General features: G+C 39.6%; 5 protein-coding genes across 8 annotated transcripts in view; 4 read left to right on the plus strand and 1 right to left on the minus strand.

Moving 5' to 3' along the window:
- Positions 1 to 6,839, plus strand: part of LOC140338454 (microtubule-associated protein 1 light chain 3 gamma-like) — a 12,253-nt gene extending 5,414 nt beyond the window's left edge. Inside the window, exon 4 of the mRNA XM_072422690.1 lies at positions 5,916 to 6,839. Within this exon, the coding sequence (XP_072278791.1) occupies positions 5,916 to 6,075 (160 nt within the window). The 3' untranslated portion in view covers positions 6,076 to 6,839. The remainder of the gene's footprint in view (positions 1 to 5,915) is intronic.
- A 9,865-nt stretch (positions 6,840 to 16,704) lies between these two features.
- ZBTB3 (zinc finger and BTB domain containing 3) lies at positions 16,705 to 33,063 on the minus strand. Of its 4 annotated transcripts, XM_072421598.1 has the most exons (4): positions 32,791 to 32,830; positions 32,615 to 32,707; positions 32,268 to 32,397; positions 16,705 to 21,962 (listed from the first exon to the last, which is right to left on the minus strand). In XM_072421598.1, the coding sequence occupies exon 4, from the start codon at positions 21,958 to 21,960 to the stop codon at positions 19,858 to 19,860; it is 2,103 nt and encodes a 700-aa protein (XP_072277699.1). In that variant the 5' UTR covers positions 21,961 to 21,962; positions 32,268 to 32,397; positions 32,615 to 32,707; positions 32,791 to 32,830; the 3' UTR covers positions 16,705 to 19,857. The 4 variants fall into 4 exon arrangements, with proteins under 4 accessions (XP_072277699.1, XP_072277700.1, XP_072277701.1 ...); XM_072421599.1 differs by lacking the exons at positions 32,615 to 32,707; positions 32,791 to 32,830 and adding an exon at positions 32,932 to 33,063; XM_072421600.1 differs by lacking the exon at positions 32,615 to 32,707 and having other exon boundaries at positions 32,791 to 32,915.
- POLR2G (RNA polymerase II subunit G) lies at positions 33,035 to 41,262 on the plus strand. The gene is made up of 8 exons (XM_072421601.1): positions 33,035 to 33,202; positions 34,389 to 34,498; positions 35,478 to 35,637; positions 37,377 to 37,427; positions 38,003 to 38,068; positions 38,742 to 38,813; positions 40,586 to 40,619; positions 40,972 to 41,262. Exons 1-8 carry the CDS (start codon positions 33,191 to 33,193, stop codon positions 40,983 to 40,985), a joined length of 519 nt encoding a protein of 172 aa, XP_072277702.1. The 5' UTR covers positions 33,035 to 33,190; the 3' UTR covers positions 40,986 to 41,262.
- A 4,111-nt stretch (positions 41,263 to 45,373) lies between these two features.
- Positions 45,374 to 48,293, plus strand: LOC140338455 (uncharacterized). The gene is made up of 2 exons (XM_072422691.1): positions 45,374 to 45,491; positions 47,296 to 48,293. Exons 1-2 carry the CDS (start codon positions 45,420 to 45,422, stop codon positions 48,055 to 48,057), a joined length of 834 nt encoding a protein of 277 aa, XP_072278792.1. The 5' UTR covers positions 45,374 to 45,419; the 3' UTR covers positions 48,058 to 48,293.
- A 16,986-nt stretch (positions 48,294 to 65,279) lies between these two features.
- TAF6L (TATA-box binding protein associated factor 6 like) overlaps positions 65,280 to 72,089 on the plus strand; it is a 7,972-nt gene continuing 1,162 nt past the window's right edge. Inside the window, exons 1-10 of the mRNA XM_072421602.1 lie at positions 65,280 to 65,374; positions 66,341 to 66,494; positions 66,799 to 66,885; positions 67,729 to 67,879; positions 67,960 to 68,010; positions 68,099 to 68,193; positions 68,783 to 68,857; positions 70,003 to 70,220; positions 71,688 to 71,820; positions 71,955 to 72,083. Of these exons, the coding sequence (XP_072277703.1) occupies positions 66,348 to 66,494; positions 66,799 to 66,885; positions 67,729 to 67,879; positions 67,960 to 68,010; positions 68,099 to 68,193; positions 68,783 to 68,857; positions 70,003 to 70,220; positions 71,688 to 71,820; positions 71,955 to 72,083 (1,086 nt within the window). The 5' untranslated portion in view covers positions 65,280 to 65,374; positions 66,341 to 66,347. The remainder of the gene's footprint in view (positions 65,375 to 66,340; positions 66,495 to 66,798; positions 66,886 to 67,728; positions 67,880 to 67,959; positions 68,011 to 68,098; positions 68,194 to 68,782; positions 68,858 to 70,002; positions 70,221 to 71,687; positions 71,821 to 71,954; positions 72,084 to 72,089) is intronic.

Genomic DNA, 72,089 nt, shown 5'->3' on the forward strand with positions numbered 1-72,089 from the left:
CCCACCCCAATGATTCTTGCTATGTAAGTGGCCCCAGGGGACGCAAAGAGTGTCCTCCTGTTCTCTGCACTCTCTCCAATTCCACAATGTCCTTTTTGTGAATTAGTGCTCATAACTAGACTGCATATTCCAGATGTGGTCTGACCAATGCTTTGTACAAGGGCAGGATTATGTCTCCATCTCTGCAGTCTATTCCTCTTTTAATACAAGAAAGTACTTTACCAGCTTTTGATATTGCAGCTTTGAATTGCATGCTGGTATTAAGTCTGTGATCTACCAGAAACCCCAGATCCTTTTCCATTTCAGACCTCCTCCAAATGTATTCCCCCTAGACAGTATGAAGCATGCATGTTGTTAGCCTCCAAGTGCATAATTTTACAATTATCTATATTAAATGTCATTTGCCACTTGGCTGCCCAATCAAACGGTACATCCTGGTCTGCTTGTAGATTATAGACATCCTGTATGGACTTAATTCCATTACATAGTTTGGTGTCATCTGCAAACACAGAAATGATACTTTTAATCCCAAACTCTATATCATTTATAAAGATGTAAAACAGTATAGGTCCCAACACTGAACCCAGGGATACATCATTAATAACCTTAGACTTTTCAGAGTATGAATCATTAATCACTACTCTCTGGATGCGGTCTTTAGGCCAGTTCTCTATCCATTTACAGACTTACTTTTCTGAACCTATGGACCCTAAATTGCATTTTAACCATCTGTGGGGTACATTGTCAAATGCTTTAGCAAAGTCCAAGTACACTATATCAAAAATTGCTCTCTTAAAATAAATGTTTTTATCTTTCCTTTGGCTTTTCTAACATCAGCTGTGAGCCACATAAATTATAATTTTAGCCTCCTAAATGTATTACCATTTGGAATATATTTTTAGTGTGCTTTTGTAGAACAGACTTGAAACAATCCCATTTGTGTTCTGTGTTCTTTGAGGACAATATTGTCTCCCAGTCCAAGTCACAGGAGCCGTCCTTAATAATGGAAAATTTGCTCTCCTAAAATTAAATGTTTTTATCTTTCCTGTTTTTGCTTCCTGTTTACAACTTACATTAAATGAAATCATATTATGGTCACTGCTACACAGATTCTCTTTAATATGCACATTTGTTATAAGCTCTGCATTGTTAGAAAGAACTAGGTCCAGCAGAGTATCATTTTTAGTTTGGACCATTAGGTTATCCTGTAATAAATTCATAATTTTCCTCCCTTTTGCTGTTCCAGTAGTGCCATTACTCCAGTCAATGTCACAGTAGGTAAAATCTCCCATGATTAAAACATTTCCAGATTTTGCAGCTTTTTCTATTTGTGCTAGTAGTTGATTCTCTATTTCTTCCCTAGCAATGCGGGGCCTATATACATCCTCACATTGAACTCCACCCATAATGTCCCAACCTCATCACATGCTCCATCAACAATTTCTTCTTTCACATTCACTTTCAGATCACTTCTCACATACAGTCAAACACTACCACTTTTCGTTTGACTATGTCTTTACGAAAGAGAGAATAACCAGGACTATTGACAGCCCAGTCATGTGAAGAACAAAGCCTAGATTCAGCAACACCAACTAAGTCGTAATGCTCTTCACTCATTAAGGCTTCCAACTCCCCTATTTTGTTTGCTAGACTTCCAGAATTGGTGAACAGGCTCTTTAAACCATTGCTGCATTTACCAGCACTGTTTGCCAAATCCTTTTGTTTATCAGTACAAACAGTACTGTGCAATCCAATGTTTGTGTGTAACATGGGAAACTCCTTATATTTATCCATAACCCTCTCCCAACTATCCCCAATCCACCCTCCACTAGTGACTGACCCATCTTACCTTTCTGCGGCCCTATTTAATTGTCCCACCCCCTCTCTCCTAGTTTAAATATCCCTCCACAATTCCCCTAATCTTTCCCCTAGCACAGGGGTCTGCAACCTGCGGCTCCGGAGCCGCATGCGGCTCTTCAGCCTCCTTGTTGTGGCTCCCTTCGGCTGCCGCGGGGAGATCACTGATGGGGGATCCCCTTCCTCCCAAGACACTGCGGAGGAGGGGGATTCCCTATCCGGTGTTCTAATGAAAAAAATCTACCAGTGAAATAAATCTACCACGGGGCGTGTACAAATGGGTGTGTACAATGACATCCCCCTCCTTTGAACCCCAATTCCTCTTGAATGGGGAGATGTACAAAACCAAAAATGTAGGTGCAAGTGGGGGACACCTGTGACTAACACCCCCTAAAATTTAATTGTTAGGCTATCATCAGAACATAAAGAACTCTGCCCATCAAAAAAATCTACCGTTACACATTGCTGGAGGCACCTGAACCCCAATTTCTCTGGAACAGGAAGGGGGTACAGGTGAACAAAATTAGAGGTGCAAGTGGGGGACACCTGTGGCTAACACCTCCTAAAAACTCCACCCATCAAAAAACCCCTACCCTGTTACACATTGTTGGAGGCTTCTAGCACCTAAACCCCAATTTATCTGGAAACGGGGGTACAGGTGAAAAAAATTTGAGGTGCAAGTACGGGACACCTGTGGCTAACACCTCCTAAAAATTCATAAAAACTCTGCCTATCAAAAAAATCTACCCTGTTACACATTGCTGGAAGCATCTAGCATCTGAACCCCAATTTCTCTGGAACAGGGGGGAGGCGGTACAGGTGACCAAAATAGAGGTGCAAGTGGGGGACACTTATGGCTAACACCACCTACAATTGAATCGCTAAGGCATCGTCAGAAAATAAAGAACTCTGCCCATTAAAATAATCTACCCTGTTACACATTGCTGGAGGCTTCTAGCACCTGAACCCCAATTACTCAAGAGGGGGGGGGTACAGGTGAACAAAATTAAAGCTGCAAATGAGGGACACCTGTGGCTAACACCCCTTAAAATTTCATCGCTAAGGCATCGTCAGAACATAAAGAACTCTGCCCATCAAAAAAATCTACCCTGTTACGTTAGAAGCCTCCAGCTTCTAATGTAACAGGATAATACGTTAGAAGCTGGAGGCTTCTAGGGGCATAGTTCAGTGTTTAATTTATTTCAAAGTAGGCCTACACATGCACACTTGTTGTAACAGGTAAAATTAAAAAAATATTAAAACTTTTAAAAGTTTATAAACTGTGTTATGTTTTGCGGCTCCAGACTATTTTTCTTTAGTGGAAGAGGAGGCAAATGGCTCTTTTGATAGTAAAGGTTGCTGACCCCTGCCCTAGCACATAGTTGTATTGAATTGGGCAAAGCTTTTCAAACCATCCTATTTTGCTAGTATTAAAGAAAGAGACATAATCCAGTATTAACTGCATGGCACCATGGAAATACATGAGGTATACCTAGATCTGCCATTAGGGGGTGACAAGGGGAATTTCTGTACTGGGCCCCCATCAAAAGAACTTTATTTTTTAATTTGTCAAGCATTTACAAAGATAACAGTAAACTACATGTAACAGATAGACTGTTTCCATCTAGACAAATAAAACTACTATAAACATAAGTAGCAGTAGAACATTTCACATATACAGTTGTGAATAACAGGTTACCGAGAAACATTTTTCAGTACTGATAAGTGACAGTGAGAAAAGGGGAAGGGGGGGGGGGGGTAGGAGAGAGAAAAAGGGAAGCAGGGAATAAAAGGTGGCATGTATCAAGTAAGAATTTGCAAGGGCTAGAGAACTATATCAAATGTGTTGAGAGATAGATAAAAAGGAATATACATATTTGTCCTGAACTGCTCACATCATTAATAAATATTCTGTAGATGTGGTATATTGGATCCAGGTATTTCTAAATTTTTCTGCTCTCCCATCTCCCAAAATCACATCTTTCATTGGCATAATGTCAGTTATTCTTCTAAATCATTGCTGTATCGTTAACGTATTAGAAAGTTACAGTATCTTTTCCAAAAGATAGTGGAGATGTGTAGCAAGGCCAACTCAGGTTTATAGTGTGGAAGTATGGAAGTAAGTGTTCAGATTGCAGATTTGCAGTTGTAATCCATTCTGAGACACAGATGAATAGGTTAACTCCGAACATTCCTTTTTGCTTCCAAATATGGGTCATGGTATCTGAGATGCCAGGGTGAAGATGGGGGTGACATTATAAAAAATATTGGTGATAGGTATGTAGTTATTCCAAAATCTTTAAAATATTTTTTAGCTATTTGTTTAGTTGGGCCAATCAATGGATGTTCAAATATAGCTGAGAGGATATTAGAAGAGGACCATACTGCTCTGGTATGTGGTATGGGAGATAAAACATCTTCGAGAGCTACCCAGTGCTTCAGGTTCCCATGTCAGCACCAATCTAACAGTCTTGCTAAATGTGAGGCTTCATGGTATAAAATAGGATCGGGGAAGGCTATTGCCCCTTATGCTTTGGGAAGTCTAATAACTCCATCAAAAGAACTTGACTTTTGCACTGCTGAAACTTTTAAACATGAGAAAGGGGGCCCAGGAAGTTTGCCTTAGAAATTTCTGATGACGGCCCCTGGGGTGTATGTGGGATACTGGATGGTGGCCCCCTATGGTGTATGTGAGATATTTGTTGGTACCTTAAAGACAAAATCACAGTTTGGTAACATAGTGTGGTGACTCCTGGTAGTATGTTGCTGTGTATTGCATTTAAAGGGTCAAGTCTGATTTTGGCCATGCTAAGGTACACAGGCATTCTGATGAAACATAATTGGCAATACACATATGTAAATCTGTATCTAAAGCTCAAACTTTTGTTTTGTATAGAATAGTGAGGAATTAGTGGATTGCGTTAGTGGCTTCTGTAAATCTCCTCAATAGGAGGTAAAAAAATCTCTTACGTTTTACCTATCCCTACTCTAAACAAAGTATTTATTACATTACTTTAATCCTACTGTAAGTCTGCCAGACAGGGTCTGTCTGAATGCAAAGAATAAACTTTCCAGATATTGTAATGACAGAAACCACTGACTAAGCTTCTTGTAGTCAAAGGCTATATGCATTTTGTCTAGTCTTTAAGTCACGCAATGGGGCTTAATGGGGTAAATCACAAATGTTCCATCAAATGTATTTATTTGTTTGATTTAGACTCTGCAAAAATTATCATCTAATGTTGATAGCTTTTGAATGATTGAATACATATAGTTGTGTGTCAAAGAACTGTTAACTAAAAGTCAAAACAAATAAATCACAGATCAATGAGATTACTGCAATAAACTAACCAACAACATGAGGGTTGGATTTTTAAAAATGATGAAAGATTGCTGTTTCCTGATCCTTGGTATCTAAACTGTTCACAAATATGTTAGGCCACCTTTAGCCAAGATCAATATGACAGGTCTGCAGCCCAGACCTTTAAAACCAAGACAGTAATGTCAGCTCCTTTATTTCTAACTTTGCAATGGTTCCATCTGACAAAGGTCAGATGCCTGTAGTCTTTTCTTTAGCTGAAATAAGGACATTATTGGGCTATGGGAGCACATAGACATGAATGTACATATAATATAATTGTACATATCTATGGAGCCCATTTATTCTAACCAGGACAAGAACAAAAATAGAGTTTCCCATAGTAACCAATGTGAATTCTTGTGTCATTTTAAATGAAGTAAAAGGTGCTGCCACCAATAACATTACTTTTGCTCTTAATGGTGTTATCTATGCAATCCTTGTTGTGTGTAATAGGTATATAGCACTGGGTTATCTTTGCCAACAAAGGATAAGTTTGAAGAATAGATAAATGATTTGCAACAAATTTCATTACCTTTTTTTCCCAACTTTGGCCTCCTGAAGCTAGGTTTTGTTATCATTTGCAGCACATAAACTAAAAATATACATTAAAAATTAATTGTTGGGCATTGCTTTTTTTTAGAGTTTTATGCACTAAAATTAAAAAAAACATTAAATTAAACAATTTCTTTCTTTACAGGAGCAGACTCTCCCTGCTTCCCTCTCACTCTCTTTGTGTAATGGTTGATGAGCGTCAATTAGCCAGTTTATCAATGACAATGCTGGAAGTATATACTGCACACCGGGACCAAGATGGCTTTCTCTATATGACTTACATGTCTCATGAAGTTTTTGGCTGAAAGGTCCTCAATAAACTTATGGGTATAGTTGACCTTCCACTGTTGGGAAAAGGCGTAGCCTTGTGCGGCTGTAGCAGAAGAGCTACGTGATGTTAGACATGCACTCACTCACACTCTCTGCACAAATAACAAGGACCTGAGATATTTAGAAAAGAAGATGGACAATTCACACAGACACGGTAATTGGCAGATGGCATATTCATATAACTTTTCATATATTTGAGGGTTACACTGCTATCTTTAATTATGAATTATGCTTATCATTGACCTTGAGTAAAATCATACAGTATATGAGAATAAACACAAATGATTCCAATAAGACCATCTACGGAACTTATTTACCTTATCGCAATTTAGGTTGAAGAGCTCTAATCCAAGCATCCTATTCAATATTTCTTTTTGGTAAACTGTAAATGTCAGCAATATACCAGTTCCTTTAACATTGCTTAGCAACATAGCAAGTTACTCAAAATAAACATTTTCAGAAATACACTGGAAACAATAATGGAATGGAAATATACATTACCCATTTTAATCATTTTATAAATATTTGTATTTGTTTTATTTCTCTTAAATTACTTTATAATAAGTATATAAATATATACAATGTATATAGCTTAATAAATGCTTTATCATATTAGTATATTTGTTAATAAAAAAACAATAGTGTATCGAAATCCAAAACAAATATGTTGTTGTACACGTGTATACATTTTTAATTTCAGAAAATGAATGTGTTTTTTTTTTGCCTGCTTTTTAATAAATCAAACCTGATAATCCAATCATCAAGACATCTCCTTTTTAGGTAACAATGTTAATTCAGTTAAACTAAATTGTTGCAAGGGAATCTACAAGGAATTTTCTGCCCCTGGCATGAGTAAGTGGCAATACCGCACCACAACCTCACGGTCATTCTAAACATACCTGGAACGTCTTCTATCACAAGGTTCTTCTGGCAAAAGGTATCCACCCTAGGGGAGTAAAAAGTAAAACTCCAGCCCAGATTCTGAAACCAAGCAGCCCTAAACAGCAGTAGCATGAGAACTGATCATATGCTTAAATATTCTGTGACTATTTGCAGCTCAATTTATCGTACTAATTTCATATGATAATGACATTATGCCAAGCAACAGAAAGGCACTAGAAGCGGTTCCTAAGTTCTGAAACAGCAGTAGGAATGATTTATACATAATATATATTGTGTGTTAGCACGCAGGAGATCTGTGATGTGAATGTCAATAACTATTCCAAGCAGTTAATTAAAGATTATCTTTTGCTTCCCCCTGGCACCATATTAACGCTTTTGCTATTTCCTTGGCACTAAGAGGCAGGGGAAAAAGCACTGGCTTTATCACCAATTGTGATCTGAAACATTGAGCTTTTACTAGCCTTGTCCTTGGAGAATAGAAAATCCCCATATATTCACCCAAATGCCCCCACCCAATGCTAATAACATGACTGTTTTCAATACTTTATTTTAGACCCAGTAATGTTGTAGCCGAGTTTCTGTGTTTTTCTGTGGTGTTGCAGTCTAATCATGGTTGGTTGAAGGGGCTATACATGGCTTCCTGAAAAAACTACAGCACTCACCACAGCACTCTTTAGGAGTGCTTAGCCCTAATAAACGAATTAATTTATTTGGTAGGAGTTATGTAAATATCAAAAACCCTTGATGGTTCAATTCCAGTCCTGAGGATTGAAGGTTCCTAGGTAGGTTATATTTGCATGGAGACCACCCTAGGTGATACCCACATGTGACACTCAGCCTCCACAAAAAAAAAATAAATAAATAAGTGTTAATGGTTGGCCAGGAACAGTTAGGCTGTTATCTAAAGGGTTTGATGATGCTGAATCTGCTTCAGCCAGGAAATAAGGCATGCTTTTTCTTGTACACTGGGAGAGGTCTACAAAAAAATTAAGTAATTTCAGTACAGAGGAGGATAATGTAGAACTCTACAAGCTTGAAGGGAGGGCTAGAGTTCATCCTGGAATTTTGTACTGTTAATAATTTTTTAAGTTTTATTCCTCTTCTTCATAACAACTATTCTAACCTTTGTGTAGTCCTATCGTCAGCACTTACTTATCCCATTCTACTGCCCCTTGGTAGTTTGATTTTCCTGCAGCTGGTATTTCTCACCTGTCACACCATACCTAAGCTCCTCTGCAGGTTCTTGTTTATCCTGTAACCTCTAAATCTCCTGTCTCCTCGGGAAGCTCTGTGGGTGAGCATGTGCAGGTGCAGGAAACTCGCCAATGTCCAAGACCATTGCCTGCTGGCGGCAATGTGGTTTAGCATGTCTTACATGTGCTTCCACTGACAACCAGTAGAGGGGATGCTTGCTGCAAACAAACTACATCTGTGGCTTGTTTTTAGTAGGTGTATATATTAGACCTGTACCTTGTGCTCTGTGTTTGTTTTGTATGCATACACTTCGAATAAACACGCTTTACGCATCTCTGACTTTGTGGCTGTTTAGAGTATGCTCCAAATGCTGGTCTCCCCTCCTGTTCCCACTGGATAATGCTAAGGCTCCACTGACCAGCTCGACGACAATTAGTAGGTATGTATATTTTGGCTTCACATTCCTCACCCTTGCTGGTGGTCTGATTGCTTTCCTTTGGAAATTCTGTCCTAGCCCATGTTACTGCTTGTATGTATATAGCCAGACCCTGCTCTGTTCTAGTTATTCTTATGTATGTAGTTTGTTGTCTCCGATTGATTAAGGCTTGTTCCAGGTATCACTGGTGTTTGCTGAGTCTGGTATGCATGTCCACTCTGCCACACACGTTTGACACTTTAATAGTATGTCTGACCAACTGTGACCTGTATCTGGTCCCGGCAACTTCTCTATACTACTCCCTAGCTTCTGGCCCTTGGGTACGGGGCCTGGAGGTCCACCCATGTTTGAGGCTGGCAACTAATTCTGACAACTCTTGTGCTTGACTTTTTGTTGTCAGATTTAGTACTCCCAGTTTTTTGTGTCCTAGGTGTCCAGCAAACACCTATAATTGTGAGCTTTCTACTGATCCTTATACTTGTTTCAATTTGTGAATGTCTTCCCCCTTGGTATATCCAATGTTTCCATTGTCTTTGTATTATGTCCTAATTGACCAGTGCTCGTGTATTGTGACCCCTTTTCCTAGTGTCCCATGTTTTTTTAAAGAGTAATCACTTCCAGGGGTGTAAAGCAAAGCATTTTGTGTTTTTTTTTTCACTTTTTTTTTTTTGAAACCAAAAAAATGTGAATGCTTAAAAAAAAAGCCTGCGTAATGCCTGGGAAAAAAAGACAAAAAAAAAAACTAAACTACTAGTTGCAAATTAATTAAATTTTTCAGGAAGTGTAAAACTGCTGGGTGCCAGGATTGCTTGCTCCTTCCTCAGGTCAGAACAAACCTACACCTTAGTACATCAGGGCTCTGCTGTAGGCAACAAAGAGTTAACTATCTGAACTTTAGTGAACTTTCAATGACCCTGCAGCTTGCCAGTTCTGCCCAAAGCTTCTATTATTATTATTAAACAGGATTTATATAGCACCAACATATTATGCAGCGCCGTACATTAAATAGGGATTGCAAATGACAGACTAATACAGACAGTGATACAGGAGGAGAGGACCCTGCCCCGAAAAGCTTACAATCTTCTAAAGGAGAAATATACAAATTTATAAAAGGATACAAATGTATACATTTCAAGAAAAATACAAATGAATCAACCTGTTCACTAGTGTTGGTGTTCGAATTCGGGTTGTCCTTATATTTGACCCGAATATGGCTGTTCAAATTTGGATAGACCTAACCAGCAAAACATGGGATTGGACGGTGCAAATTGTAAAAATTGTGTGTAAAAAAATTTGTTGAAAAAAAATTCTTGTTAAATAAATTGTTAATTTTATTGAATGTGTGTGATTTGTGTAACTATTATTTTTTTTCAGGTTATCCCAGAATGACAGGATGATCTCCACGTCGCCCCATTCATTGAGAACAGTGTGCGATCCCCGACACTAGGGCTTAAATGGAAACAAGTCTCCCCATTCGGAGAGCACCTCTAGTGCTCTCTGATTGGCTGAGGAAAGTTATCCTCAGCCAATCAGGGAGCACTATCCCTATTCCTGGGTAGGGTTTCTCTATCCAGGAATACAGGACTCTTGTGCAAGAACACATACAACTAGTAAAGGGCTGCAAGAGCAATCAGGGGAGCGGAACTGATAGCTCCGCTCCCCTGATTGCTTTTGCCGACCTGCAGTATGTGTTCCTGAATAGGGTTTCTCTATCCAGGAACACAGGACTTCTAGAGAAACTCTATCCAAGAACACATACAACTAAAGGGCTGCAAGAGCAATCAGGGGAGCGGAGCTGTCAGCTCCGCCTGATTGCTCTTGCAGTTCTTCGCAGTCCCGCAAAATAACCCACATTTTCCCACCATTGACTTTAATGGTGTTCGAATTCGACATTTGATCACCCGAACAATATCCCCCTATTCAATCAAATAGCTGTCAAATCGAATAGTGAGATATTTGACCAACACTACTCTTCACTGAGCAGTTCTGGTAGACTGCCAAGATTCACAGCTCTCTCTGCACAACGCTTGGACTGAGCTGCTGTGTGATGACAGCCAGCCAGGCATGAAGGCCAAACACTGCATTAATTTTGCTGGGTAGCTGCTGGCCCAGTACAGCGGTCTTTCTTATATATAGTTATGAGATAATAAAGTACACCCTCTTACAATTCTAAGGTTTTACATACCATATGATAAAAAAAAAAAAAACATCTATTCCTTCACAGTTTTTAAATTTGTTTAAATCTAACTGCATGTGTAAAACAACATAAAACAGATTGCACTACCTTTTGCAGTGATATTTTAAAAAGAAAACAGAAAGCGATTACAGGTTGACAATCAAAAATCTGGCAACCTTTTTGAAATTCATGCCGGGAATCTGAAGGATCCGGGTTATTAAAGGCCGGATTTTTGATTGTCAACCTGTACTTTGTCTCATGCCATGGAGAAATTTTGGCTCACTCTTGTTTACAATATTTCTTCAGTTCATTGAGGTTTGAAGACATTCATTTATTCACAGATCCCCTAGGATACTTTCAGAGAATTTCTACTGGGTTGAGGTCTGCTACTCTATGATCCTTGCGGTCTTTGCTCCTTGGCAATATGTTAACACACACCTAACTGCTCCATACAAGAAAACTGACCCAAACTTTTGCTTTTATAGAGGTGGAATAATCAAATGAATTTAATTAGCAGCACCTGGCAGCTACTTTTGCAAAACCTTAGACCTGAAAGTTGATGTACTTTATTTTTTGCATAACTTTTATACGTCTGTAGTTCATTTAACAATTTTAATTTAATCCCTTTGAACAGGGTTTCTCAAGTTATGGGTCGTGGCCATATCTTCCTGGGGTCTTGGGTTACCTACCCTCAAAACTCCAACTGACAGCAGTCAGGATAGAAGGTGGCATTGCAGATCACATTGTAGAGTATGGTAATTACTGCAAACACCCCTATTGCATTTATAATACACAGTTTACACACAGTCATGCCACTAGAGGTGCATATATATGTATGCAGTATTTGCATTTGTGTGTATGGGGTAGGGTATGGCTATGTTCCAAAATGAAAGAGGTGATATGTTGTGCACTTGGCTGTATATATGTAAATTACATACTCTTGACCCAGAGCAGAGAAGGCTCCAGTTTTATAAAACCAGGTTTCTTTAGACCCCTCCCACTGTTAGCAAAATATGGGCCACACACATTATTCACCATATATGCTACGTATATGGCATATTGAAGGAAAAACTACCAGGACAGGGGCAGGACATAGTTAGTTTGAATTCCCTGCTGCCAATCAGCCGCAGGGGATTCAGTTATCCTCCAATCAAAGGACCCCAGGTGGTGCAAGGTCATTGGGCACTCCGGCCATTTAAGGAGAACCTGTCCTGAACACTATTGCCCGCAATAATCCTCTGTGTGTACTGTGAGCTTGGGTGCGTTCTCTGTGTTGGTTCATATTAACCTGTTGTGTCGTTACCAACAGCAACCCAGTCTGATACCTGATTCTGCCTGAACTCCGCCTGCCCTGACCTTGGATTGTTCCTGACCTGCCTATGCCTGACCCTTCTGTACCACGCTTATCAGACTGATCATCTATGATTAACCTTTGCCTTCTTTTATGACTACAAATAAAGCTTGACAAAAGGATTCTTGGAGTTGGTTGTGGTTTGTGTGCCCAGGCGCATTACAGCACTGTTTGGGGACAAAAGATCAACACTTCATCTAGACCAGCGGTCGCCAACCGGTGGCCCACAAGAAAATTTTGGGGATCTGTGGCGATGGTCGTGGCACCCCCGAGCTGGGTCAAGGGAAGGACCCCACCCGAGCAATTCCCCGGCTCAGGGAGGTGGACGCACTGTGTCCCTGGGCACAACCCGCCCACTCTCCCATTGCAGACTGAGACTTGCGATGGGAGAGTGGGCGGAGTTATGTCATAATGACGTCACTCTGGGGGAGGTTTTTCCCCCTTTGAGTGACACCCTGCATGCGCAGTCGGGAGCCGGTGATTTTAGTGGTCCGCAGACCTTAAAAGGTTGGCAACCGCTGATATAGACCAGTGCTTCTGAACCAGGGTTCCTTCAACAATGAGCAAGTTTTAACACTCAGGTCAGGTTATGTGATACCAAAGATCTTTTTGGTCTTACTAACTACCATAATAATATACTATGAGCTGTGGCTATAACAATATAGAAGGGTTTCCTTTAAGACCTAAAAGTTTTCCTAAAGGGTTCCCCCACATTAAATTGTGTAACACTGATGGTTGTGTAACACTGATGAAGATGGGACAAGATGATGACACACAGTTTGTCTCTAGCAAGGCACTGCAGGATATATCAAGTTATTTCTGCCTTTACTGCAGCGGCTTTCAGTTGCTGTTTGTTTGTCTTCAACAAGTAAAAAGTAAAAAGTCTTCAACAAGTAAAAATGCATGCTCACTTGGGTTCAGATCAGGTGACTGACTTGACCATTGAAGAATATTTCACTTCTTTGCTTTAATAAACTCCTGGGTTGCTTTGGCTGTATGTTTTGGGTCATTGTCCATCTGTATGATGAAACGCCTTCCAGTCAATTTGACTGCATTTAGCTGGATTTGAGCAGACATTATGTCTCTGAACACCTCAGAATTCATTCAGCTGCTTCTGTCCTGTGTCACATCATGGATAAACACTAGTGTCCCAGTGCCACTGACAGCCATGCACGCCCAAGACATCACACTGCCTCTGCCATGTTTTACAGATGATGTGGTATACTTTGGATCATGAGCTGTTCCAAGCCTTCTCCATGCTTTTTTCTTGCCATCATTTTGGTAAAGGTTGATCTTGGTTTCATCTGTCCAAAGAATGTTTTTCTAGAACTGTGCTGGCTTTTTTAGATGTTTTTGAGCAAAGTCCAATCTATCCTTTCTATTCTTGAGGCTTATGAGTGGCTTGCACCTTGCACTGTACCCTCTGTATTTACTTTCATGCAGTCTTCTCTTTATGGTAGACTTGGATATTGATAGGCCTACTTCCTGGAGAGTGTTGTTCACTTGGTTGGCGGTTGTGAAGGGGTTTCTCTTCACCATGGAAATGATTCTGTGATCATCCACCACGGTTGGACGTCCAGGTGTTTTGGTGTTGCTGAGTTCACCAGTGCTTTGATTCTTACTCATGATGTACAAAACTGTAGATTTTACCACTCCTAATATTGTAGCAATTTCACGGATGGGTTTTTTGTTTTTGCAGCTTAAGGATGGCTTGTTTGTATGGAGAGCTCCTTTGACTGCATGTTGTCTGTTAATAGCAAAATCTTCCATATACAAGCACCTCCCCCCCACCTCAAATCAATTCCGGGCCTTTTATCTGCTGAATTGATAATGACATAAAGAAGGAATTGCCCACACCAGCCCATGAAATAGCCTTTGAGTCAACTGTCCAATTACTTTTGAGCCCCTGAAGAGAAGTGATTGTGTAAAAAAAAAAAGCTTTAGTTCTTCACATTTTTATGCAATCTTTTTGTTCAAGCCACTGAATTAAAGCTCAACGTCTGCAGTTCAACTGCATCTGAGTTGTTTCATTTAAAATTATTTGTGGTAATGTACAGAACCAAAATTAGAAAAAAGTTGTCTCTGTCCAATTGTTTATGGACCTGATTGTATAGTTTACAAATGGTACTGATACACCTTCCTGCTTCATACCTACGAAAACTTCACTTATGAGTGGCTTGCACCTTGCAGTGCACCCTCTGTATTTACTTTCATGCAGTCTTCTCTTTATGGTAGACTTGGATATTGATAGGCCTACTTCCTGGAGAGTTACTTCCTGATTCTTACTCATGATGTACAAAACTGTAGATTTTACCACTCCTAATATTGTAGCAATTTCATGGATGGGTTTTTGCAGTTTAAGGATGGCTTGTTTGTATGGAGAGCTCCTTTGACTGCATGTTGTCTGTTAATAGCAAAATCTTCCATATACAAGAACCACCCCCCCCCTCAAATCAATTCCAAGCCTTTTATCTGCTTAATTGATAATGACATAAAGAAGGAATTGCCCACACCAGCCCATGAAATAGCCCTTGAGTCAATTGTCCAATTACTTTTGAGCCCCTGAAGAGAAGTGATTGTGTAAAAAAAAAGCTTTAGTTCTTCACATTTTTATGCAATCTTTTTGTTCAAGCCACTGAATTAAAGCTGAACGTCTGCAGTTCAACTGCATCTGAGTTGTTTCATTTAAAATTATTTGTGGTAATGTACAGAACCAAAATTAGTAAAAAGTTGTCTCTGTCCAATTGTTTATGGACCTGATTGTATAGTTTACAAATGGTACTGATACACCTTCCTGCTTCATACCTACGAAAACTTCAGTTAAACCCCAAACACTCTTTTCCTAGGCTGACTTTAGATCTCCTACATATTTGGGATAATCTCTTACATATGGGGACAATTTCCTCTAAGATAGGTCCTATGAACCCCTTATTTCACTCTCCGGCCTTTCCCCCAGCAATGCATACAGAACAGTTCCTAACCAGGAACTCAGATGAGCATAGACACCTTCAGGACATATTGTCCAACAGGCAGCTTCCATCCCTCTCTTCTTTGAGTATCAGGGATTGTGCTTATTCAGCCCCTAAGTTTTAATACTGACAGCTTTCCTCCTCTATATCCATGTACAGAGAAACTCACATTTTCCACAGAAGTCTGACCGCCATAAGGACGATATTAAGGTCCCCTGACGACCCATCACATACTATCTCCCTATTATATGCTATCGTTTTTGTTGGACACCACATCTAACTCATTGATATACACTAGATATTGGAAATTGGATTTGGTTTCAATGATTTTTAAAAAAAAATTTTTGTAAACAACAAACAGATAAACTCTTCCAACGGAGATAAAAAAAAGGTAATAAACATGAAAAATGGTACATTCTACATATTTAGCTTTCACCGACTAATAGTTCCGTTGTTACATATACAAATAAACATGAATATGAACAAATCATTATAGTGCGTGGGAATCGGTTTTGGATACGCATGTCTCTGATTCTAAATAGGAACAGGCCTTTATCTTGACACACAAATTTGCATTACCAAATAAAGCGCAGGAAACTAAGTATAAGATACTTTCCAGGTGGTATAGGTGCCCTACAGATCTGCATTGTTTCTTTTCCTCTCCTTTCTTTTCCCAGCACATGTTGGTGATGGCAATCACATAGAGGTACTATGCTACACATATATTCCGCCTATCCTTCATTTTTAGGATACCATCATAAAAGTCTATAATAAACTGATGGGTTCAGATGTTTCTAACAACCCCAAGGTGGCGCTGTTATCCATGATCCCGGGGTCAGTCAAATCTGCCAAAAGGAGTGTGCTCCGCCATTTTTTAACAGCATTCAGAATAGTCATTCCCAGGTTCTGGAAGCAAACCAACATTCCTTCCATAAAGAATTGGTTTGTGGAACTTGAAAGGATTCAGCATATGGAACTGTTGGTAGACGAAGAGGAAGATCAATATGAAGAATATAAACCGATGTGGCCAGTTGGGAATTGGTTTAAAGAATCCCGCCAGTTCCAGACTTATCTGTCGTGATGTGACATATGCCCCCTGGCATTGATATAGCAAGTTATATTAAAACTAGGTACTCATCTTTTCTATTCAAAGGATTAGGTTGTCCACATATCGCCTGCATCATTTACCTACCTTTCCCCACACCACCACTCCTTTCCCTTTATAACCCCATAGGGCTTTGTACTCTGTTTGTCCTCCTGTCCCTCCCCCCCATTTAGTTTTGGTTTAATGACATCACTACATGAATGGCCTGTTGTAAACAATTTCCCTTCTGTTTTTTATACGACTTGGGTATATATTATTGTTTTGTTGGGACATACTCTGCAACCAGTTGTTTATTGTTCCTTATGGACATTACTTCTTTCCTTCCTTTAATATGCTTTGTACATCATATGTATGTTATATGCAGTTGTTATACGCATTCATGTTTATTTCACAATGTCTGCTGTTGTTTTCCTGTGTTATAAAACTCAATACAATAATTGAAACAAACAAAAAAAAAAACACAGCAAAAATAAATAATAAATATATTGATTTATAATACAGTACAGTGCACTGCATGACATTTCTGGAGGTGAACTGGGATGCCATTCACAAACCATGGCATGACAGTGCACCAACAAATAAAAAGAAAGAACATCCTTTAAGTTCAAACGTTTTGCATATCAGGACATAAATCACCTGACCTTTATTAGGTCTAAAAATTTGGTAAATACAGCCTCAGATGAACAAACATTACTTATTACATTGTGTCATTATCTGTTTTACAAACACTAAGTTTCAATGCACAGGCACTGTGTGGAAAATAAGTACACCTTTACTACTTCTATATAAATTAAGTAGCAGTCAGGTGCTATTAATCAATTGCACTTGACTGATTATCAGCATATGTGACCACCTCTATCAAAAGAAAAGTTTTGGAAGTTTGCTGGTCTGGAGCATGTATGTTGTTGTGCTATTATTCTGGGAAAGGTTATCTGGGCAATTTCCAAACAATATGAAGTCCATTATTCTATAATGAGTGGAAAACATCCAGGTTTCTAATATTCCTAGCTACATCCCAAATTCTAACAAACCTTAGTTGGCATGTTAAAGGGTAAAGTTCATGATAGAAAGACTGAACACAAAACATTTTATACCAGCTGTCAAGCATGGTGGTGGTAAAGGGTGACAATTTGGCATTGGTTTGCAGCCACAGGACCTGGGTACTTTGCAGTCATTGAGTTGGTCATGAACTTTTCTGTAGAACAAAACATTCTATGGTCAAATGTGAGGACATCTGTGCAAGAGCTAAATCTTGGCCAAAACTGGATCATGCAGCAGGACAATGATTTCAAGCACACCAGCAAATCTACATTAGAAAAAGTCTGGAAAAGGAAAGAATCAAGGTTTCTCATTGGACTAGAGAATGTTTAGACCTGAACTTGATCAAAATGCTGTAGCAGAATCTTAGAAGTGACAGAAAACAATTTCTTCCATTTTATTTTATAAAACAAATACCTAAAGTTACTGCCGCTAAAGGCGCTTCTATTGAATCGTAGGGTGTACTTAAGTTTCCTGACTGCTTTATGTCAGCACACGGGTTAATCCTTTTCCACTTCCACTTTCAGGATCTAACTAAATTCATACATCCAGTGTTCCTTATTTTTTCCTTCTCTCACAAGATCCTCTGTTGCATACAAAAAGTTTTGCAATATTTTAGAGACTTTGTTTTCTCCTTGCTAGCAGGGGTTCCATTATGTAATGGCTAGCACTCTGAACTCCAAATCCAGAGATCCAGATTCAGAAATCTGTGGGACCTTTTTTTTTGGTTTACCATCACTTTGTGATTCCTGAATCATACTGTGTGTTACTGTTCAAAACCTCACTGAAATCCAAAAGTTGCTCATAATGTAGTGCATTATCCATCATCATTGCTTAATACCATATGCTTCACTATTTAGGTTTTCCCAAAAACACAACTTACTCTAGAACTCCTTTATGTATAGGCCTTGGGTTCAATACACTGAAAGGTCAGGGTTCACATCTCTCATTGTTCACCGGTTACTGTTGGTCACTCAACACCTTAATTCATTAAATTCTTTATGGCAATTGCAGATAATTCCCCAGATAGCAAGGTCACTGGAAAGGGACCAATCTTGTGCTCTATTTTGCTCATATCAGACATATTCAGACCAGGGTCTAGATTGCACTGGGCTTGCCATCTCTGAAGGCAGTCCTTTTCATGGATGTCATTGCGGCTAGAAGATTTTTAGAGATTATCTTGGGTGTCTAAGTGCCTTCTACCACCTTTCTTTCTAGACAGGTTAGTTAGGCTGCCCATGCTTGGGCTAAGCTGGAACATCACTTTTCATCTAAATTGGGAGACTGTGCCCCCCACATTCTTCCAGTAGATGGTCAGCAGGCCAGAAAACTTTACATCAGCAGTACTATCCAGGATTACCTTAATACCTTTGCACCTACTGTATAGGTCAGTCAGAATTTTTTTTTCTTGGGGGGTACTAAAGAATAAGAAGGCCTTAGTGCCTCATGGATTGTCCAAACCATCTGCACAGGTAATCGGACAAATAGTTAGAAAATCCCTTTAGGGGTTACAGCTCGTTCATAGCATGTCCTGTTCCTGCACAGTGACTATTCAAGTGTCATTGGATACCTACTATAAGGCAGCAACCTAGTTTCCTGCTGACACATTATTGCATTGACAAGTCATTATTGCATTAAATTGGCAGCCTTAGCTGCTGTTAATTTTGGTCAAAAAAGGTCTGTCTACTGGTTTCCTTGTGAGCTTAAAGTAATTTTAAATTTTCCTCCTGGATGTACTAGTTATTTCCTATTGTGTGCTGACATGGAATAGTCAAGAGAATGGAAAATGTATTAGTAACTGTAATTTTCCTTTCCTGATAAGCTTCATGTCAGCACCTATATACACACCCTTAGGAGGGCTAGTTACGGAACACTAGTTGTAAAGACAGTTTTTTTTTTTTTTCTTTAAGGGGAAATTTATGAGTTTAGCTTGGGTGTATGTGTATTTTACTAATAACTTTCGCTGACCTGGAAAATGCATGCAAATGTCCATTTTGTACTTAAATTGCAGCGTATATATTTCATGTCAGTGGTGGCTAAGAAGTTGTTCTTTTCAGCCCTCCAGTAGAATCCTGTTGTGTACAATCCTGCCATCAAACCAGTTATTCAGTACCTACAGAGCTGAAATTTGAAATAGAATGAACTTTATAGAATTTACATAAAACACACTTATTCATTAAAAGACACTGTTTAATGACACATTGGTCATGGGATCTTGAGGAAGAACCACTGGTCCACCAGCACAAAGAGAATGTTGGGAGCAGCTTGTAGCAATAGTCTCATGTTTTTATCTCATGGGAGCACAAGATTAAAAGTAATAAAAAAGTCAATGATATGACTTGTCATTTCAGTATTTTTTTTAAGTGATGTTTTTCTTTATCATATTTAAGCACTGTGCTGAAGTTAAAAAATACACACACATACACACACATTAAGGTTGAATAAATTAACACAACTGTAACTCAAGGGAGGACTGCATTCTCATGTCATTCCGGAAACTCCCTGGAAATTCTGTCCCAAAAGATCATTGTCTTTGATGGCTATATTAAACTCCTTGTGCCTATAAAATATTAACCACCCAAGTTTTAAGGCACGTTTGGGGGTGTAGGCTCCATGTCCCCCTTCGGTTTCTTAGCGCCTGGTTCCAGCTGACTGTGCGCTTTGCGGATATGCCTGTACAAGTCCCCACTTTGTGTGTAGCTGCGCAAACAGTAACGACATTCATAGGGTCGTTCCCGCGTGTGCACTGTGGCATGCCGACGAAGAGTATAGGAACAAGAAAACGTTTTGCCACATGTCTTACAAGTGGGCACATCTTCAGGGAAAAGAGGAAAACCAGGGTGTCCTTCAAAATCCTGCAAGTACATGGCCTCTGGGTGCATAGACGGAGGCAAAAGACCTCCATAATTGGGGTGGTGGCCACCTGGCACTGCAATCATATGATAAGGCAAGTATCCAGATTCCTCCTCTCCTTCTTCCTCTTCTTCATACCCATGTCGTTTAAATGCTCCTACTGCTCTTTCGCATTCCTCATCAGATATTACAATGGCTTCTATCTTCACAGATACACCAGGAGCTGGTTGACCTTCACTCACAGTAGAACTACATGGACTAGAAGCAGCCGCCGTTTCCATTCCAGGTTGAGTAGTAGTTGTCACTGTCAATTCAGATTTAGTACATTCCCTTTCTTCTCTTTTCCCAACAGGAGACTCTGGGCTATGCAAAGCGTACCTGGATGTACCTGGGAGTGCCAAAGTATTGTTTACTAATTCTGAACTCTGCAGAAAGCATCGTAATGGACCAGCTGTGCTACCTGGTGGCTCCTGAACTTGCAAACTATATCTGCCTCGCGGTTGAGCGCTTTGAATACTGCCTGTTGGTTCTTGTAGGGAGCATCTGGAAGTGCCAGGCTGTGCTACAGTATTTACTGCTATTTCTGGACTCTGTAGGGAATATCTTTGAGTGCCCTGCACGACCATAACACTACCAGTGGCCTCCTGCAAAGAGAATCTAGAGCTTCCTGTTACAGATAATGTGGTACCAGCCTCTTCCTGTGGTTGCAAAGAGTACCTAGTGGTGGGTACTGTTTGGCTACTGGTGCCAGTGTTATCCTGTGCTTGGTGGGAATATCTTGAACCACTAAGATTATTCTGTGTGCTACCTGCAGGCTCTTGTCTCTTTGGTGAGTTTCTTGACAGAATGATCTGTCCGTTAGAACCTGCATCCTGACTTTGTGAAGAGAATCTCTGAGCAGGCGATGCAAGTGTACTTTCTACAGCCTCTTGCTGGGAACATCTTATGACTTCTGTATTTTGTTCATTCCCTGTTCTTTCTTCTGTCTCATATCTAGAGCTTCCAGCAGCCTCATGATTACTAGCTGTGGGGCCCTGACACTTCACACTGCCAGTAACAGCTTCAATACTCACTGTTCTTTCTTGCAATTCAAACCTGGAGCTCCCTGTTAAGCCTTGACCACCTTCACTCATGTTTTGTACTTCAAACCTAGAAACCCCTACTACTCTCTGCATAACCCCTGCAGTTTCAGGTCCCTGGTACTTTATACTGCCAGGTAATTTCTGTCCATTTCCTGTTGTCTCCCGCCTCTGATACCTACTGCTTCCGCCTATGTCCTGCAAGTGATAACTTATACTCACGGGAATTCTCTGCCCATCCCCTGCTATTTCTTGTCCTTGATATTGCATCATCATTTTAGCAGAATCTTGTCTGCTATCCTGAACCTCGTGGGTTACATCTTTAATATCATTTTCCACTCCAAGACCACCAGTTCCTCCTTCTTCTTCTCTGCGAGTGCTATCTGCCTCAGCAGGAGCTCGACCTTGAAGCCGTTTTTTGCACACCCTTACGACCTCATCCATGTGCAAATAACTTGCTGCTGCCAGAACATCTTCAGTGGGGGCTTCTTGAAAACTGAGCCTACCACAGTACATAAAGCTAAGGAGCAAGGCAAAGGCTGGAGCTGTGACAATCTGGCTGTTCAGTGTGAGTTCTCGTGTGTCTGGTCTCTCCCGGCATGACATATGAAAAAAGGGACTGCATGAGGCAAGAATGTTGCGATGTGCCAGAAAGCGTGCAGTGCCCACAGATATTTGGCAGTCACAAAGGAAACCCTGGGATTGCTGATCTCTAAGGCTGTGAAGAATACGGCGACTGTGGTCTGGGAAATCCATGGCTGCAACAAAGAAAAAACACATGTAAGAACACACGTTCCGAAATATGACAGATAATATGACCCGCCCCCCCCAACATCACATTTCGGATTATATGCAACCCCTAAGATTTTGCAAAATAGGTTACATATATACACAACAATTATTTTTATTAGTTGTTAAAGGAACTTTCATAATATTTACATGTGTTTGAAGTCCATTGATGTGTTTGAAGTCCATTGATATAGCTGGGTGGCTGGTGTTTATTCACTGTAGATGGTGTGTGCATTTTCTACAACCACTGCTTCCTGCTACTAGGAGATATATAGTAAGTACTTTCAAGGTTTTATGTTTGTATGATCCTTGTCTGTACCAACACCTCTATATGGATATTGTATGTTGAATAATTGCTTACATGAGGTCTATATATTTTGTTTAGATTTGTTCACTGTATCCAATTGTTCTCTGTCCTGAACAAGCAGCCTCAGTGCTGCGAAACACATCAAATGAAGTATACTCTTTCCTCCCTTCTGTAAAAAACAATATCTTGATGGAGAAGATTTTGAGGAGAAAGTAACTATGCATATGATGTTACATTGTTCTCTATTGATATGTGATATAATTTCTGAATTTTAATTGTTTGGATACATTTTTTGTTATAATAAAATTATTGATTTCAACTGTATAGCCCTTGAAAGCACCACTTTGGAATTCAAAAATCTAACTATACATAGGGTAAATACCGATGTGCGTTCATCTTTGTCATCACCAAATAGATCACACCTATAAAGTTGAATGACTGTTTGATCTCCTGGTTCCATATGTCTGCTAAACTGAGATAATTGCCTTTTAAGACACCCTGAATAAATAAATAGTGACACTCATGTCATGGGAGGGGTTTATCTCAATCAATCCTGCAATTTGATGTACCCTTTCTAACTTTAGAAACCTAATGCCTCAAATATCTCCATCATGTTTAATGACAAAGTGTCTGGCTATATGAAAGATTAAATTACAGGAGGATTAAATACGTGGGACGTCGTTACTACAGGACTTGGTATGGCAGGATGAAAAGACATCCTAATATAGAATAGCAAGTGGGTTTGCAATCTGAAGGAAGCGGTTATCAATTGAAGGTAAGTACTAAGAATTCTAGTTAAAATATGGAAGCTGTTTATACAAGTGAAGATATAATTTGGTTTTTATTTTGGCTAAAGGTTTATCAGAGACAAGTGTCCCACTTATCAGAGGCAGCACGCTGCAATGGCTTCTGCACCCGCCAGGGGAAAAACTCAATCCATACTGCATCTCAGAAATCGCTAATCCTTTATCATCATGGGGCCCAAGTCATAATCATCACAGAAAGGGGGAGCCGGTGGAAAAACAGCAGCAACTGGCAAGATCCCCAGCATCTTCTCATCCTCCGGACTGAGCAGCTGCAGCTTGAATTAGGAAACTCTGCCGAGCCACGAGTTCCAGCAGACCACACCGCAAAGCCGCGGGATCTGATGCCCAGGAAAACGGGCAGCAAGACTAGCCTTCGTGTTCTCCAGCACCCCAGTTACTGTGTCATTCACCTACCCCATCAATACAGCAGCCACCACTTCCCCCATTGTTAGTCCCTGCATCCCATCCATATTGGGGGAATATTCCAGCCCAGCAATATATCTCCCCCAGGAGAGGATGCATGGGACTGGAAGGCGCACCTCCGGGCTCTACCTACCAGACAGGATCTGGAGTTTAGTATTGGCCTATTAGAATCTAGTTGCAAGACAGAGTTCAAGGCTATGCAGCAATCCCTGCAACAAGTCACTTATACCACCACCGCCTTGCAGCATACGTGCTCTAAGCTTTTTAAGAAGGTATCTTCTCATGGGGAGATACTTACTCATGAAGCATAGAATATTGCTCTTTTCCTACTCCATGATGACACAGAGAATCATAATCACAGAAACAACATCCTGGATCTGTTCCCACTCCCGAACTCTCCACAGCAGATTATACAATCTTTGCCAAATACTAGCTATACCATCTGATGTTGACATAGAAATCGACTGGGCTCATGAAGCAAGTTCCATTGAGTATGCTGATACGCAGCTACAACTTTTGCCTGATCTGTCCAAGCATACACTTGATCTGCCTAGAACCCTTAAATCTCTACTCTCTGTGCTGCGCAAACGAAATATCCCATACAGATGGAGATTCCATTTTCATCTGATTGTTCACCAAGATGAAAAGAACTACATCTTTCGCGACCCCTCAGACCTACCACAGCTCCTATTGGATCTCAACCTTCCAGAATGGCCGACTGCAGCTTCCCCTGTGAATGGAGGCCCTACCAGTCACTCACCGTTCTAGATTGGCTACTTCCTTGTCTCCTACCATGGCATCCGACCGCCCGATGACCTCTTCCATGCCACTTCCAGTGCTCACTTCTGAAGATCCTTGAAGCAAGTTGGGTTTTCCATCTCTAAGCGCCGTCCCCGCTAGTCCTCAGGATATCGGTCTTCTTCATTGTTCCTCCCCTGCTTCATCCTCCACTGTGGAAATCTCTCAGATTTGTCAGCATGTCATCTGGCTCTACATTGGCTGCTTCTCATTGTCATTGATACCAAAACAAGTTATCTGAACCCTGCTCGCATTCCTATCTTCAGTGGGCATCCAAGTCTCGGATGATCTCGAGGCTCTTACCCCGTCCGATCCAGTGTTATCTCCCTGGAGGTCGATATATATAGTCTTCCACAAATGAGGTCCTCTAAGGTCATACTGCTATGCCTTCTTTTATGACTTTGCTTCAGTAGCTTTAGAATGCTGAATTATCCTTTTCATATGCTTATGTCATGTTCGCTGGGGCACCCATTTGTAGGATTTGATGCTACCGGGAGGTGGAAGGTATCTCCGCCTTAGTTTTAATGGGCTTTACAGATTTTTGTTCTTACACACTTTAATTGTATTCTCCCTAGTGGATTCCTGAGCCAGCATTGCTACATAAGTACTCAATATGCTAAGTAAGCTCCTTGACTGGGTACTATAGCATTCAGTACTGATTGGTTGTAAACTCATTAATTTGGAGCAAGGCTTTTCTGGTTTAGGCATCCATACGACAGTGTCATTTAAATCATGAGATAAGCTTGTTGTTGCCCTTTCCATCTCGTACAATTTGTTATTGCACTATTTCCCTAGATTGCATACTAGCCTGCCTTAGTTTAATTGGGCATTGCAGCATTTTGATTTATGTCTTCTTCAGTGTCAATATCTTCTTTATATGAGCACTATAATCTTCAGAAGTGATTTGTTGCAAACATTATCATATACAGAACAGCTCTGCTGGTTTAGGCATTTATATAGCAGTGCCAATAAAACTATAAGATAAGCTTGTGGATGCCTTATGTAGTTATGCACAATATGTTCTTGCATTATCTCCCTAGATTTTGTACTAATTTATCTTAGTTTAAATAGGCATTTCAGGCTCTAGTTCCTAAATCTTTTAAATGTATTCCTCTCAGTGGATTCTTGAGCCAGCATCGCTATAAAAGTATACAATATGAAAGGCAGGCCCCTTGAATAGGCATATTCACATTCAGAAGGGATTGGTTGCCAATATATTTTTGGTCAGTACAGCTCTGCTGGTTTAGGCATTTATATGGAATGTTCACTTTTATTATTAGATAAATAATAATTTGTGGTTGTTTGCTTTTTTGTAATTTTGTATAATAGGTTTTTGCATTATTCTTCTAGATTTTGTACTAGTAACATATGTTTTTCCCTGGGTGGGAATGCTCAAGTCCCGCCTTGAGTCGTTACCTTGCCTGCATAGGTAACCCGCCTAACTAGGCAGCTTTTCAAGGTTTTTACCTTCTCCTTAGTTTACTCATCGGCGGCTGGGATACTAGCCCATCCATTCGTCGAGAGCTTTGTCTTTGTGTGTGAACCCCCCCCATTCTTAGCCCTCCATACTACTTTCCTTCCCTCAACCCTAACCTCCACCTATGTTCAGTCCCACAAAAAAAGGAAATTCTTACTGTAAATTTGGTTCATCTGACCTTCCCATTTTCTTCTCAACGTAATCTCGCACTATAATAGCACAAATGTCCCAACAACCCCAATCCGCACTCAACGCCAAGGGGCTGAATATTCCTTCTAAATGCTCTCAAATCCTTTACGGCCAACACAAGGCCAGAGTATACATCCTTTTACTTCAAGAAACACACTTCCAAACTTAAAAAATACTGTCTCTGTATAACTGTTACTATACCTTCTGGTTTCATAGTACCAATCCATAAACTAAGTCGAAAGGAGAATCTATAGCCTTTCATAAATCTCTCCCAGCTCAGGTTCTTGATACCATGTTAGACCCACAAGGCAGATATGTGTTTGTGAAACTTACCACCTGGGGACAAACCTTTACAGTGGCCTCCCCTTATTTGCCTAATTAACAGCCTACAGTTGCCACCAAAAAGTACCTAGCAATATTGAAAGGATTTGCAGAGGGTATCCTTATAACGGGCGGAGACCTTAATTTTGCTCTCATGCCTAGGATTTATACCTCCTTTCGGAAAACTTCACACTCTAAACCTAATGCATTTTGATCTAAACTTCAGGAGCTTCAACTGATTGACACCTGGCGTACTCTAAACCCTATGACTAAAGATAACACTTTCTATTCTAATCCACATTGCGTATACTCACATCTAGATTACATCTTTGTTAACCATAGAGCTTTAGATTGGCACCCTATGGCATCTATTTACAGTTGTCCCTGGTCAGATCATTCCTCTGTCTCAGTAATGGACTTGGAAATGTAATGACTCCCTGTGCAAAGACACAGTCTGCGCCAACACCGTGAAAAATACATTCACTACGCCTCTGACCCTACATTGCTCCCTATACAATGAGAAGCCTTAAAAGCTGTTATCAGCCACATTCCAATTCAACAGGGTACATGCCTTAAAAAGATCAGATCTCAAGACATAGTAGATACCTCAAATAGAATTCGCTCCTTGGAGACTCTACATGAGCAAAATATGGCTCCAAACTTTTTTTTTGGCTCGGTAAGCAATTTTAAAGTCAATTATAATAAATCAAAATGGCTCAACGTCACCCTTCCCCAGACCCAAATCAACTTCAAAGGCATAAACACTACCTTTAGGGTATGTAATGAAACTCTTAAATATCTGGGGATTCATATTACAATAGCCTCTTCCAAATAATTTATGTATAATTATTCCCCCTTTATTAGTACAATTCAGTCAGACCTCCACAGATATAATTCTTTACCCTCAGCTCTGGTTTGCCAGAATTAACTTGATTATATTTATGAAAATATGATTATATTTTTTTATATATAATTTTATTAATTATATATTTTCCAAATGGTACCGATATACCTTCCAGCCTCATACCTACGAAAACTTTAGCAACACTTTTCATCATTTATATGGAGGGATAAATGGCCACGCATAGCCTTCCGTTCACTGAATAAACCTAAAGCTACGGGTGGAGCGGGTGTTCCTGACATATTCTCATACTATAGGGCTGCTATACTAATAGGAATCATGGATTGGTTACATAATAGGACAGGAAAAATTGTGTGGCTCTTGAGAATGCATTATTCCCCCTTGATTTAAGATCCCTGCCATGGATAGACACTGTACTGTTAAATACCAAACACCCTTTTCACGTTTGGGATAGTCTCCTTCGTTTGGGGAAAAATTCCTCTAAGATAGGTCCTATGACCTCCTTATTTGAGAATCTGGCCTTTCCCCCAGCAATGAATCCAGAATAGTTCCTGATCTGGAACTCTAATGAACAAAGACACCTTCGGGACATTTTGTCCAATAGGCAACTTCAACCCCTTTTTCTCATTGAGTGTCAGAGATTGTGGCAATATGGCCCCTTGGTTTCAATACCAACAGCTTTCCTCCTTCATATCTATATTCAGAGATACTCACTCTTTTCACAGAAGCCAAACTGCCATAGAAACGATATTAAGGTCCCCTAGCCTTCAGTCACATACTATTTCCCTATTAGTTGCTATTCTTTTGATGGATACTACGTCTAACTCGATATATAATAGATATTGGGAGTCAGATTTAAATATGCATATCTCTGATTCCGAATGGGAACTGGCTTTTATTTTGACACACAAACTTGAACTTCCCTGTGAAGCGCAGGAAACTAACTAGAAGATCCTCTACAGGTGGTATAGGTGTCCTATAGATCTGCATCGTTTCTCTTCCTACCACCCTGACACAATCACATATAGGTACTATGCTACATATATGGTGGGAATGCCGCCTATCCTTCTCTTCTAGGATACCATTATAGAAGTCTATAATAAACTGACGGGTTTAGATGTCCCTAACAACCCCAAAGTGGCGTTGTTATCCATGATTTCGGGCTCAGTAAATTTGGCTAAAAAAATGTGCTCCGCCGTTTTTTGACCGTATCCAGAGCAGGTATCCCCCGGTTCTGGAAACAGACCAGCTTTCCCTCCATAAAAGAACTTGTAAGGATTCAGCATATGGAAATGCTGGTAGCCGAAGATCATTATGACAAATATAAATCAATGTGGTCAGCATGGGACTGGATTAAGGAATCTCCTCAATTCCAGACCCTTTGGGGTTGATATAGCGAGTTATGTTAAACCTATGTAATTATACTTTCGATTCCAAGATTGGGTTGTCTTTATATCACTTGCATCATTTATTTTATCCTTCCTGTGCTCCCCTACTTTACCCCATACCCCTTGCTCTGCCCCCCCTTATAACCCGGTAGGGCTACGTTTTTTTTTTTTCCGTCTGCTTGTCCCTTTTTTTATGGTTTGGGTATTCATTATTGTTCTGCCGAACATAACCTGTAACCATTTTTCTATTGCCCGTCATGGACATTACCTATGTTTTCCTTCCTCCTTCAATATGTTGGGTACATCAAATGGATGTTATGTTCATTTTTTATATGCATTTACATTTGTTTGTTAATGTTTACAGTTGTATTTCTGTTTTGTTTTTGATTGAAACAAAAATGTCAAATACTGGCAAAAGTTGTATTTTTGGAAACTGAAAGCGGTCCTAGACAATTTTTGGATCAATATTTACACAAGCAAGCAGTAAAATGGTGATGTCACAATGGGGTCAGGGAAATTCTTTGCTTTAAAAATGTATCTAGTGCCTGAAAAACACCTCAACTCTCATATGGAGAGGTGACTGGCTATTTACAGGATATATTTGGACTCAATATTAGCAGATACATACTAGAAATTTGAACAAGTCTGACAGCCCTGGATTTATTTTACTTATCTTGGCATTTTTGATCATGTTATACTTATAAATTGATGCCCTGGACTTTTTGATTGGACTATTGTGATGGTTAATATAGAATGACAGTTCCAGATGGACAGGACCATGACCAGCCACACACCTTGTTTCACCTTTCCTACATAGTAACAGTAAGTGAGGTTAAAAAAAAAAAAAGTCAAAGGTTCCTCAAGTTCAGAGGAAGGCAAAAAAAAACCCTGGTACAATTTGCTCCAACAGGGGAAAAATATTCTTCCTGATTCCATGAGGCAACGATGTTCCCTGTAACAACAACAGTCTATTATCTTTACGTTAGAGCTTTAGTACCCAGTTTAAACTTCTTTTCCTCCAAACAAAGAGTGCCCCCTTGTTCTTTGTAACAATCCTAAAGTTAATAGTTAGGAAGAGACTTCTCTATATGGACCATTTATATATTTATAAAGGTTGATCATATCCCACCCTATACATCTCTTCTCAAGGAAGAACAGATTCATATCAGCTAATCTCTCCTCAAAGCTGAGCTCCTCCATTCCTTTTATTAGTTTAGTTGCTCTTCTCTGAACTCTCTCCAATTCCACAATATCTTTTTTGTGAACGGGTGCCCAAATGCTTTGTACAGGGGCAGGATTTTGTCTCGAGTAGTGCAATCTATTCCTCTTTTAACACAGGAAAGTACTTTGCCAGCTTAGATATTGCAGCTTGGCATTACATGCTATTATTAAGTCTATGATCTACCAAAACCCCCAGATCTTTTTCTATTTCTGACTCCCCCAAATGTATTACCCCCTAGACAGTAAGAAGCATGCATGTTGTTAGCCCCCAAGTGCATAACTTTACATTTCCCAATAATAAATGTCATTTTCCACTTGGTTGCCCAATCAAACAGTACATCCAGGTCTGCTTGTAGTCTATAGACATCCTGTATGGACTTAATTCCATCATTATCATTTATAAAGATGTTAAATCGTAAAGGTTCCAACACTGAACCCTGGGGTACACCAATAATAACCTTGGACAATGGTATTTACACTCCCTCTCTTTACACACCCTCCTGTTTTCATGTGGTAGGTAATAGTATTTTGCCTGATAACTCCATCACAGTGCTAAAAAGTTTCGGTTTTCTCAAGGATACCCTCCTTGGATGGATGGTCCTCCTTTCTGAGTCACTGAAAAGATCTTATGTTGCACCTGTAAGAAAGTATACCTTTGTGCTTTTCCAGTTGCTACAGTTTACTTTTTTTTTTTAAATTTTTGTTTGCCAAGCACTGTTATGGGGTCACCATGATTGTTGTTGCTTGTCTAAAGTTCTAAGCTTTTGTATTGTCCTGTTGTTGTTATGTTAAAACTTTATTAAAATATTTATACAAAAAGAAATGTCTAGAGCTGCATACTGGTAGCTCGGTACTAGCCACAACTGTTGGCTGTACTGTATTCAGCCAACACCTGCACAGGAACAGGAAGTTTTGGGGGCATGGGCACACCACTACCGTTGGTGGTAGAACAAGCAGCATGGGCATTAGTTTGGACTAAAGTTACAGAAACCACCTTAACTTACCAATCCTAGTGGGTGACTACTACTAGTAAGTAACTATCCAAATACATTTTCTAACTATACTGTAACAGCTATCTGAAAAAAAAAATAAAAGGAAAAAGTATGCATTACTTTGCTTACAGTTTTACAGTGTACTAGATCATAACCCTGGTATCCTGATGCAAAGCATATGACCAGATTCTTGCCAATATGTAGCCCTAATATTAGAGTGTACATATAGACAAAAAAAGGTTTTGTATATGGTAGGGAAGTGTTAAAAATGCCCCGTGGGTTTATTTTCTGCTGTATTTCATTGAAGAACTTTCCATTTCAATATTTTCCTGAACATAAAACAGATAGACAAAGAAAATAACAACAAAAGAGGAAAGTCCCCATAGACATGTAAGTAGAACAGGTATGCTAATTTAAAGGTTTACCGTCACCTTTTATTTTGGATACAGTGGTAACATTTTAAATTTCAAATCTCTTTTTTTTCTAGGCCAATGTAAACCAGGAAATAAACAAAAAAATTGTAAACCTGAGGGGCTCCAAGCACTAAAAAAGGGGTTGAGCTCCATTCTGAATACTAAAACCACATGTACATCAGGACTGGCATGTGAAGCAATCACCATGGTATGAGTCTGAGCTGGTAATAAATGAGCCACCAAAACAGAACACAGACCTTCTGGCTGGCATAGTATAGATGTCAGCGCTAAAAAGAAAAAAAAAAAAAACCCTGATCTGATCCCAAATGATAATTTTATTTAGCTACCGTTGTGTATCTTCGTTCTGCCACCAGGTAGAGACACAATCCAGTGTGCAACTGTTCAGGTAGAATTTTTACCTATAATCTAGTGCAGGGGTGTCAAACTCTGGCCCACAGTGTCCTTTTTTGGCCCCCAAAGGAATTCTAAATATAACCTGCAGCTGGCCCAACTGAATTGAAATAGCGCCGCTACTACAATTCCCGGCATCACTCGTGTCCATAGACCAGTGGGCTCTCTGCCTATGCGTGGCCTCAATATATAGACACAAGTAATGCAGGGAATTGTAGTGGCGGTGCTATTTCAATGAAGAGGGAGTTCCAGCGGTGGGCCACTCATTTAGCCTGCCTCAATGTTTTCCATACATTTCAAGGTTGGCCCACGACTTTGTCTAAGCTTTTCATTTTGTCCCACTGTGTATTGAGTTTGACACCCCTGATCTAGTGTAACTGGAAAAACCATGCAGATTACTACAACAGGCAATCAGTAGGCTGTATTATACACTCAGGGATTTGTTCCTAGAATTGTGATATATTGGAGCTGACAGTGTGCCACTAAAACAGAACAGTCACTATTAACGTGAATTGTATACTTCCTGCTTTTATCATACAAATACAAACAGTGTAGTATTGGTGGTGGAACGATGCACTGTGCCAAACACATAGCCATTGTGCTCCTTTAGCTAAATACTACACCTATGATAATAAAAACAGCACTAGTGCTGCCACCAGAGCTTACCTTCACAGTATGCTGTGTGTGCAGGCAGGCGTAGACTGGAAACACGGTCACATTAGAAAAGCTTCACTCCAAGTTGTCACATTCTGTTCCCTACCATGTCCAGCTGAGCCGTGGAGATCAGAAGCATGTTCTGTGGCAATAGGAATGGACATATACTTAAAAAATACAATGCACATGAGATTTTCAATCACAAAAGATAAACACAGCATACAGTGAGTTTTTTTTACTACCTAGCCGTGATAGGGAAATGTCTTCCTTTTGTAATCTACATAAGAGAACAATCAGGCCTGAGCTGAGATCTGATGAGTAAGTATAAAATATATGAATATAGAAGAATGATCACTAACCTAACCACCAAATACTGGAACCAGTCCCCTCAGCTATACATATTAAGCGACTATTCTAGGTAGACACCATCTTCACCAGGGCTGTGCCTTTACCTAGGCATACAATACAGGTGACATTATTAGTAATAATACGGTATAGCAATGGGAGTCACATGATCCTCCCCTCGGTCGCTCACCTGCACAAAGCAATTCATGCTAAACCCGCCTCTCCTATACACCGATTGGAGCCTGTATGACCTGTCCCCTCAACGCTGGTTGGTCAGCATTAAAAACGATGGACACCAGTGTCAGCCAATCAAGAACATCTAGCGTATTACCTTTTTTAAGAGACCACGTTTGTTGTTTTAAAGTTGTTCGGTATCATTTGATATTTGCTATCCGCCTTAACCGTTTAGGATAGCTGTAATACACAGAGCTTCCACTGCGGCCAAACACCGCCTTCCATATCGTCACTTCCTTACCATATGACGACAACATCGGAGACCCCGCCCTTACTTGAACAACTTTATTATTCGGCGTACAGGGTTAACAGGAGTGTTAAATTGACGGGGGTCGTGCGAGGAGGAAGCTGCAGCTATGTTCTACCATGTGAGTATAAAATTGTGATATGTGGTGTTTATATATTTATGTATTTGTATTAGAATGCCTTTACCTGGCAGGGGTGTACAGTCACCGTCTGCTCTCTCCTGTGTGCTTTGTTCGGAGTCCTTGGTTGATGTAGGCAGTCTCCATGTGTCACTAAGAAACTTATTCCTGAAGGTTTACATTGGTAATTTTCAGTTCAGATTCAGTTAATGCATGTCACTTGTATTGTACTTTGTGCGTATTTTATGATTCGTTGTAAAGGTAAGAGAAAACAAAATGTACATCACTCTCTGCCCACCAAAATGGAGGGGCAACAAAAACAACGAACAAAGACAATGTAAGCACCCTCAGCAACCACTGATGTCTTCCCACATCCACAATCATTCTGGCAGTTTAGGATTTTATTTGAAAGAATAAATAAAAGCGTTTGTAGTAAATGATTCCTGATCCTGACTTATGTATGGTGCACAGCTAAAATGTGCAGTATGTAGAGCTGGGTAGTGTGACTATAGATGCCAGGCAACATGGTGACCTGTTGTGAATTTATTTAATGATATGATGATGCTATTGTAGCAGTACAGGGCCAGGGGATCACCAACCTAACATTTGTAGGTGCCAAATGTGTCTGTAGTGTCTGCATTACTTTGCTTGCTCTAAAGGTATTTTATCATATGTACTTTACAATACCTTATTTTTTTGTATACATTTGGAAAATAATCTTCTGTGGATCTCCATGAATGTATGTGGATTGCATTTCTAGTGGGCTGCAGGCCCTAAAAGTTTTGTCTTTGGATACAGATACTTTGGTAAAAGTACATTGGTATATAATGTCCATGGATGAGAGTGTTTAATATTTGTGAAAGCATGCCTAAATCTAGCCCTAGACTACATTGTTATTGTCCAATGTCCTTTAGATCTTCTAACAACTATGGGCCATAAGGTCATGTCTTATTGTATTAAAACTGAATGGATTACTTGTGACTTTTATATTACATTGTTTTGTTAAGTATTAAAAAGGTGTAGGCACATATGTTGGATTGCATTGTTTCCTTTTTATTTTCATTCACATGGGTATAGAGGGTGGAAATGTGCATATAAAAGTAATTATTTTTTCTGGAATATATTGCTTTGTAGACATTTGTGGTAGAAATGTTTTTTAGGTAATATAACTCATCTATTCTTGTGACAGATCTCCCTGGAACATGAGATTCTCTTGCACCCCAGATATTTTGGGCCAAACCTTCTCAACACTGTCAAGCAGAAATTGTTCACTGAGGTGGAGGGGACATGCACTGGCAAGTAAGTATTTTGAAATTGGATGTTGCCAGATGTATCTGACATCTTTTGATTTTCCCCCAGAAATTATGTAGATCATGGACCATTCAGATGCAGCCAGGAGCTGCAAGTTCAGCTTGTTGCTGTACATATCAGGAGCTCCTTACTTCTTTAAAAACTAGCAGTGTTTATGTGAGGAATAAAGAAAAATTCAAAACGGCCATTTCAGTAGTTGGACATTAGGTGCAACATTTCAAAGATTCTCTATAACAGCACATCTTCATTTTTATGTTAAGTTTAATTTTCAATCTTCAGCCAAAGTCAGTAAGCAAATTTCACTTAAAGGCAAGCTTTCCAAGACTGTGGAAGTATTGTTTTCCTTTATATGTTACACCAGAGGTAGGCAAACGCCGGCTTTTTGGCTTGATACTGACAAGCCAGTATTCCAGTCCGGCCTAACGCCCTCCCTAGTTATTTATTGTTGGATGCGGCCTAATTGAACTGTCGCGTTAACGCGATTTTCCGCGATATCATCGAGTTCCCACACAGTAACCCCAACTACTAAGCCTAAAGAGCAGAAGCAACACGCAGCTACCAGTCTCCGGAAGGTTGACCTTAAACGCCATGTCTTCAACCCTTTATGGACTGACAAATTATTTTTCATCCAACGCGGCAACAAAGCCCTGTGTTTAGTGTGCAATAACACTTTCAAGCGGTCAAATCTCAAGGGGCATTTTTATATGCCAAGCACACGTACAGAGACTACACCAGTCACGGTTTGAAGAAGAAAACTTTCCTTGGACACCTTGTTTCTTCCTCCTGAAATGGCCCAGTAGTCCAAAAAGTTTGCTGACCCCTGTGTTACGCAATTTTCTTTTTGTCCAGCAGGAATTTTGTTTGAGGGTATTTTCAGGTTATCATTTTTTTAAAGATTCTTAGAATCCTTGATCTGTATCAACAAAGCACATGCATATTTTAAACACTTTTTTGCCTTTCTTTTCAGGTACGGTTTTGTGATCGCTGTAACCACGATTGATAACATCGGCGCAGGGGTGATCCAACCTGGTAGAGGTTTTGTTCTTTATCCTGTCAAGTACAAGGCTATTGTCTTCCGGCCTTTCAAGGGAGAGGTAGTGGATGCTGTAGTTACTCAAGTCAACAAGGTGAGATTTCTTTTAGTATGAATATAAAACAGGAAAATAAATATATGTATAGTACTATGTAATACTATATATATATATATATATATATATATATATATATATATATATATATATATATATATATTAGTGCTTACCAAAATAGTGATAAAACAGTTCAGTTCAGTTGCAATTTTTTTTGCAATTGATATATTGTATGTCTATAAGAGTGACACTCTGTGTTTTTTCCAAACTCCAGCTTACTCATTAGACAGTGAACATCACCACACTGGTGAAGTCTTCCTTGTCCTCTCCTCTACTTACTTTCCCAAAAATTACCTAGGTGGTACCTCGGTTTACGACAGTATCTTGTTACACAATTTCTGGGTTACGAAAAAAAAAGGATGAAATTTTGTTTTTGAAACCGAAAGGAGCTTCCAGATACACAATGTTACAACATTGTAACATTACACCAATGTAACGCCTTGCCTTGGCTCGGCTCGTCTCGGCTTCTCTTGTCTCGTGTCACTCATGCTACCAGTTTCAGTAAGCTAGTAAACATCTCTGACTGCGCCTCGAGAGATTGCTGTGCTTTATTGCGACTGTTTTTTTGCTAAATTTTTTGTGTTTGCTGGTATAATATTTGCCAAAAAGATTTTTCTTGATTTCTCTATGTAACATTATTTTCTACATGTTAAGTAGTACAGTAATTAAAATAAATGTACATTTATTTCTATTTCTATGGGAACAGGTTATTTCTATTTCTTATGGGAAAGTTTGATTCCAGTTACAAAATTTCGGATTAAGAAATGTTTTTTGGAACCAATGAATTCCTTAAACGGAGATACCACTGTACTTTCTATAAATGTTCTAAATGCCTCCTATTTCAGCTTCTAGTGTCTGAAACATGAGAAATACAGATTTATGGAATGCAGTACTCCATTATAAGCGAACAGTACTGATATTCCCAAACTCAGCCATATTTCTGCTTCGCAGCAGGATTATGTAGTCAGTTTTACATTGTTTTTTTTTTTTTTTTTTTTAACTTTTACTATTAGTATTTTAAATTATGATGTTTAAGGAAAACAAAACTAGGTTAAATAATTTTGGTTTGGAGTTGTATTCTTGTTTAAGCTGAATTTTATGTTTTTCCTTTAATTTTATTAAAAGTAATTTTTTTTTTTTTTTTTTGTTTTACATTGTTTTTTTTTTTTTTTTTTTTAACTTTTACTATTAGTATTTTAAATTATGATGTTTAAGGAAAACAAAACTAGGTTAAATAATTTTGGTTTGGAGTTCGAAATCGGTATTCTCCCAGTTTTTTACTTGCTGTAACAAACACACAGAGAGTTTTAAGGCATGCTATTAAATGCAGCGTGTGTGGAAATCAGTATTCTGATTATTTTCTACAGATTGCTAACACTGCATTCCACTTGTTTTGTCTTAACTGTATAATGCAAGCCTGGGGCGTCTATATATGTGTGTAAATGGGTGGAGTTTGTTGACTGTGCTACAATTAATGACTCTTCCTATAGTGGATTTCTCTATGTTTGAAAGAATTTAAAGCTAATTGTTTTTAAACATGTGTTATGTTTTAATATGTTTTGCTGGACAGAGGTATACATTAGCATTGCATTGTTACCAACACTGGGGAAAAAAAACATTTCTGCAGTCTCTGGGAGACATGACTCTTCTGCTTTTGCCACAGAATTAGTCCTGGATAGCTGTGGTTTGTAACTCACTTTTTTTTGTCCTTTTAACAGGTTGGATTATTCACAGAAATTGGACCTATGTCATGCTTCATTTCCAGACATGTAAGTTATTTGAACATTTTATTTCTTGGCATTTATTTATTAAAGCATGGTTCAGTGGCAGCAGAGCAGCAGTTGGTATGCCATGACACATGAACAATAAGTTCGTGTTGTATGGGTTAGTGCACGTCTTTGCTGTTTGCATTGTTTTGATATTTAAAATGGATCCTAAAAAACAACTATATTTTACTGCAGTTATCCCTAAATTCCCCACCACCACCACCACCACCACCACCTTGGTGCAACCTGTCCGGTAAAATTCTTACCTTCTTTCCTGCACATGGTATACGATACTGGGCAGGGTTGCAGATCTCGAGAAAGAGAAGAAAGAAGTATTTGATCAGAGGGACAGTCAAATGTGTTTTATGTAAGCTGCAGAACCCAACTATAGTAAAATAACACTAGCTATAAAATCTCAACTCTATTCATAGTTGTTAAATAACTAGTTAATATAATATTTTTTTTTCTATTTAAGAAAGTGATGCATTTTACCCCTCCCCAGACTGTTGAGAAAACATTGGTGGAGTTGCACCTAAATCCTGCATATGGAATCTAACTGATCTTGTTCTTTGTTTCAGTCCATTCCATCTGAAATGGAGTTTGACCCAAATTCTAATCCACCGTGTTATAAAACTGTAGATGAGGTAAGTGATATTTCTGTTTCTTGTTGACTAATGAGTAAAGTCATCATACAAAACATTTGGGTAAAACATGCAGTATTGCTACTACATACAAATAAATAAAAATGTGTAGTACTAACTATATTTAGAGCCCAATCAAACCTTTTTGAAAAGTGTCTATTTAAAAATTTTTTGAGAAGCAAAAATGTCTTACTTATGTTTTTCCTTTCAAATTCAGCAGCAGTAAAATGGCTTATTTTTACCAGCAGACTGCAGATATCGACCACTGCTCTGTGTGGAAGCAGTGGTCTCTCTGCAACAGTCAGACATGCTTAGTCACAACTACACACAACATAAATGCCTATTCTTCTGAGCATGTAAACTATGGACTTGCTGATTATTAGTTTAAAACATTTTTTTTTCTTCTGTAACTTTTATATGTTTCAGTTTATGGAGCATGTAGGGATTAGATAATTGGGGTCAAATAGAAGTTAATCAGGGGTTAACTAGAAAAACTTTCCAGGGTTCCAAGGCTGCCCCATCTTCTGCAAAATATGCTTGTCAAAATGTGTACTTATTATTTTAGAAATCTAGATTTCTTTAAATGAGTTGTGCTTTGTTTTGTCAAAATTAATAACGCTGTGATTGATATCAGTATATTAATGTCTCTAAATCAATGTACTAATGTCTCTGGCAGGATGTGGTTATACAACAAGATGATGAAATTCGTCTAAAGATTGTGGGAACCAGAGTGGATAAGAATGATATTGTAAGTAAAACCTTGATTTTTAGCAAGTTTTCATAGGCTAAAAACCAGTTTGTAGGCTAATAAGATCATATAAGAAGAAAAATATGTATGTTGTTCATTATTCAGATGTCCTGGCCAAGAGCTTTGTCATCTCTGCAGAGTAATGGTGTCAGGGTTTGAGGTGAAGGGGACCTAATAAAAAACCATCTGGAAGCTGTTATGCTGATTTGCTTTCAAAAGTGCTGGTTTCAGGGCTGTCATTCTGATCCTTTTACTACTTTGGTACTGACCAGGACAGATATGAAAAATGGAAATTCAGGCTTCATGCTTGTTCTAAGTCAGGGCTGTCAAACTCAAAAACACAGAGGGCTGAAATCAGAAACCTAGACCAAGTCAGGGGCAAAACCTGAAATCCACTGAAAAAATTGAAGTTTCTCCTCACTGGATAAAAAACCCTCCCACACAGAAACAAAGAGGTCCCGCTCAAGCCCACAACAGAAAAAGAGACCTAAGAATTCTTTTTAAATTTCAAAGTCAAAAACTTTTTTTCAAATCAAAATGATCTACTAACCATAAACATGCTAAACCTATATTTATTTATATACCGAGTATGACACAGAAGTGACTGAAGCTATTGAGACATTAATAGCTTGCTGCAAGAGAAAAATAATTCCAAACCAGCACTGCTCACATCAGACTGCCCTCTCTGCCTCCCTCCTCACTCTCCACTGTTACAGGAGCCTTCTCACACAGAAAGACATCCTCAGCATCCCTGTAGACATGCAGCCGGGCTTTTGCCTTTGCCTTGCTTTTTTGCTTGCTTGCTGTCACATAGACACGAGTGATGCCGAGACTACAATTCACGGCATTACTTGCGTCTATGAAACAGAACAGGAGCCACGCAGTGGGCTGCATTTAGCTATAGTAGGTAGTAGCAGGCGGGCCAGATGCAAGTCGCCTTCAAAATTTCCCGGGGGGGGGGGCAAAAAAAAGAGGACCATGCAGGCCAGAGTTTAACACCCCTGTTCTAAGTAAATCAAGCATTAGGTTGTGAAGTCAGGATTAATCTTCAAAGTCAGCAGTGACTGCTTTCATTTTTCTGTTATAAGAAATTGGCTAAAAAAAACAAAACAAAAAATAAACAGAATCCTTTATCTTTATCAGTGCATGGAATGTACAGGGCATTCTGCTGTTTGCTTGTGAATACACCAAGGCAACATGCAACAATGGTTACGTCAGAAGCACTCTGTTAGACTTTGCTGGATTTTAATAAAAACCATACTACATTTTGCTTTGGTAGGCTTCAGGGTAAAATGCAGTCACATTCTCATGTGTGAAAGCTCTAGATTTTGTTTGAGGGTAGGGTTGTATTAGGGATTGTACAAAATGGGTTACACACTTTAGGGCCATGGTGGAATATAGAATACTTTGACCTATAAAGGCTACCATTTCTGCTCCCGCTTTTCAAGTTACTTGGCAAAATTACAAACAATTCTTCACACATACACACATTTGCCAAACCATCAATGTAGCAAGCATTCTATGTAAAGAGAATACATGTAAAACCACTTTTTTTCTTCCACCTATTTTCACTTGTTGGCCATCAAATACAATATACAGGTTGACAATCAACAATCTGGCCATCGATAATCATTTCTTTCAGTTTTTTTGTATTGTATTTTGGATTGCATTTTCAATACAGGGACTGTAGTACACTGTTTGGCCACCTGTATAACATTTATGAGCTGGGAATCTAACATTTTAACTTTTTTTTTTTTTTTTTGTCTTTTCAGTTTGCAATTGGCTCCCTAATGGACGATTATCTGGGTAAGTGTCTGATGTGCTGCATTTAATTACGCTTTTTAATCATATTTAAATGTTAATAAAGCAGATGTTTACTCCAAACAAAGTAGATTTTTTTTTTTTATTAGATCACTATAATTGTCTAGCATTATATTATTTACATTATTTAGCACTTTATTAATACAAACATTTATCGGTTGTCATGTATGCAGAAAAATACTGCAATATTTTAAATCACATCTATTCTCCACTTTGATAAACAGGCCCATTAATGTTTTGGGATCCAAAAATATTTTGAAATTTTTAGAATACTGCATGTTCTCTTTAAACTTGATGATCAATAAACATTGACTGTTTCTTCGTTTGCCTTTTGCAGGTCTGGTGAGCTGATGTGGTCCACTTGCTGTCAGATGAAGCTCTTTAATGCCCCTTGTATTATAGTAAATGTGTATGTTCTGCCCCACCAGTTGATGAGACTCACTTCAGTAACCTGTAACATATTTATTTGCTGTAACAATTCATGTTTTCAGCAAAAACTTCACAATAAAAACTGAAAGAATTGTTAGGGTAAAAACATTTATTTTTTTCAGTGGTAAATGGTAAACGGGAAATTCATTTTTTTTTCTCAGAATGTTATTTTATTAAAGAATATTTACAAAAAAACAAATGTATATGTCTTAATTATGTGTGCTATGCTATATTTAATGTTGGCTTTCTTTCCACCTTTGGAAGCCCATTGTGGTTTATTTTTTTCCCCCATTTCTTTATTCATAAATATTACCACCTCCCGCTTACAGTATAATTGTCTCCACTAGTAGACCTACCCAGGAGCTAGAGTCTTCTTATTCCCCTACTAAAACTGTTGCATTTTTCGTGGCAGAATTATCTGACCTTTTTTAGTGAAAATCCTTCAGCTGTCTTGGAGCTATTCATAAACCATTTAGATTAAGCATAGATTGCTATGATAAGGGTAATCGGATTTAAGGTGATTCTTTTTATTTCTTTTTCTCTGTAATGCGGTAACTCTTAATGAGATATTTTGATTTGTACATAAAAAGTTATATATATTCTGATCCTTGAACTTTTGAACTTGTAAAAAAAATGTACCTTACACAGAAACTTTAAAAGCTAGCCTGTCCCCCTCACTTCCTAAAGCTCTTGTTTTGCATTTTCATTGACTGTCTTCCATAATAAGTATGTCCGAAAAGAACATCCAAGCTTTGCAGATTGGTGTCTGCAGTTTTGAGGCCCCAGAAATATGTTTCTCGCTGTCAATTGCAGTTGTAGAAGAGAGCACATAACATCTTATTGAGCACAAAACAGATCTTATTGTGTACGGTCTATGATAATGTTTTTCTACTGTACTGTATAGCGTTCTGCTTAAACATACTGTAGTGGTATCCCAGTAGAGACAATGAGACAATATAGTGCAGGGTTAGCGTGGGTAAATGCTTCCATTGATTTTAGTGGGGAGTTTTCCCGTGTTTAAAAGCACTTAAAATGTAAATGCATTTAAAATGTGGGAAAACACGGCATAGACGTTTTCCAGCGACTTAAAGGCAAGCTTTAAAATGCTAATAAAAGTGCATAAAAAAGCAGTAGGAACGTTTAGATGCGTTTTTTAAAAACGTCCGTGTAGACCCAGCCTTAGAATGAAATATACCTGCACACTTTGGGTATAAGTATTTATAATAAACAATTTGCATTGGTATTCATTCAATGAAGTTACTCCTTTTGTTGTTCTGCACAAACTGAGATACACATACATGAATGTAACCTAGTGATTAGCAAGTGTCTTACTTGACATGGGTGATTTCACAAATGCATTAGTATAAAAGGTGTCATTTTTCACTTCCTTTATTACCTGGTGCCAAATTTTGTTTACAATGTTGGGAATTACATACTGTACATTTAAACTAGAGGAAAACCTAAAGCAAAAGTCCCACTTGGCAGAAGAGATTTTTAAGCCTCTTTTACCTACCGGTCAGGACCCACACTTGTACAGCCCAATGTACAGAATTGGCATGGTTTTGTGTTGGCATAAAGTAGCTCATGTGCAAAAGCTAAGTAACCCCCACCAGGCCAATTAAGATGGTTGAAGACTTTAAACGCCAAGTGAAGATGACAGAACATATTTACAAATTATGGCAAAACACCAAGCACAAAGCAGTGGATTTACCTGTTTTCAGTCAATAATATAAGAGGAAGGAGGACAAAATGTTTTTTGGCAATTTTAGTGAGAAAAAAATGTTTAGTTAGAAAAAAAGTCCTATTTGAAGTGATGAAAATTTTGCCAAAAAAGCCATCTTTTGTCCTCCTTCCTCCTATTATCAATATTATAGGCTTGGCAAATAGACAATACTATTCTTACAACCTTGATTTCCCTTTTTGGCATGCTTATCTTTTTCACTACAGTCAATAAAAATTCATAACATATGTATGGTCTCTAAGACATGACAAGGTATTTTTACTTTACTCACCTCCTTCCCAAGCAGAAAAAAATGATCCTTTAACTCTCCTAATGGTGTAAAGTAACCCCTCTGTGAGGGTATTTTTTTCTCAGTCTGTCCTTATCTTTTGTCACTTGTACAAACTGAATGCACCTAAAAACAATTGCACTAGTATTTTAAAGAATAAAAAAGTGAAAAAAACAGAACTGCTCTCCTGCAAACACCTGGCCTCTTTGTGTTTGACAGTGGGCACCCTGGGGAGAGTAAACGCTGTAGTAAAATACCTACAGTCTGAACTCAGCCTAAAGCTGCGTACACACTGCCAATTTTTGTCGTTGGAAAGGATCTTTCACGATCCTTTCCAACGACAAGGGAGTGCACGATGCATGAACGGTGCTGTACATACAGCACCGTTCATGCTCTATGGAGAGGGGAGGGGGAGAGCGACGGAGCGGCACCCTGCTGCGCGCTCTCCACTTCACTTTCATTACGATCGGCTGTCGTCCATCGTCCGTGGATCCGGCAGGTCGGTCGTCCGGACGATGGACGACACCGACTGTACACACGACAGATTTTCGCCCGATAATTGGCCGCTGTGTGTACGTAGCTTTACAAACTTTTTGGGAAACCAAAGTTGAGCATAAAAGTAGTGTTCAGTTAATAAACAATGACTCATTATGTAAGCTACACAAGCAGCAACTAGTAGTGATCAACCCTAATAGATTATACAATGCTGCTGCTTACAACTTTTGTACCTTACAATATAGGAGGAGGGCATCCATGACATTTTTTTTTGTCTTGATTATGTTATATACATAATGTGCAGTATGTTTATAAATGTTTTAACTGAAGATCCACTCAACGTTTACCAATAATTCACACTTTACTAAAACTGAATTCAATTAGAAAATAATATGAATAGTAAAATGTTATTTACACATTTTCTAATTGACTCCAATGTGCAAAAATGTATACATTTTGGGAAAATGTTGGGTGGATCTTGGGTGAAAACATTTATAAGTAGACCCCTATGTGTTTGGTACATGCCAGTAGCATGCACTGTGTTTGCAATGCCTACATTTTCCTTTTACTTTAATTGTAAAGGTTACATTGTCTGGTGCCCAGGTGGTCCTACATGGTTTAATATCATCAGGTGATGCAGCCGAGCAATACTTTAGAGTTGTGGCCGGAATATTGACAAGTGTGATGACACTCTTAAAATGTTCATTAACCAAGCACAGCTCATGTATTTTTCTATACAATGAGAACTTATCTAGGAAATCTGCCAATGGGCCATAGCTGGGACAAGATGATGGCATTCCAGAGGTGTTAATGATGTCAAAACTGATCACAGGAGATTTGATCCATTCCCCAACGAAACACAGATAATTCTTCTGAAGCCAAGCATTGTTGCGCTGCACCGCATGTGTTTTTATTTATCTATAGTGCACTGTATTAAAAAAACAATCTGCAAAATGCAAAATACAGGTGCACACTACACAGCACACACATGGTTTTAAGGTGCATATAACCTGATCTACCAAATGCAAGAAATGGGTAGAGTTGGACGCCGTGCTACCACGGTGGTGAACCCAGAACGCCTGACTGGTCGCCACTTTGAGGACCACATACCACCAAGCGCAAGAAAAGAAGTGCCAATGAGGATGTGCGTGGTGTGTTGCGCTAAGCGTGATGACACCGGGAGAAAAATAGGAAAGGAAACCCGGTTCTACTGCCCGGATTGTGATGTTGAACTCGTGCTGTCCCTTGTTTCAAAATATATCACACCTGGGATATTTATTAGTTGTTTATTAATTTATGAGAAAAATCATAAAAACTTCAGATTTTTGTGTTTTTTATTTAAAGTTTATTAATAAATTTATTTATTATTATGACATGATTTTGTGTTTCAAACTTTGTTTTACTCAGATTCTTGTTTGGACATATTCTGGTTATGCCTAAGAATTACAGGCCTACAATGAAAAAAATGTTCCGCTTTTTCACATATAAATCCAGAAAGAAATGAACCACTAGGAAGGTTAATGTTATATTTTATATATAAATAAAGAATATTTAAAAAAGATGAGCTTTAAAATATAACAAACCCATTGTCTATAAAGCACTAAGGAAAGAATTTTGATTTTATATACGAATATACTAACACATTCCATTGTTTTTGTCTTGAAATTTATAAGGCTACTGCAGATTTTCTCTTACTCTTCCATATAATACCCAGGCGTCCAGTAATGACTGCAGTTGCTCAGGATGATGGTGAACTAGTTTCGCGCCCCTCCCGCATACCATCAACCAATCACAATCCAGCCTCCTTTCTGACAGCTGATTGGCTGAAGATCTGTATGAAATATCCGGCGGGATGCGCAGGTATCAGAAAACTAGGCGCAGACATCTGAACCGGGCAGAGATGGAGGCGCAGGGGGATGTCAAGGTGAGTACAGCGTTCATGCCACTTAGCGATTGTCATGGATTGGGGGAGTGTATGGTACTAATTTGCTCTCACATTGTAGTAGTATTATCGGGTTTGCCTTTGTTCTGTCGAGTAGATCATGGCTTTCCTCTCAGAATACACGAAGTCATCCTGTAGTAGCAGCTCTTCTCATTTCTCTACATATGGGTTTATATTTATTAAATGAAGCCATTGGTATAACTAAACCCAGAACATTCATTCCATGTGAATATCAATGTTAATTCTCCTGTTTAGTATTCACTTGTGTTTATAGCTCTAAAGATCAGCCTTCTAATATATAACTGTGAGATTAGGATACTGAAATCCTACTCTGGTATTGAGGGAAGGATTGGCTTCAAATGTGACTCAATAGCACAATTTTTCAACCTGCTTTTATTTCCTTAGTGGAACAGTTGCAATAAATGTTGAATGGGAATTAATTTTAGTTAATGGGGAAAATTACCCTTAATGTTAGTCAGAATGCCACCTTAGACCCCTAAAAGATTAGTTTAACCAGGGACTATACATCTAAAGGAGGGCAAATAGGCTGCAGATCCAGCAACACCAGGGTACCACAAAGCTGTGTTTAAGAATGGCTGCTCTAGGTTGGAATGCCATGTTTGTATCTGTACAATGAGCTTCTTGGGTTTAGGGGTCTGTTTATATTACTATTTGGTTTGGGAAGGTGCTGGGATTACTCCCATTGTAGCATTACCTGGTGGTTTATGTTGATTACTTCAATTGGGACATCTGTTTGAGACACATATGAGATCATTCAGAGTGGTGTTTGACCAGCAGTTTGGCATTTTCATAGACTTATTGGGAATTCTCTTTGTGGCAATGTGAGCTGTAGTGTGATCATCACTTTACCTTTTGATGCTGTTTTTGTTGAAACTGAAGTGTCTGTTTAACCCCAGGTGCATTACATCATTACAAGACTGATTTGTCTTGTTTGTTGCTCCCATCTAATGGTCTAATACATGTTGTGGTAATTTAACACATGAGCTGCCAAAAAAGCAAATATATTGCCCCCTACAAACACTATAATTCCCATAGGCAATAAAAAGAAAGTATAACCGACTCTGATCACATAAAGTTTGGGTGCTTCCAGTTATCCATCTTTTCCTCCAGTGTGATCAAGCTACTAAAATCACAAGTAATTGGTCCCTAATCACTACACATGGTTGCATAGCTTCAGTAATTTTGCAAATTTAGCTCATTGTGCTGATGTTAGCTATTGCTCCCCAATGAATAGCAGACAATTTTTCACTGTGTAGTGATGCATCCCCCTTTGCCCTTCTGCTAAAAATTTTTTTTTTATCTAATACTTTGCTGAACTCTAGGCAAACAATCAAGTGCAATAAATACATATATCCTGTTTATTTTACAAAACTGTGTCACACCATGCAGAGTTCTGTACTGCAGTTTAACTTTCCCTTGCAGGCATCCTTCCTACTTGAATCTGACTACTGAAAGAAGTGGCAGGCTGACGAACATGTCTATATGATCTCCTGCCGTTAAAATGTATTGGGCCCATAGCAATGTCTGTGAAGCTATTGTAACAAGTTGGGGAGCCAATGGGTCCCACTTCAAATGCATGACATTTTATACCATTCCATGGGCTGTATGCAGTGCCTTAAGGAATATCTAAGTTATTTTTTTTTCTTGTAAATATTGTTGCATAGTCTTTGGTTGCTACTCTAGTCATTTGTTTCTTCATGCTTTAATAATGCATGCTACTTGTGATTTGATTACTAAATAGTAACTTTCATTTTTCTTTTGACAGTTGTTTGAAATTGACAGCCTGGATTGCTTTTCTTCAGTTGACTCTCCTTTGGATGACACCTACCTGGCTTTCTCCTGTGGTGCACCCAAGGGTACAGGGCTTTCCTCACTGCGTTATAAAACTGAACTGTGCAACAGATATGCAGAAAATGGCTTCTGTGCTTATAGAAATCGTTGCCAATTTGCCCATGGTCTAAGTGACCTCCGCCCACCATTCCAGCATCCAAAATACAAGACTGAACTGTGTCGTTCATTCCACATCCTTGGAGTCTGCAGCTATGGCCCACGCTGCCTGTTCATACATAGCCACAGTGAGCGGAGGGAAGTGCCAGAAACCATTCGCCTTAGGCAACGGCGCCCATCTCCTTTCTACAGCAAGAAGCAATGTCGCCTTTGGCGTTCACCTACAGGCTGTCCTTATGGGTCTAATTGCCTCTTCCAACACCCACGAGCAGTTCGGGATGTTTGTCGGCACTATGCAGCCCTAGGTGTTTGTCCTTATGGTATTCACTGTCTCTTTAAGCACACGCCACCTCCAGACCGCTGGGGAACGGGAAGTAATGGTGGAAGTGGGTCAGCTTCACCCTTCGAACCAGACAGTGATGCTTGCAATGATCTTTTCAGTGACTCCACTGCTAACAATGCTTTTAACTTTAACACTCTCTTACCACTTGCCCTACGCCTACAGATCCTGGGCGAAGAGGACGACAAATCTGAGATATGTGATCAGATGGTAACAGAAGACGAAAACTTTCTATGCTAACTTATGTTCATACAAAAGTATAAAAATCTTTATTCATGGCACTTGCTTAGTATTAAGACTTTTAGATTGTTTTAAATAGGTTGTTTTACCTTCCCATGTATATAAAATGTTTAAATTATTTCTTTATGAATTTAATATGGCTAAATGGACCTAGCTCATGACTTTGAGCATGTTTTATTGGACAGATGTTTTATAGATGTTTATTCACTAATTAAAACTGATTTTATTAGACATCATAGCTGGGTTTTTCTATTGGACCTCTATTTAGGTACTGTAAAATGGTTGACTGTGTGGTTTATTCTTATATTTTTTTTTTAAGACAAAGGTGCACTAACCCATTCAGTTTTACTATCTCTTTTTGTAAATGGTTGGAGCAGAAATGCTACAGACAACCCATCTGAGACTGGGACTATGCTACTACTGTCAGGCAGGAGATTCACCCCTCCCTCTACAGTTTGAGATATATTCATGAAACCCTAACATGCCTTTTGTGGTGATATAGAAATCTTACTGGTGATATTGGCAGTCTGTACAAGTGCTTCATTGATGTGGAGTTGGTAAGCAGCTTACAATTTTCAAGGAGTTTAATTTTTGGTGACACTTTAGGAGAAACTCATTGACTGGGATCAGAGCTATATACAGCCCCATACATTGCACATACCACCAGTTGCTTGGTGTTCTCTAATTCTTCTGATCTTCAAGCTGCAAATGCAGCTTTTAGTGTCCCTACTCCTGTCAAGAAAAATTGAGTTTTGAGGAACAGCAGCATTATTGGCTGTGCCCTGTTTATGGATGCTCTCCTTGCCTGTACACAGGCTTGTGGCTGCCACCACAGCTATATTTAGGGGGTCATTGAGGTTGGGGCCTGGGGCACCAGGTAAAATGTGACTTCTGATTACTGGAACATATGGCATTCAGTGCTCAACCCAGAAATATTTTCAAGCCGGGGGTGAAGAAATTTTAGGTGGGTGGCAGCCCCTGTATTGTGAACAAACTCTTTGGTAACCACCGAAAAACATCCGGGTGGGTGCTGGGTGGTGCGCCCAGCTAAAAGTGCCTGGGGAGAACCCTGGCATTGGATGTATTGTTTGCTGCATTAATTTTTATTTCACTGCAAAGATTTTATAGCACCACACAATTAACATCAGTATGTTCTGCTGCTACATGCACTTTTTTGATTTGAAGACTATACAAATGAATGAGCTGCCTTATAGCATCCTAAACTCAGAATTTTCACTTTACATAAAAGGGTAGACAAACCTTCTATGTAAGGTAAACATTCTGTGTCTTTTTAAGAAAGGGGTGCAGCACCGCCCCCTAGGCGGTTGAGAATGAATGGGAGTGCAAAGCCTGACGTAGGTATCCTGGGAGGCTCTTGGGCACTTCTTTCGCAAAAAGGCCCCTTCTGCACATGTGCATAAGAGAAAAATTTGCTGATCTCATGCATGCGCAGTGAGATCGGCAAATGTTTTTTACAAAACCTTTTTTTAATGTAGTTTCAGGCCACAGCTGTAATCTATTCTAGCAAATGCTGACTACAGTGTCTGCTGAAGAGCTGAAGCATAGTATGTTCTGATCCTCTGAAGCTTTGTGGCTACTCCTAACATGTTGGGCCAGTTTACTAATTTCTGTGAAATATTAGCTATTTTTATAGGGCATCCCATAAGCTTTTTGGTAAGGGAAAAACACAATACCTCTGTCCACGGTGAGATGATCTAGAGCAGTGTCAAACTCAAATACACAGAGGGCCAAAATTCCAAAATTAATAGCTTAGACAAAGAAAAGTTTTCCTTCTCATTTAAATATAAACCCTTTTCATATGGAAACAAAGTGGTTTTGCTTCACATTCAATCTGGAACAAGCCTATAATAAAGGAAGAGGCATACTTTTTTTTTTTTTTTTTGCCTTAAAAAAAAAAAAAATTATGCCTTTCTTTATTTGTAGCCTTCTGAGTTAAATTTCAATGGTAACCTTTTGCACGGGTTAATAATAACAATATTCTTCCATGAAAATCCAACCATTCAAGTCCATGCCTTGGAGTAGCAAGGAAAAGTACAGCTGAGGGGGGTGCTCAAAATACCAGATGCAGCCAATGCAGAGCTAAATCTTATGAGTGGCCCCCTGCTGAAACTCTCTCTTCATTGAAATATTGCTGCTACTAAAATTCCCAACATTATTTGCGTCTATAACTGTCCAATGAGGGGCCATGCATAGGCAGAGAGCCTGATGGTCTATAGACATGAGTGATGCCGGGAATTGTAGTAGCGGCGGGCCAGCTGCAGTTTATATTTACGATTTCTTTGGGGGCCAGAGTTTGACACCCCTGATCCAGAGGGATTATTTAAATAAACATTACAAAGTAAAAGATTAAGAGATAAACAAACCACACACGTGAAAACCCAAGGGCAACATCACAAGGTCTGACTACTAGCCCTGAGTGAGGACTATTTAAACTGAAATCTGAACCAAATGAGGCCCAAAAAAAAGATATATTCTTGTTAAGTTACATTAGCATTGTAGAATCAACATGACATTACATCCAATTTTACTGCAATTATTGGGGACCTCATTCTTACCATTATCTTAACCAACTCTGCCAGGGTTGGATGAGAACAGATTACAAACACAAATTTCAAAAATATCTAGAACATAGACTGGCAGTACCAGCGTCTCCTCAAACCACTTTAATAAGAGAACCAGTCATACATTAGCTAAAGCAAGACACCCCAAATCAATAGAATATATAATTATTTTTTATCAGCCCCCCTGTTGTTTATCAACATACATATCAATAATCATTGAATATATCATTAACAATACTATTATTGTCTATAACCTAGACCTATAACGCTGCAGATCTTCACAAATTTCTGCTCTATTGTGCTACCCTAGGGCTCAAAACCCCTGTGAAAATAGAAAGAGTCCATAGGCTGGGACCAATGCAACGCAATAAACCTGCTCCCCGGGCGGTCATTCTGCAATACTTTACCTTCCATGATAAAATGCAGATTTTGAGATCAGTCAGGGGGCAAGACCACTTCACTATAGAAGGCAATAGAATTCTGCTTTTTTTCTGATTATTCATTGGAAACTTCAAAACAGCGCAAAGCTTTTACACCAATAGGTAAGCAGCTGATTGCAGAAAATGTTAGATTTGCAATGCTTTACCCTGCGGTGCTCAAAGTATTTACACAAGATCGCAGAATCCTAGTGTTCAAGGATTCTCAAGAGGCATCAGATTTTGTAAAATCACATGTCCTCATTGCCTGCCTCCAGAGAGATCTCAATGTCTTAGATCGCTCTCCACCTAGATCTCCGCCACGGCTCTGAAATTATTACCGGTATTTTTTTATTTTTACTTCAGATGTGCTGCATATAATCCTGATCCTGCAAAGTTCCTCGGGGGGTTTATGGATATTTAATAGTACAAGCTATTTGAAGCTATTTTCCAAATGCCCACAAGATGGAGCTGGAGCTCTGCTTGGGCTCACACTTTTTTCAGTTCTAATGCTTTCAACTACTCTTTCACCAACAGCATGACAAGCTAGTGTTTGCTATGGTCTTTTTTACTACACAATTGTTCTTTTTTTCATCTTTCCCATTGGGAATAAAGGAAGTCCTTTGGAAGTACTATGCATTTTTCCTTTTTTTTCTTTCCAAAATCTTGGAATGGTTTGTTTTAGATTTTTTAGGGACCAGATTATTGTGCTGCTACAAGTTGTTGCCTTACTATACCACTTCTCAGGGATGCTGAATTCCCCTCCTTTACATGGTTACTCAGCTGGGGTGGTGAAAAAAAATTTTGGGAAATTTTTCTTGCTCTGCTACACTTTTTTGTTCATCGACCTCCCTAACTTTGTATAGTAACATGGAATGTTAGAGGCCTGAGATCTCCTGCTAAACGTACAAAAGTTCTCCGTAACCTGAAAAAGTTGCAAGTAGATGTAGCAATACTGCAAGAGACACACCTATCATCCTCGTTTTTTCACCTTCTGCGTAAGAGCTGGGTGGGCGAAGTGTGGGGAGCATCATCACAAGGCGGATGGGCTGGAGTGATTTTTTTACTCAATAGAAGATTGCAATACAAGGAAATATCCAAGTCATGTAATTCCTCTTATGGATGATGGGCTTCCATGTCACTTCAATTTGCAGCAGGCTCGCTTACATTGATGGCTGTATATGGCCCTAATCAAGATAACCAATTGTTCTATGATTCTTTATTGAATACCCTTCAGTCTCTGCCACATAAATCTTTAGTAGTTGCGGGAGACCTTAACGCAGTACCTAACACTGTAGAGGATCGGTGGCCACCTCCCTTGAGACACCCAATCCAATGATAAATCCAGGGGGTCACCCAATCCAATGATAAATTTTTCCACTCATTTATCTCAGTGGCTGGTTTAGTGGATGCCTGGAGACACCTGCATCCTCTAGAGCACCAATTTACCCACGTGTCAGCAGTCCACGCCAGAATGTCAAGACTGGACACTGTACTTGTCTCAGAAGATATGCTTTTTAAAGTAGATACAGCTGGTAAACAGGTAGACAGTGGAATAGCAGTCGATATACTGTACTTGGACTTTGCTAAAGCATTTGACACTGTACCCCACAGACGGTTAATATGCAAGTTAGGGTCGATAGGTTTAGAAAAGTCAATCTGTAAATGTATAGAGAACTGGCCTAAAGACCACATCCAGAGAGTTGTATTGCATGGTTCATACTATGAATGGTCTAAGGTTATTAGTGGTGTACCACAGGGTTCAGTGTTAGGACCTTTACTGTTTAACATCTTCATAAATGATAAAGAGTTTGGAATTAAAAGTACCATTTCTGTGTTTGCAGATGACATCAAACTATGTAATGGAATTAAGTTCATACTGGATGTCTATAATCTACAAGCAGACCTGGATGTACTGTTTGATTGGGCAGCCAAGTGGCAAATGACATTTAATATAGATAAATGTAAAGTTATGCACTTGGGAGCTAACAACATGCATGGTTCATACTGTCTGGGGGAATACATTTGGGGGACTCAGAAATGGAAAAGATTTGGGGGTTCTGGTAGATCATAGACTTAATACCAGCATGCAATGCCAAGCTGCAATATCTAAAGCTAGTAAAGTACTTTCTTGTATTAAAAGAGGAATAGACTGCAGAGATGGAGACATAATCCTGCCCCTGTACAAAGCATTTGTCAGACCACATCTGGAATATGCAGTCCAGTTTTGGGCATCAGTTCACAAAAAGGACATTGTGGAATTGGAAAGAGTGCAGAGAAGGGCAACTAAATTAATAAAAGGAATGGAGGAGCTCAGCTATTCTCCGTTGAGAAGAGACGTTTAAGGGGGGATATGATCACCCTGTATAAATATATAAACAGTCCATATAGAGAACTCTCTTCCCCATTATTCACTTTGAGATCATTACAAAGAACAAGAGGGCATTCTTTGCGTCTGGAGGAAAAGAAGTTTAAGCTCCGGATAAGGAAGGGATTCTTCACTGTAAGGTCTGTGAAAATTGGGAGTTGGAAGTAGTTTCAGCAATTACTATAAATTGCTTTAGGAAAAAGCTGGATGTTTTTCTAGAAGCACAGAATATGACTGGGTATTAAGGCTTTAAAGTAAAAATAACAGTGACTGTTGATCCAGGGAACATTCGATTGCCTCATGGAATCAGGAAGGAATTTTTTCCCCTGTTGAAGCAAATTGTACCAGGGTTTTTTTGCTTTCCTCTGGACCAACTATGTTGTATAGGGATTTATATCTGGAATATGTTTATTTCCCCAGTGGTTGAACTTGATGGACTTATGTCTTTTTTCAATCTAACCTACTATGTAACTATGATATTCACCCAATAGTGATCGCAGACCATGCTCCAGTCACTGAAGACCTTACGGACAACTTCTTACACAAAAACATTTTGTATGGAGATTCCCAGCATTCTTAGCCAAAGATGAAAAATTACCGCAGCAATTGCGGCACTGGTGGATGGACTATGACTATCATAATAGCCAACACAGATCCAACCCGCAACTATATTGGAACACAGCCAAAGCAGTTCTCAGGCATAACATTATGGCTTATGTGGCCACTACCAAGAGGAATACACTACGTAACTGTACTGAGGCTTGTACCCAGGCCAGACAATCTGCAATTAAAGGCATCTCTTTTGCTGGCAGATAAAGAAACCTGGCTCCAGGCCAAACGAGCATGTGATCTCTGGATTAGCCAGTATGATTGATGTTTTTTAAAATATTAGTAGACAAAGTGACACCATCTCCCGCTGCGCTTTACAACACCTTGTTTTCCTCCTCCACCTATCTGGAGTCAGGCAATCTTGCTTTTATAAAGGTACTGCTCAAAGCACGTAAAGATCTTCTTGATCCGGGATCATACCGCCCGATCTCCCTCCTGAATCAGGATGTAAAGTTGTTATCTAAATTTCTGGCAGACCGGCTAGGAAGATATATGCCGCGTTTGGTGAGTGCAAGCGGGATTTATTATAGGAAAGTCTACTACCTACAACATAAGAAAGTTACTTTTGGTCCTAGAACATGCCAGTTTGAAAGGTTACTCCTCTGGGTCAGCGGTGCTACTGTCGTTGGACGCAGAGAAAGGCCTTTGACAGTGTGGAATGACCTTGGCTGCAGCTGGTGCTCCAGAAATTCAGACTTAAAGGTAACATAGTTTCCTTTTTGGCGGCCATGTATTCCAGACCAATGGCTCGTGTCCAGGTAGCTGGAGTATTATCTACCTCGTTCCCTTGGGCAGAGGCACCTGGCAGGGTTGCCCTCTTTCCCCACTGTTATTCAACTTGGCCATAGAGCCATTGGCCAGATCGTTTTGTGACTCTAATGTATTTGAAGGTATCAACGTCCAACACAGGCAAATTAATTTAGCTATGTTTGCAGACAATGTGATGTTGTTTATGCAGAACCCTACCAGAGATCTACCAACTGTTGTTGCACAATTTAAGGATTTTGGTATATTCTCTGGTTTCCGTATTAGCTATGACAAAAGTTAATTACTTAGTCTCAATTCAAATCTCCCCCTGAAGACAGCAGAGGGTATCGCAGCTCTTGGCATTAAATTAGCTCAATATCATGTGACTTATCCGGGCATAAAAATCTCCTCCAGTGTTCCTGACATGTATACTCCCTGTTATTAACCAAAATCATAGCGGAACTGACCAATTGGAAAAACTTACCCTTATCATTATTGGGCTGCTGTAATTTGCTGAAAATGATAAGCTTTGCCAAACTCCTTTACCCATTACAGGCCCTCCCCTTTCTTTTGAAACACTCAGATGTACAAAAAATTCACTCAGCCTTTACATTTTTTTTGTGGCCTGCCAAGGAAGACACCACGAATAGCCAGGGCCAAACTGTCTTGTCCCAAGGAAAACCTACGTATTAATTTTCCTGATGTGCGCATGTACAACCTCTCCTGCCTCCTGAGACATGTTAAAGATTGGTGAAATGGGACATCTCATTATACCACTAATAAACTTGAGTCCTTAATGGTTCGTCCTTGGTCGCTGTTAGGGTTACTGAACACATCCTACTCTGATATACCCCGCAATATCTGAGATAACTTACTGTTTAGGGACACTTTATTGGCCTGGAGGGAACTTAAGAAATTACATAGCTGTAGCATTGGAACCACATTAGCGGCATCTGCTCCACCCCAGGATTCCCACACCAAGCCTACAAATTCTGGGGACAGAGAGGAGTTAAATCCCTGGCTCAATTGATGGACGAGCATAACCATATAATGCCCTTTAACACCTTCCAAGTCAAGTACGCTATACCAAGACTGCATTTCTTATACTATCTACAGGTGAAATCAGCTTTTTTTGATGGTCAGAGTGGGCGTTTAGACCTAAGACTCATCAAGACTTTAATTTCTCATATTTATCCGATGCTAATGGGGCAAGTAACAAGCAAGGAAAGCACACATTCCTTTGTCAAACCATGGGCAATCTATTTAGGATGTAACTACCCTGATACCCTGGATATGTTGGAGGCAAATTGGATTAATGTAGGCAAATGTATAGTGAGTAAACAATGGAGGGAACTACAGTTCAAAATCATACATAGGGCCTACTATGCTTTCAATATGAAAGTAAGACTGCAAATGGTCTCTGATAGTTTAACTGCCTGTCCCAAATGTCAATTGCCCTTGGCCTCATTAGAGCCCTATGGGATTGTCCTTATAATATGATATTTTGGGATCCAGTATTTGGATTTGTAGAGAGAATCTCAGGTCACATTAGACACCAGTCCCCACATCTTGCTCTGTTTCATGCTGAGGTTCCCCCTGTGTCCCACAATATGACTACTAATGCAGTGGTACTTACTAAATTTGAACATTAGAACATTTGTGTCTTTTACCTTCAAAGAAGAGCATTCTGAAGCAATGGTTAGACCCTAAAGCCCCCTTGCTTCCTCAATTTACTCAGTATCTCCACTCACTTATGATGATAGATAAAACTGAGGCTCTCCAAGACATGGGGAAGACACCACGAATAGCCAGGGCCAAACTGTCTTGTCCCAAGGAAAACCTACGTATTAATTTTCCTGATGTGCGCATGTACAACCTCTCCTGCCTCCTGAGACATGTTAAAGATTGGTGAAATGGGACATCTCATTATACCACTAATAAACTTGAGTCCTTAATGGTTCGTCCTTGGTCGCTGTTAGGGTTACTGAACACATCCTACTCTGATATACCCCGCAATATCTGAGATAACTTACTGTTTAGGGACACTTTATTGGCCTGGAGGGAACTTAAGAAATTACATAGCTGTAGCATTGGAACCACATTAGCGGCATCTGCTCCACCCCAGGATTCCCACACCAAGCCTACAAATTCTGGGGACAGAGAGGAGTTAAATCCCTGGCTCAATTGATGGACGAGCATAACCATATAATGCCCTTTAACACCTTCCAAGTCAAGTACGCTATACCAAGACTGCATTTCTTATACTATCTACAGGTGAAATCAGCTTTTTTTGATGGTCAGAGTGGGCGTTTAGACCTAAGACTCATCAAGACTTTAATTTCTCATATTTATCCGATGCTAATGGGGCAAGTAACAAGCAAGGAAAGCACACATTCCTTTGTCAAACCATGGGCAATCTATTTAGGATGTAACTACCCTGATACCCTGGATATGTTGGAGGAAAATTGGATTAATGTAGGCAAATGTATAGTGAGTAAACAATGGAGGGAACTACAGTTCAAAATCATACATAGGGCCTACTATGCTTTCAATATGAAAGTAAGACTGCAAATGGTCTCTGATAGTTTAACTGCCTGTCCCAAATGTCAATTGCCCTTGGCCTCATTAGAGCCCTATGGGATTGTCCTTATAATATGATATTTTGGGATCCAGTATTTGGATTTGTAGAGAGAATCTCAGGTCACATTAGACACCGGTCCCCACATCTTGCTCTGTTTCATGCTGAGGTTCCCCCTGTGTCCCACAATATGACTACTAATGCAGTGGTACTTACTAAATTTGAACATTAGAACATTTGTGTCTTTTACCTTCAAAGAAGAGCATTCTGAAGCAATGGTTAGACCCTAAAGCCCCCTTGCTTCCTCAATTTACTCAGTATCTCCACTCACTTATGATGATAGATAAAACTGAGGCTCTCCAAGACATGGACACCCATTCCCAAAGATATTTTAGGACTTGGATGTCATACTTGCAACAATCTCTTTACTAACACAATTGCAGAATCTGATTGATCTTTTCAAACATACAACCTGGTATTATCAGAGAATGCTGTCCACACATTGATCACAAACAGCTGGCTGTACAACTCACTCATTTATATTTTCATCTAGTACACCTGATTGTGGCCGGAGATAGTCTCAGAGTGACAGTATTTAACTTATTATCAGTTGCCTCATTCTAAACTTACTCACCTGATTACCTCCTGAATTAGTAGCGCCTACTACCGTAGTAAAAGAAAGTATAAAAGGATGTTTAGCCCCCTAGTTATAGTTTTGTTTCTTGTGGTTTTTGTTGTTTTTTTTATCAATTAAAATATAAAAATGTGACAGGAAATTTTCCTGAGCCAGCAATAGCTAATGACCTGTTCATATTTTTTTTTTTGCATATTATGTACAATCTATGTGGTTACTTGCTCTGTATAAATGCATTTGCTTTTTGTATTCTGTAATGCCTATTTACTGTCAATACAAATTATTTAAAAACAAAAACCATAATAATATTATTCAACTGATTTGATTACAATTATAAAGAAAACATTTTGCTACTGTAACACTGGTACCCCCTGTCCAAAGGGAAAAGGGACAAGAATTTCAGTGAGGCTGCTTTACGAGCCCTGTGACAAATACACTGTTCACAGATACACATGAGAAATCTAAAACCAAAATATAAAATAAGCAAGGCAACAATGAATTGACTTTAAAAATGTCCCAAAAAATTACCTTTACCAAGAACCACTCAATGACCAGCTATCATATCAGAATTATCAGATATGTATGTACAACATTCATCTCCAACTAATGCACACATTACCCCTTGCACAGCCAGTAAATAATCAGCGGCCATCCTATTCTGTAAAGTCTTTCTACGTACTTGTACTAAGAAATAGAAATGGCTGTAAGCATGTCAGTTTTCTTGTTAATCAACTAATCTATAATGTTTGAGTAAAAAATTTAACTTTTTCTTCACATTAATTTTCCACCCTCTCCAAGCTGGTTCCCAGGAGTATGCCATTTCTAAATTAGAAAACATGTCTCTTTTTAATCTAAAACTCAAATTAAAAAAATGAAAGTAAAATAAAACAAAAAAAACTCTATGATGAGAAGAGTTTACCTTTCCATTTGCAAAATATGTTAACAACTCCTGATTGGATTCATTTGCAAAGTAGTAAAAGGCATTAGTTTTATTTCTACCAAACTGATATAAATGCACCCCTCTGACTGGTATGTTCCCCAAATTGTTAATATACCGAAATGTACTGCAGCAAACATCAATCATTTATACTTTTACAGTTTGAATGGCACCCTATACTAGAACACAATTCAAGGCAAAGTCAGCATAATGCAGCAACCCTGTCAATTTTAAACTGGTGTCCTCAGTTCTGAGGGATTTAGTGACATTTCTGCTAAACATGTTTTCCTGTGACAAGAAATTACACATTTCCAAATCATTAAGGGAACCCCAAGAAGGGTTAGACCCCCAGGAGCAGTGATAGGCACATGGCTACACACCAAACAATTGAACAAATTTAATTTTTTTTCAGTAGCAAGATGAAGTTGAAGCAAAGTGTTGTCCATCCATTTGGCACTTGAAAGTGTAGAGATAATCCCAAAAAAAAAATTCAACTCTCATCTTCGCCCAAAAGGAAGCCGTTAATTCTCAGTTCTAGAAACAGCCAACTGGGCGCAATTAACTCCTAAGATTAGAGGGTGGAATCTCCTCCTTAGAAGTCTTGCTCTCTCAGACTCCGATGCAGCCTCTGGCTCAGAGGAAGTGTCTAGGCAGAGAGGGGGTGGAAGGCATGGATCCAGGTGGGTTTCAATTTAACAGCAGTAGAAGATGTCAGCAGCACCTGGAAAGGCCCATTCCAGCAAGACTACAGCAGTTTACCAAGATGTCTTCTGACCACCACCCAATTGCCCACATGTAGACAATGTAGAAGTTGTTTGGAGTTTGGGTCGGGAAGAGAAGTAAAAATCTGCTTATGCAGATCAGTCAACATATGATGCAGTTGCACAACATAATCAAACTTCCTGTGCTAAAGACAGCAAGACATGGGGGAAATATAATCTAGTCCTTGGAGCTTGTCCGAACAATATATCAAAGGGGGATAGATTCAGTGGTTTACAGGATGTGTGCCTCATAGACATGAGTGCCAAACTCAAGGGCTGTGTCCATTTTAACTCTGTCTGCTCACAAACTTTAGCAATTTTGTTCTTCAGATTGAAAATATACCCTTCAAATTCAAACCAACAAGGGGACTTCTCTTACTACGAGAAGTGCTCAGGTGGTTCCTCTGTTACTGCAAGAGCAGGGTCTCTAGCTACCACATCAGCTAATGTGTTGGCCTGGGTAACGAAGTGTTTTCCTTTCTTGTGCATAGGGAACTTGGCATTTGCAAGTTTTCTTGGCAATAAAATTGCAAAGGCTGTATGAGGGGTACTTTGACCATCATAGATGGCAGCAGATAAATGTCTTGTATTAGCATTTGACAACACTGTATGTACTGAATGTAGTACCAAAATCAGCAGCTGATTACCCAGCACAATTTCGGCCACTTTTTCCATCATCATTGCCATAGCCGCTACAGCAAGCAGGCAAGAAGGCAGGGCTAACACAACAAGATACAAGTGTGCACTGTAGTAGCCGAGGGGCTTTGTTTTTCCCGGGTTTTTTTGGTCAATACAGCCAAGGTATGTCCCCTTGATTCATGACAATACAGTGAGAAAGGCTTGTTGTAGTTTGGAAGGGCCAAAAATAGTGAGCAGGTAGTAGCTTCCTTTAGGAGTTGTACTACCCTCTCTCTTTCAGGAGTCCATACACAAAATTGTGGCTTTGCAGCCTTTGTCATCTCATACAGAGGGGCATCAATGATTGACAGTATATTAATTTACCTTTTAGCAAAAAAGCATGTATTAGGGGCTCAATCTCCAAATATTGATGTCCAGAAAGTAGATACTGTGACACCTTACATAAGGGCAGTCTTTTGAAAGAAGCCCTACATCAATGGCATCTGTGGACCAAAGTCCAGTTGGTAAATTATAAGGTTGTGGAGGAAGTTCACTAGAATCTTTAATTGCCATGACAAATAAAGGCCGATTGGGAGAAATCCTGAAATTCCTCTGCAGAGCTTCAAACTATGTGGCAATTTAAATTGCAGAGAAGGTCTCTTCGCAGCAGATTGCAGGGGACCATATCACTCAATATCAATCAATCAAAAAAAAATTGCTGACTGTGTGCTTAACCCTCCTGGCAGTCTGAATAACAAGTATTTTTAAATGTCAAAGTGGTACATTCAAAAATACTTATTATTTTAAATTTCCCTCCTGGTCTCGCCTCCCAGATGCATGGTGCTGCCCTCTAGCCGCACGCTCGCATGGCCTGGCCAGCATCTGCTTCACCCGGACTCGGGTCTCCAATGTTCACACGCTGGGGACGCAGATGCCAGGCAGGCATCGTCACGGGAAGTAGATGCCGGGCACCGCTGAAGGACGCCACGGGCACGTGGGGACCAGGTAAGCTTTAAAACTCCCTTGCAATTCCACCCGGAGTGTGGCTCGGGGTTACCGCTTTTGAAGCTGAAAATTAACCCCAAGCCACGCTCAGGAATACCACCAGGGAGATTAAAGGGCCAAATTGAACAGGCAGGATTTGGGTGACCTATTCCCTGGACTTTAACATCCGTTCTGGGTAGGTTGGAGGCAAAATCACTTTGTAATACAGTTCGTGCTGCCCCTAGCCACCACGCAAGGAAAAGGCAATTCATTTACAAATATACTCAAAAACAACTCTCCTTCCCCTTTTGTGGAACAGGGAAATATGGACACAGGGGGCACTATGAGTCAGTCTGATTGTTCAGTAGGACCTTTTTTCTGCTTTTCCTGTTGTCCTTACATTTTGGGGACTCTGCAAAACCAGACAACTGAAACAGCCCTGAGATTTAAACGGTTTCCTTCAAATATGTTAAGCCCATTTGACCCAGAACTCTGAACTATCATGATTTGCTGGGGTTTAATATTTTTTCTCTCAGCCAGACCAAATTCCTTTGGCCAGCCCATTTACCATGTCCACCAAATATTTGTTTAGGAACTCGCAAATTTCAAAAATGGTGGTCCAATGGTTTTCAGTACTATCACCATGTTTGTCCAATTAGGGTTATGACAGGTACAGACAAATTTCAGGTGTTGTGCAAAACCATAAGCGTTTTGACATTGTGATCGGTCTCTTTCATAATTGTTCTTAACTCATTTGCTGTCCACGGTACCCATTGAATCTGTGTGACAATTGCGAAAAGGGCGCCTAAGAAAACAAAAACAGGTAAACAAGCAGAACCTCCAAAATAGTGACCTGACACAATCCGGCATAATTCCTGGGAGCAGGCTAAAGTCACAACAGAGCAATATAACAATTTACAAGGGTACCATTACAAGTAACAATTTGTTAGGAGGGTGGCTGTAGTGCTGACTGCGCTCCAGCAAAACACAGCTGTGGTCAGTACGCTGCTTGCCCTAGACAAGCCTAGCTGTGAGGAGTGACCAACCTCACAGTCTTGCAACCAAGTTAGTACAAACAACAGCAGTAAAGCAATAGAATAGTAGAAAGAAAAAAATTTCACTGGCACAGGAACCTTGGAGTTAATGGTCAGTGAACCTCCCCACCAGCGATCCCCCAGATCAAGAGGAAAGGAGAGACTGATAAGCACATCTCACCTGCGGCCACAATAGTCCATCCCAGTCCTCCAGGTCTGGTGATACACAAGAGAGGGAAGCAGCTGATCCCCAGGACGGCCAGCAAAATTTAGAATAAACGTTACAAAGTAAAAGATTAAGAGATAGAGAAAAGTACGTGTAAGTATGTGTGGAAACCCAATGGCAAGATCAGAAGGTCTGACTACTAGCCCCGAGTGAGGCCCATTTAAGCCGAAATTCCGAACAGATGCCAAGTGGGGCCCCAAAAAGATATTTTGTTTTTTTTACATTATATCAGCATTGTAGAATCAATATGACATTACATCCAATTTTACAGCAATTAATGGTGACATAATTCTTACTATTATCTCAACCGACTCCGCCAAGGTTGGATGATAACAGCCACCCTTACAAACACAAATTCCCAAAAAATCTAGAACAGACACTGGCAGAACCGGAATCTCCTCAAACCACTCCAAAAAGAGAACCAGTCATCCATTAGCTAAAGCATATAATCAACCCTAATCAATAGAATATATATAATTAAAGCGTACCTAAACTCAGAAATTTCACTTTACATAAAAGGGTAGACAACCCTTTTATGTTAAGTAAAAGTTCTGTTGTTTGTTTTTTTTTTAAGTGCAACACCCTTTTTTTTTTTTAAAAAAAGGGTGTAGCACCGCTCCCTAATTCTTGATCGCTTAGGCCAGGGGTCAGCAAACTTTTTTTTGGCTAGTAGGCCATTTTAGGAGGTCAAGAAGGCACACTAGGCCGGATTCTCTCTCGAGTCCCGCGCTGATGGCTCCGCCCCCACCAGGAACTCCCCTGAAGGGAAATCCCTCTTTTCCGCATTGCATACAAAGGAGAGGGAACGCCCCTGAAAGGAAACCCTTTCCTCCGCAATGCATACGGAAGAGAGGGAACGCCCCTGAAAAGAAATCCTCTATTCTTCAATGCATACAGAGGAGAGGGAACGCCCCTGAAAGTAAACTCTCTCCTCCCCAATGCATACGGAGGAGAGGTAATGTCCCCTTACCCCAGCATGCAGCTCCGGAGCCGCGGGTTGCCGACCCCTGCCTGCCGGGATTTGGCCGGATTGACCAGGAGCGCTTTAGGCCGGAACAGACTACTGGCTAGGCTGTATCTGGCTGAAAGGCCAGAGTTTTTCAACCCCTGGCCTAGGTGATCGAGAATGAATGGGAGCGCAAAGCCAGACATCCCGGGAGGCTCTTGGGTGCTCCTTCTGTGCATGCCCGAGCATCTTGGGCATGTGCAGAAGGAGCCTTTTTGTGCAAAAAAAATTTGCTGATCTCACGCATGCGCATCTCACGTCACCCGTTCTCATGCCTGGGTAAGGTGATGTAAGAAGAAGAACCAGGAAGAAGAGGAGAAAATGGCGGCGCTAGGAGTGCCGGCTTGGGGACGGATGCAAGGATGACATGGGCCGCGTGGAAGACACCTCCGGATGGATCGGACTGCCCTGCGGGATTGAAGGATTGAAGGTTTATTTTTTTTTTTAGGAACTTTTCAGTTTAGTTCCAAACAGGTCTGCCAGCTATGCTTAGCACCCTTTTCTTGATTTGAAAAGTGTCTGAAATGAGTGACCTTTAAACATGTTGCACCAGCCACTTGCAACATGCGCTGATTGCTCTGATGCATGCTGTTAAAAGAAGACTTGCTGTGGAGGCTGTCAGTATGATGCCGCATCCAAAATTCTCCTAAATGCTACAAATGGATTCCCATTTGAAGTACTCAATGAACTCTGACACTGAACAAGACAAATGATGAGAAATCTACCAAGCAAGTGCATATTATATTGTAAAAAAAATTAAGACCCTCTCCAGAACCGTGTGCTGTAAATTTTAGTAGTCAAGCCCCAAGGGGTTCTGATGTACAAGGTCACCGAGTGTGGAAAAAATGGTCTGACAGAGAGTCCCCTTCTAATGGGGGGGGGGGGATTGTCCTGGCCCACAAATTTAGCATGAAAGCCAAGGGTCCTTGGAGCCACTTCCATAACAAACAAAGGAAAATTGACTTCCATGTTGGCTCAGAACACTATCTACAATGAGTTTAAATGTTCCCCCTGTGTCTGTGTGGGTTTCCCCTGGGCACTTTGGTTTCCTCCTACATCCCAAGAAAATAGTTAATTTGTCTCCCTCAAAACTTGTCTTTAGGCTATGTTAATGACACATGACCATATTAGATTGTGAGCCCCTTTGAGGGTCAGTAATTTGACATGACTTTGGACTTTGTAAAGCGCTGCGTAATATGTTGCCGCTATAAAAATTCCGTGTAGTAAAAATAATGCTTTACTGAGGGTGTCAGAGCAGAAGTAGAGAGGCAACACTTCCTATTGTAAGGGGCAACTGATTGCATTTATAAAAGGTGTAATAGGTTATAAGGCTTACAACATTTTGTTTACTTTCACTTCATCTAGTGTGGGTCTTCTTGTATTGAACTTTCCCTTCATCAAATCAAATAGTGGTTCTAGGACATATAAGAAAGAGTGAAGTCAATTTCCCAAACTAAATCTAAGCTCTTCAGGGCAGGGTCCTCTCCTCCTGCATCACTGTCTGTATTGGTCTGTCAGTTGCAATCCCTATTTAATGTACAGCGCTGCGTAATATGTTGGCGCTATATAAATCCTATCTAATAATAAATCAGGAGTTCAACCTCCATCCTGAACCGGTACGACCGGAGCGTTCATATGAATGAAGCAAACACCTTTATCTCTGCTCAGCACAATGCATGATCACATGACTCTAAGGAGGATGAATGACAAGAACGCCGGCCAATGAGCGATGACTACGCCCAGCTGAGGAGGATAGTCGAGGTGTTGGGCGGCGGACAATGCAGGCTGAGTAGTTGGTGAGGAGAGGACTTTATTCGGTAAGTTTTTGCTTCATTTTCAGTTAACAGTTTGTGACCGGTAAAAAATATAATTGATCACTGTATTATAAATACAGTCCTGTTACACCGCTTCACTGCAGAGAGCTCGGCTGGATTCACGCAGCCGCGGTGCTTGTTGGGAGATGAACTACGTGGTGACGTCAGAGGGAGGCAAATGGGAAAGTGGTGTATGCCGAGTGTGAGGTGTTTGTAGTGCTGGGGCATGTGAAGATCCCCACACAGTACAGGTCCATTGTATATCACACTGTGTTATGCACTGTGTGTGTATTGATGTAAAATACCCCCTGGGAGGCGTGTACTTACCTCCTCTCCATACATATAAAGTCCTGGTGAACAAGTGAAGCTGAGCTCCAGGAAGAGATAAAAGTCACACATGACTAGTATGGTTGGGGCGAAAGCCCTTTATTATTTTGTTAAAAAAAATCATTTTACACACACTTTTCACACAATTAAAAATATTCCCCTATACCTTGTTGAAAAAAATAGTAGGAATCATAGCAACCATCCAATGTGTACCCTGATTACCAATTCTAATCCTTGTGTTTGCCAGCTGTATAGTAATAAGAGCAAGATCATTCACACACATGCTGCGATAAAAACCCAGAATAATAAAAAAAAAAATGAAAGCACAATACAGAGATATTTAGGAATATTGTACATTTGTTTGCAGTGTTTTGATGCTTCTAAAAGATCAATTACTGATTGAAAGATCAATTAGATTGGTGAAGATCCAAATTGGCAGCAGATCTTCTTGTGTGTACCAGTCCTATGGCACCCATAATGTATTCAGATGTAACATTTATCCCTAAAATAATTCATGATTTTATAGAATTAATCTGGTGTATGTTCATCCTCAGGAAATTTGAGACTTTAAATATTGTGTAAAACCTTTGCCTACCTCACATACTATCTGAATGTAAATAAACAATGTTACTATTGTTTCAGTCCCGGGATGTCTCACACAGAGGATCGGCGCTATGTGGAACTGTGTCAGGATTCAGTTCGTCTGACTGCAGAAAGTGTGGGCCTGGAGATCACAGATGAGGTGGCTGCACTACTTGCAGAGGATGTATGTTACAGACTGAGGGAAGTCACCCAGGTATGTTTAAAATTACATTTTTCTTATTGTAAATTGGGCATCCCATTTCAATAACTGAAATTAAAGCTGTTAACTTTCCAGGTAAATTACCAAATTTGTAAATACTCTACTCGATGATAACAATGTAGTGAGGCTAAGTGGGAAAAATCTGTGAAATTATAAAACTTGTGTCAATAACTTTTGTTATTTCTGGTACACATACTAGTTCTTGTGGCCTTTTAACATAGCCACCCATGTGTAAAAATGTCTTGTGATTTAGTTGCTGTTGTAGATTATGTTGTTTCTCTCTCTCTTTGTTTTTCAGTTTAGCGCCCAGTCACTCAGGCATTCTAGGCGTCGAAGACTGACTGTGGAGGACTTCAACCGTGCTCTCCGCTGGAGCAATGTTGAGGTAGGCTATGGTAGCTCCCTCCCCAAAAGTAATTTGATTTGATTAGGCCGTATTTCCCAGATATTTACTCTGACTACCATTCTTTCCTGGGTCTCCCTCAACCTTTCAGGCAAAGGACCAATTGGCATTGAAATACATGTTAATGCATCCACCCATTAAGCAGCCAACCCAAAATACTATATTGAATTTTTGATTAGTTCTGTCATACTTTGAGCACTGATCAACCTCCTCAAGTTTTCCAGTCTCCATATCCCCTGAGGAAGCCAAAATTGGCGAAATGCGTCGGGAACAAGACTTGATCACGTTGATCCTGTAAACTTAATAGTATGTGACACACAATTATTGGCCTCATTCAAGGAAAGTAAAAAGCCACTGTTCTTCATTTGTGTTATATTGTATTGCTTATCATGTAAACTGTATATATCAGAGTAAATAAAGTTTAGGTGTTATCTGGTTCAATTAAGTGCCTATAAAACCCTCCTCTTTTACATTCTTTTATCCTCTTTCTCTGAGATATTGCTTAATTCATGAGGCTTGGCACAATCTAGGATTACCTAGATAGAATTTGACTCTCCCTTTTGGTATACCTGTCTTTTCTACTTTTAATAAATAAAGACTACTAGAGTACAGCAGCACTGCCAGTCACCCACACATGCCATACCTGCCCCTTTCTTAGGTCAGAACTTGGAAAAAAAATGCTTGTCATCCCCACAGGATACTCTATAAATCAGCATAATCAGTTCAGTAGCCATATGTGTTACTTATGGGTCAATGCAATGACAATGGCCAAACTTACCAATAACATGGAAAATACTTTTTAGTAATACTAAACTCTTCTTTCAGCCTGTGTATGGCCATGGATCACCTGATCCGGTTTCATTTCGAAGTGTCAGAGACGGTGATTGTCATTGTGCAGAGGACCGTGATATCAATCTAGTGGAACTGGCCTTGGCCACAAACATTCCCAAGGGGACAGCTGAGACTACAGTGAGGGGTAAGGGATCTATTTCCACAGTGGTGAATATTTGTTACTTATCATTATCAGTCTGGCTAATCCTACTTTTTTCTTTTCAGTTCATGTCTCTTACCTGGATGGAAAAGGAAACCTGGAGCCTCAGGGTACAGGTAAGTGTTTTTTTTTTTAATTTTTTTGCATTACATTTCACAAACCTTATCTATATTTCCTCATGTTTACTTATATTTTCTCTTCCAGTTCCGGCAGCAGTATCTTTACTGACAGATGACCTATTAAAATATTACCAGCGTGTGACAAGAGTAGTACTGGGGGATGATTTACACCTAATGAAGGTAAAAACATTTTAAAAAAGGGTGCAAAGTTTTTAGTGTGCACTCTTGGTAAGTTAAGGCAACCTCAAATTTTTGACCCAATTCTCTCCCCTAAATCTAACCTTTGATAGGATTTTAGTTTATTGTTGTCACAAAACTGTGCTTTTTCTCCTAAAAAATCTATGGATCCTAATTTTTTTGTTTTGCAGCTCACTACTTAATCTAGAAAGTTAATCATTGACATACAACCATCTTTCTCAATACTTGAAGAATAATGTACACTTCATGAATAACTCATTTAAAGAAAAGCTTACACATTAGCTGACTGCATTTTAATTAATGTTATAGGAAAAGTTAGGGCCCAATCACACCTGCCTATCCTTATGTGTTGTTCTTTTTTTTTTGTCTGCAGTTCAATTGCATCTGAGTTGTTTCATTTAAAATTAATTGTGGTAATGTACAGAACCAAATTTATAAAAAAGTTGTCTCTGTCCAAATATTTGTGGACCTAACTGTATATTCAGACATCTGTGAACAAGCATTCATGTTTTCCTGTGTTGTGTTTATGCTACTCCAATTGATGCAATTGTTGTCCTTCATTCCTATGCAGGTGGCCCTTCAGGATTTACAAACTAACCCAAAGATTGCAGCTCTGCTGCCTTATTTTGTATATGTTGTGAGTGGGGTAAGTGTATTTTAATATACATGTTTTAGTCAGTATAGGGCGTAAACAAAATTATTTTAAACACTTAATGATATATTATTGTCTACAACCTAATAAGATGAAAGAAACTTTTGTCCTGATAAAAGCCTCAGTCCTTAGTCCAAGACTTCTGACAGAAAGAACTGAGGTGTGTACTGTACTGCATTAGTTTATTTAAAAAAAAGAAGCCTTTCGTTTGTTTTGAAAGATGAAGATAGAATACTATTGTATACTTGCTCTGTGCTCTTCGGAACTTTTTATATTATTTCACTAAAGTTTAGATCTAGTGATTAGTATGAAGTGAGATTCTGCTGCAGTAATTGTGATTGTACTTAAAAAGTTAAATTCCTACTTTGGGTTTTTCTGTCATTTTGTTAATGTACATATTAATACAAATCAGCAAGGATGATGGGAAAAAATAGGAGGTTTACATAACATATATTAAGTAAAGTTTATATAGTTCTTAACATCTTATGTCTAAGTGTAAACAGCCCCTTCTGTAGCAATTCAACAGGCTATATTCTTAAGGTAGAACCAGAGCTTGGGCATCTAGCTGCGCCGGCTAGTGTCCCCATTGACATCAATAAAGCCATATACAGTCTCAGAATACAGACCTATTTAGTCTGTGGAGACACAGTGTGCAGGTGTGATCAGTGCTGAACAGATTTTCATTGAAAAAGCCCATAATATGCCACAGCTCTAGAATAGAGTTGAGTAGATATCTTTGAATGTGGGAAGAAGTTAGAGCAGTGCAACCTAGGAAGGTTTTTTTATGTAAAGTTCCTGTATAGGTAAAATTACTCTTTTGCATTCATGCCAAACTAAAAAGGTATGTTCTTGAAAGTGCAAGAGCTAGCTACTAAACAGAAAGAACTTTGTCTTGTTTCAGGTGTTGGATATAGGGTAGACATAGCTGTTTATGCGATATGAAAGGTTTTAATATTGGTAGGTATAACTAAAGTCATACTTTTCAGGCTAAAGCATCTTTATCGAATAATGAACAGTGACAAAAGCTAAAAATAGTAGCACAGAAAGATATGTTAGCAGTTAAAATAAAATGATATAAGATAGGTTTACGTTTTTGCATTTATTGATACCTAACCTTGTATGCAACCATTTTCTTTTAGGTTAAGTCAGTTAGCCATGATCTTGAGCAACTGAGCCGTCTGTTGCAGTTGGTGAGGTCTCTCCTGTGGAACCCCTACCTTTATTTGGGTAGTTATGGATACAATCTTATGCAGAGTGTTTTGTATTGTGTGACAGAGCCTTTGGCTGCCTCAATAAACCCACTTAATGACCACTGGACTTTGCGAGACTATGGTGCAGGATTGCTGAGTTGTATTTGGTAAGCATACAGATGCCGATGCATATATGGCTGGCCTTTCATTCATGTTTACATGTGCCACAATTATCTAAAAGCATTTAAAGCAATGTTGGTTTGGAAGGTAAAGTGAGCCTAGATTTCTATCAGACTAGATAACTACCATTCACCCCGCTACTAAGGCCCACCTCCACCTATCACAGGAGTGTCAAACTCAGGCCTGCAGGCCAAACTCAGGCCTGCACTGTAATAATATTTGGCCCGTGAGAAAATACCAAATGTCTACTAGAGCTGGCCCACCGGTAGACAGTGAATGCACTGCTAATACTACAAATCCCATAATGCTCTGCTAACACATCAGTCAGGACCCACAAGTTCCCTCCTCCTCTGTTTACATTCATTAGCGACCTTCTTCAATTGTAGATATTTTTTCAATAAATATCAAGGTTGGCTTGTGACTTTGTCTGAATTTTTCATTTTGGCTCACTATGTATTTGAGTTTGACACCCCTAACCTATCAGCAGTCTGATGCAGGACCTTCAGTGACCAGTAGAGGCTGGGACCTACGTACACACGTCAGATTTTTCTCGCCTGATAATCGGCATCAGCCGGATATCAGGCGAGAATCTGTCGTGTGTACAGCCCATGTCGTTCATCCTCTGTGGATCCGTCCTGGCGGATCCACGAACGATGAACGACAAGCGATCCTAATGCAAGAGAAGGGGGAGAGCGCGCAGCAGGGTGCCGCTCCGTCGCTCTCCCTCTCCCCTCTCTATAGAGCAGAACGGTGCTGTATGTACAGCACTCGTTCATGCATCTTGCGGTTCTTATCGTTGGAAAGGATTGTGAAAGATCCTTTCCAACGACAAGAATTGCACGTGTGTATACGGCTTTAAGTTCAACTTAGGTAGAAGTCAAGAGCCTGGATCAGGAATGCTCATAGGATCTAGACCTCCAGAGGTCGCTCTTTTTGACTGTCAGGTCAGTTTAAGTGACACCATTGATCTGTTGGGCTGACATTCTTCCCACTGGCCAATAATTGAGGAGGCATTCTTTCTACTGACCACCACAATAATATACTGATAGCTGGGGTTCTTTGAAAACATATAAGGTATTTTAAAGGTTTCCCCTACTTTGAAAAGGTCAAAAAACACTGATCTAGATGCTACGTGGGCTTTTAGAAAACTGGTTAAAGAATAACAAAACACAGTTGTTGGCTAAATTAGCTGATAGAACTGCAGCATCTCTGTACTAATACCCATTAAGTCTGCGTGCTTACCACAACCTTCTTGTTATTGGGATTGTCTTTAGAATGCTTTATATGTACATGTTTGTTGACCTTACTTTGATTTAGGATTTAATGCACCTACTTTTATTTACATCAATAAGTGTTGTTAAAGTTTAATCCATATAAAAACACAAGGCTTGAACACCTAGAAGTGTATGTTTGCTGTCAGAATTGCTGATATCTTACTCCTTTCTTCTGTGTAGGACACACCGAGATTTAGCTGGCTCGCTGTATACACAAGTTTTGCAATCTTTGCAGAAAGTCCTGGGAGATCCTGTACGTCCACTCTGTTCCCATTATGGGGCTGTTGTCGGTCTTCATGCCTTAGGCTGGAAGGTAACTTATGTAAACTAAAGCAGTTGAATTTCAATTAGACACAGAATACTTTGATATGTTTTTTTACAATAGAGATAAATAAAATACTACATCTATTGTTAAAATTGTCTGTTCTCCTCATATGTTTCATTTAGGCAGTGGAGCAAGTATTGTATCCTTTGCTTCCAACCTATTGGGCTGGGCTGCAGACTGTATTAGATGACCATTCAATGTCCAATGCACAAGTCAAGGCTGATGGTCACAAGGTATATGGAGCGATCCTGGTAAGT

The sequence above is a fragment of the Pyxicephalus adspersus genome, chromosome 9, assembly GCF_032062135.1.
Source record: "Pyxicephalus adspersus chromosome 9, UCB_Pads_2.0, whole genome shotgun sequence".
Lineage (NCBI taxonomy): Eukaryota > Metazoa > Chordata > Amphibia > Anura > Pyxicephalidae > Pyxicephalus > Pyxicephalus adspersus.

What these genes read in the sequence shown, in the direction of transcription:
- ZBTB3 (XM_072421599.1), bottom strand. Translation starts at nt 21,960, where the DNA reads ATGGATTTCCCAGACCACAGTCGCCGTATTCTTCACAGCCTTAGAGAT.
- POLR2G (XM_072421601.1), top strand. An exon ending in CATGCTTCATTTCCAGACAT is followed by an intron (nt 37,428 to 38,002) that starts GTAAGTTATTTG and finishes TCTTTGTTTCAG; the next exon opens with TCCATTCCATCTGAAATGGA. An exon ending in GAGTGGATAAGAATGATATT is followed by an intron (nt 38,814 to 40,585) that starts GTAAGTAAAACC and finishes TTGTCTTTTCAG; the next exon opens with TTTGCAATTGGCTCCCTAAT.
- LOC140338455 (XM_072422691.1), top strand. Translation starts at nt 45,420, where the DNA reads ATGCGCAGGTATCAGAAAACTAGGCGCAGACATCTGAACCGGGCAGAG. An exon ending in AGGCGCAGGGGGATGTCAAG is followed by an intron (nt 45,492 to 47,295) that starts GTGAGTACAGCG and finishes TTCTTTTGACAG; the next exon opens with TTGTTTGAAATTGACAGCCT.